The sequence below is a fragment of the Cajanus cajan genome, chromosome 4, assembly GCF_000230855.2.
Source record: "Cajanus cajan strain Asha chromosome 4, NIPB_CcT2T_4, whole genome shotgun sequence".
NCBI lineage: Eukaryota > Viridiplantae > Streptophyta > Magnoliopsida > Fabales > Fabaceae > Cajanus > Cajanus cajan.
The window spans coordinates 9,865,278-9,922,868 of record NC_138520.1 but is presented as its reverse complement, the minus strand read 5'-3'; the positions used below and the strand labels follow the sequence as shown (position 1 = coordinate 9,922,868).

Sequence of the window (57,591 nt, the reverse complement as noted above, 5' to 3'; positions counted from 1 at the left end):
ATGGATGGGAGATCTCTTGGTGAGATCAAGGATATAATCTTTGGAGAAAATATGGAATTTCGGAATCCCATTGTGAGGATTTCCAATTTGGAACTTTTCCAAGGATTATATAGTAAACCACTTCAGATGTTAGGTGGATTCTGAAGTACTCCTCTAAGTATCTATTTGCTACCGGTATGGGTCTGGGTCGAGTCATACCGATGGATGAGGTGACCCCACCAGGGTTATGTGACGACGTAACCCAACTGTATACTTTCCATGAGAGGTTAGGCGTGAGACATGGGTTGCTGACATGTTTCACCGTATCAACACTTGGTTTGGATAGGTGTTGAGGCCAACATTTGGTTTGGATGTGTTGGTTACATCATGGATTATACGGTGGTGTGACTTTGCTTTGGATGTGGATTATGTATACATATGGTATGGATTGTATACTAGGGTTATGGATTTCTTTAATTAATATGTATGCTATTGGTTTATATCTATCTTGGAAATACATGTTGGTTTGAACAAATAATTGTTAAATGATATTTATACTATGGTTGGTTTTATACGTGCTAACCCTTATGTTTCCATGTGGTGGAACTGTGATGATCTCACTATGTGGGGGAGCAGATCAGGTGTGAAGCCATAGGATAGCAAGGAGTCTTCTGGGTAGCTGCTTTGAGAAGTGGCTAGGCTTAGAGCTTGACCAGCACCTAGGGTGTTTCTGTTAATGGTTAATGTTAATATATTTTGGATGACTGTATGATTTTACTGAGAATGACTAATATACTTATGTTTGCTATTATGAAAACAATTTTTACACTCTAGCGTAGCTGGCTTTTGCTCTATTTTTTTTATTATAAATGCTCTTTTATTTTGGTTGGTTATTGATGTGATGACCTAAGGTGGGTCGTTACAATTTTGGTATCAAAGCTGGTCAAGTCTCTTTAGGATTTGTGGGAAATGGTCTTGTTGCATTTCCGTTGTGTGGAAATGAAAGGAACTTCATGAGTTTCTTGATCTTGATTAGGAATTTCTTATGAGTTTTAGTGTAAACTCATAAAATTCCTTGATTTTTTTTAGGATGGTTGGTAGGGGAAATCATTCTAATTCTTCTTCAAGCATGGATGAGCGGCAAATTGCTCAAGCTATGGAGTTAATTGCTGCTGCTATTGGACAACAGAATACTTTGTTGGCTCAGATGGAGGCCAATCGGGCTGCAGCTGAGACAGCTAGGACTAACGTACCTGATGAGTATAGGGGCTTGTCAGAGTTTAGAAAAGGGAATCCTCCTCAATTCACAGGTGTTGATGGACCAGAAGTTGCTGACCAATGGATTGAAGAAATAGAGAAAATTTTCATGGTGATGCAATGCCCCGAGGAGAGGAAGCTTGTTTATGCTACTTATATGTTGGTGGGTGAGGCTAGCTGCTGGTGGAAAGGTGCTCAGGTTATGATGAAGGCCAGAGGGGAGGCGGTGAATTGGGAGAATTTTAAAAAGGTATTTCTGGAGAAATATTTTCCAGATAGCGCCAGATATGCTAAGGAAGCCGAGTTTTTGAGACTGCAACAAGGGAACATGTCAGTACAGGAGTACGTGGTCAAGTTTGAACACTTGGCTAGATACTATTCTCAAGCTATCACTGAAGCATGGAGATGCAGGAAGTTCAGTGAAGGTCTAAGATTTGAGCTGAAGAAAACCATTGTTCCTATGGGAATTATGGAATTCCCAATGCTGGTTGAAAAGGCAAAAACGGTTGAAAGATTTGAGGGAGGGAATAAAATGGTGAAAGGACCAGAAGGATCATCTGGAAGGGGGAAACAATCTCAAAAGAGACCATCCCAATTTTAGATTGGGAATGCTAATAAGAAACCCATGGGGACTACTACTACAGGAGCTGTTAGATGCTATACGTGTGGAGGCCCACATATGATGAGGGACTGTCCTACAAAGAATTATGCGTGTTTTAAATGTGGCAAGGTGGGTCACATGGCTAAAGATTGCAATATCAGAAATGCTCCAGCTAGAGAGAACCAAAAGGTGGATCGACCTACTGCAGCAGGACGTGTTTTTGCCTTAACAAGTGTTGAAGCTGAAACATCATCTGAGCTAGTAAAGGGGAAGGGCAAAATTGATGGTAATGATATTTCTATTCTATTTGATTCTGGTGCATCACATTCTTTTATTTCTTACGAATGTGTGAGGAGATCAAAATTAGTTGTGAATTCCTTGAGTGTGGATCTAGTTGTTTCTACCCCAGCTTCAGGGTCTGTTTTGACTTCTGAGGTTTGTTTAGGATGTACAATAGAAGTAGAAGGGCGTTGTTATAAGGTGAACTTGTTTTGTTTACCTTTATCGGATTTGGATGTGATTTTAGGGATGGACTGGCTTTCTATCAATAAGATTTTGATAGATTGTTCAGAGAAGAGATTAATCTTTCCTGCTGTTAAACAGGAAAGGTTTATTTCTAATAGACAGGTGGATGGGTTGTTGAAGGATGGAGCTCTAGGGTTTATGATCCTATCTTTTATTAGTGTAGAGAATGAAAAATTGTTGAATAGTATTGAGGTTGTTAGAGAGTTTCCAGAAGTTTTTCCAGATGATATTCCTGGATTACCACCAAAGCGAGAGTTGGAGTTTAGTATTGATCTTATACCAGGGGCGGGACCAGTATCCATTTCTCCTTATAGAATGGCACCAGCAGAGTTGTCAGAATTGAAAAAGCAGATTGAAGAACTTTTGGAGAAGCAGATGATCAGACCTAGTGTCTCTCCGTGGGGAGCACCCGTGTTATTAGTAAAGAAGAAGGATGGTAGTATGAGGTTATGTGTAGATTATAGGCAGTTAAATAAACTGACAATCAAGAATAAGTACCCATTGCCAAGGATCGATGATTTGATGGATCAGTTAAAAAGAGCTTCTGTTTTCTCCAAGATTGATTTGAGGTCTGGGTATCACCAGATACGGGTAAAGGAGGAGGACATACCAAAGACTGCTTTCAGGACTCGGTATGGTCATTATGAGTATATTGTCATGCCTTTTGGAGTGACGAATGCTCCAGCTGTTTTCATGGATTATATGAATAGGATTTTCAGACCTTTTTTGGATAAGTTTGTTGTAGTATTCATTGATGATATTCTAGTTTACTCTAGATCTGTAGAATAACATAGAGAACATTTGAGGATAGTTTTGCAAGTATTGAAGGAGAAACAATTATTTGCAAAATTATCAAAATGTGAGTTTTGGCTATCTGAAGTTAAGTTCTTGGGCCATGTAATATCTGGACAAGGAATTGCAGTTGATCCTACTAAGGTGGAAGCAGTTTTGAGGTGGGAGCGTCCGAAATCAGTTACTGAAGTTAGAGGTTTTGTGGGATTGGCTGGCTATTATAGAAGATTCATAGAAGGATTTTCTAAAATAGTTATGCCTTTAACACAGCTAACCAGGAAGGATCATCCCTTTGTATGGACGGAGGAGTGTGAAAGGAGTTTTCAAGAGTTAAAGGAAAAGCTGACGTCGTCTCCAGTGTTGATTTTGCCAGATCCTAATAAATCTTTTGAGGTTTATTGTGATGCATCTCATCAAGGTTTAGGATGTGTTCTTATGCAAGATAGGCAGGTTGTGGCCTATGCATATAGGCAGTTAAAGACTCATGAACGGAATTATCCTACGCATGATCTAGAGTTGGCGGCGGTAGTTTTTGCTTTGAAGATTTGGAGGCATTATCTCTATGGGGCAAAGTTTGATGTGTTCAGTGATCATAAGAGTCTGAAATATTTGTTTGATCAGAAAGAGTTAAATATGAGGCAAAGGAGGTGGATTGAATTTTTGAAAGATTATGATTTTCAGTTAATGTACCATCCAGGTAAAGCAAATGTGGTGGCAGATGCTTTGAGTAGAAAATCTCTCCATATGTCTTACATGATGGTTAAAGAGATGGAGTTGGTAGAGAAATTCAGGGATATGAATCTTAACGTGGTGGTTGCCCCAAATTTCATTAGTTGTGGTATGACTACCATTACTAGTGATTTCTTAGAGATGGTGAAACAAAAACAAGTTCAGGATGCGAGTTTGAACAAGGTTAAGGAGTTGATGAGTTCTGGGAAAGCTGAAGGATTTGAACAAGGTACAGATGGAATTTTGAGGTACAAGAGTAGAATTTGTATTCCACAGGATGAGGAGTTGAAGAAATTGATATTTGAGGAAGCTCATAAAAGCAAATTGAGTATACATCCAGGTATGACAAAAATGTATCAAGATTTGAAGAAAATGTTTTGGTGGAATGGAATGAAAAGGGAGATAGCTGAGTATGTTGCATCTTGCATTGTGTGTCAAAAAGCTAAAGTGGAACATCAAAAACCAGGAGGTTTGTTACAAATGATGGAGATCCCTGAATGGAAATGGGATACAATTATGCCTTTTTTTTCAAGACATGAATACAATTATGTCTAAGAAGTCAAGTTCTGGTCTTCCTCAACAAATAATTAATTTGAAGCTCGCAAGCTTGCCATTTAATTATTGTACTCGCACTTTTCCTTTTCAGGCTATTTTAATTTTTTTTTCAATTCATCATAAGTAAAATAAACAATGTTATTTCAATTGTTTTTTTTTTTAAATACATTATCCAATCGAGTGATCTATTTTTTTTTAAATAGTAATCAAGGTCAAAATAGACCAAATTAATTTGGAAATTTTAAAATTAAATTTTGAGTCTGAATTAGCATAACATGTTCTTGTCAAGAATAAACTAACTAACTGGTATATATCATTGATGCCACTATATGTACGTAGCATGGGTTGATATCGGGTGAAGTGGAAGGCACAAAATATGTCATAAAATTTTCTAAAATGTTTAATTAGGTTGAATTTCTCCTTCAAACAAATTCCCATGCTTCTCGTATACGTATTAATTATGTTGTTGGAAAGTATGAGAATTCAAGAGTTCACTCTAAAGTGGCTAAACGACTCATTTGGTGCACTTTTACAAACAAATTACCAAAATGGGGTTGTTTTGAAACATATTACACTTTTGAGACTGTTTTCTTGGGTGTCGCTATGGCTCATAGCGACATCCATGACACGTGGCCTTTTTTTTTTTGTCTTGGTTGGGCTGGGATGAGTCAGATGAGTGTCGTTATGGGCTGAACCACCACAGTTGATGGACTAAGAAAAATAATGTAGCCCATAGCGACACTCTGTAAAGAAAAAAAAATGAAAAATTATTGCAACTATGGGCCATAGCGCCCCAAGTTTTTTTTATTATTTTTTTCATTTTTAAAATATTTTCACATTATATTACTAAATTTTTAAAAATTATATTTTTTCTTATTTCAATTATTTTTTTCGCTTTTATCCGAATTTTTTTTTATAAATTTTAAAAAAAATTTATATTTATAAAATAATACTTATATTTTTAAAATTGGCGCTATGGGCCATAGCGCCTCAGTGGAGCTATGGGCCATAGCGCCCCAGTTTTTTTTTTTTTTTTTTTTTATAAATATTTTCACATTATATTACTAAATTTTTACAAATTATATTTTTTCTTATTTCAATTCTTTTTTTCGCTTTTATACGAAATTTTTTTATAAATTTTTAAACAAATTTTATATTTATAAAATAATACATATATTTTTAAAACTGGCGCTATGGGCCATAGCGCCCCAGTGGAGCTATGGGCCATAGCGCCCCAGTTTTTTTTTTTTTTCGTTTTTAAAATATTTTCACATTATATTACTAAATTTTTAAAAATTATATTTTTTCTTATTTCAATTCTTTTTTTCGCTTTTATCCGAATTTTTTTAATAAATTTTTAAACAAATTTTATATTTATAAAATAATACTTATATTTTTAAAACTGGCGCTATGGGTCATAGCGCCCCAGTAGAGCTATGGGCCATAGCGCCCCAGTTTTTTTTTTTTTCGTTTTTAAAATATTTTCACATTATATTACTAAATTTTTACAAATTATATTTTTTCTTATTTCAATTTTTTTTTCGCTTTTATACGAAATTTTTTTTATAAATTTTTAAACAAATTTTTTATTTATAAAATAATACATATATTTTTAAAACTGGCGCTATGGGCCATAGCGCCCCAGTGGAGCTATGGGCCATAGCGCCCCAGTTTTTTTTTTCGTTTTTAAAATATTTTCACATTATATTACTAAATTTTTACAAATTATATTTTTTCTTATTTCAATTCTTTTTTTCGCTTTTATCCGAAATTTTCTTATAAATTTTTAAACAAATTTTATATTTATAAAATAATACATATATTTTTAAAACTGGCGCTATGGGCCATAGCGCCCCAGTGGAGCTATGGGCCATAGTGCCCCAGTTTTTTTTTATAAATATTTTCACATTATATTACTAAATTTTTAAAAATTATATTTTTTCTTATTTCAAATATTTTTTTTGCTTTTATTCGAAATTTTTTTATAAATTATTTAACAAATTTTATATTAAAAAAAAATTAAAAATATTTTAAAAAAAGGCTCCATGGCCCATAGCGACTTCAATTTTTTTAAAATTTTATTAAATAATTTATGTAGATGTCGCTATAGGGGATGGAGACTCTTGTAGTATATATCCCCCCTCCGTTTTGGTAAATCACATCGATATCTGAAGTGCAATTGTTGTTTTTGTTACTGTATTTGTTATTTATCCACTAAGTCAGTCTGGTTGGTTCTTTGTTCCAGTTAATTTGAGTTTTAGATTCTTATTTATGATTGAAATTTTTTGTAGTTTAAATAAGTTCTATGTATTTGTACTAATATTTTAATTTTTCTGCAGATATTATGGATCAAATTATAGCTTATATTTACATTGGAAGGATGTATGAAAGTCCAGAAGGTGTAACATTTGATGGACCAAAAAAAGGGATGTATATTAAACGAGGTTTAACTTTGGATATATTAAAGAGAAGGATTCACAACAAATTTCATCTTAAGTCAAATGAAGTTATATTATCTGTAACTTACAGATTTGTTGTTTCACAGCATGATGAGAACAGATATTCTTCATTGGAATTGAGTGACGATGATGATGTACAATGCATGATAGAAGCTTTTATGAGTCAGAATGTGATGCCAATAATGGAATTACATGCTGAAATAGGTAACTCAGAATCTTCAACAATTTCATTAGAAAATTTGTCAATTCAACGATCACCAGTGATGACAAGAGACGAAGACGAAGATGACGAAGATGATGAAGACTATCATGTTTCATTGTCATATGAAAGCATTGATGAATCAAATGAAGATGAAATAGATAATTGTGAAGCATCTGATAGTGACGTGGAGTCAGATGCTATTGTTCAAAGTCCAATGGTTGAACCAATTTCAATGTATCCATCTACTGAAGGTAACTTTTGAAAATTAAATTTGTCAATAATTTATGTTACTGTATTAATAAATTTAGTTTAAATTTTATTTGTCAATAATTTGTGTTATTCGTTTAAAAAATTTAGTTTAAATTTACATTATTTAATTTTATATATTTACTATGATTAAATTAGGTGAAAGTCAATTTTGGGGTAATTTACCTCACTACACTAATATCAATTGGAGTCATCTAGATGAAGAAGAAATCCCAGGGATGGATGTGGCTAATAATTGGTCTATTGGCCAAGATTTATATGTTGGATTGGAGTTTGAGAATAAAGATGCAGTAAAAAATGCAGTAAAGCAAAATGCAATGAGAATGCATCAGAGTTTTTATGTGGTTGAATCGAAAAAGACAAAGTGGGTTGTTAGATGTCCAAATGCACATGATGGATGTGGATGGTACATGAGAGCTATTGAGTCAAAGAAACCTGACAAGTGGAAAGTGACTCAATGGGGTGGACGTCATACATGTTTGAACATGTCTTTGTCACAAGATCATAATAAGTTAGATTCTGAGCTAATTGCATCATTTATACAAGGTAAGTTCTGCAACTGCAACTTATAATATTATATTAATAATAATTTATATCACTGATTTTGAATATTTAATATGTAGGAATGGTTAACCAAGATCCAGCAATCAAGATTAGCCTTATCCAAAAGAGAATAACATCTCAAACTGGGTTTAAGATATCTTATAGGAAGGCTTGGATGGCTAAACAAAAAGCAATTGTTAAAATATTTGGTGATTGGGAAGAATCTTATGCTTTTTTACCCCGGTGGCTTAAATACATGAAGGAAATTGCGCCTGGATCCTTTTATGATCTGTGTCATGATGAGTTTTTCGTTGGTAATCGTTGTGATCGTGGTTACCGTCAACTTAACAGGTTATTTTGGACATTCAAGCCGTGTTGTGATGCATTTGATTATTGTAAACCCCTGATACAAGTTGATGGCACTCATTTGTATGGCAAGTATCGAGGCACATTGCTCATTGCCACAACACAGGATGGTAATAACAATGTTCTTCCTCTAGCATTTGCTGTGGTGGAAGGAGAAACATTACTTGCGTGGTCGTGGTTTTTGGCTCATTTGCGGCTACATGTTACAAATAAACAAGGAATATGCTTAATTTCTGATCGACATCGTAACATTAAATCGACCATTGACAACGAGGCACTTGGTTGGAGACCGCCAAATGCATATCACAAGTACTGCATTAGGCACATTGCAAGTAATTTTAATACTCGATTCAAGGATGCCAAACTAAAACAACAATTTGTGAAGTTAGGTAAGGAAAATTATTTTCAAATTATTCGTAATTTCATTATTCTAATTGTGCATCATTCATAATTTGTATGCAGGGTATACACCATGTAAACACATTTTTTATTGTAATCTGGAAAAGTTTTGTCAATCTAGCCCTGATGTTCAAAGGTGGATAGGAGGAGTATCAAAAGAAAAGTGGAGCATGGCATACGATGCAGATGGTCGGAGATACGGTCACATGACAACAAATTTGTCTGAATGTGTTAATAAAGTTTGAAAGGACTGTAGAAATCTGCCTATCACTGCATTAGTGCGATCGACTTATACCAGGTGCGCTGAGTATTTCAGTACTCGTGGTAGTCGTGCTTTATCTGAAGTTTCATCAGGGAAAGTTTTCGTTTCTAAATTGGTTGAGGCTTTGCAAAAAAATCAAGAAGAGGCTTGTTCCCACCAAGTTTGTAGATATGACATTCAAGCTTCAAAATTTGAGGTTGAAGAGGCATTTGATCCAGTAAGACAAACAGGGGGAAAGAAATGGGTAGTTAATCTAAACGAACGATACTGTCAATGCGAAAAGTTTACAGCATTTCACTATCCTTGTTCTCATGTTATAGCTGCATGTGGTGTCGTTAGCATTGATTACTACCAGTTTATAGATCCAATTTATACAACTGATTATGTTTTAAGAGCCTATTCTAGTCTTTGGGAACCAATCGGAAATGAAGACTTAATCCCTCCAAGTGATGAAGACTGGATACTTGTCCCAGATCCAACATTTGTGCGTGGGAAAGGCCGACCAAAATCAACCAGAATTAGAAACGAAATGGACTGGGTTGAAACCTCACAACGACGACAAAAATGTGGTATATGTAAACAAGAAGGTCACAACAAGCACAATTGTCCGAGAATATGTAACCGTGATGATTAGTGTATAATTTTTTTCCATGATTGCAATTTTATGAAAGTTAATGAAATAGTTCATAAATATACAATGTCTAATCCTCATCCTCCTCATCCTCCTCATCTTCCTCATCATGATGACCTACACCTCTAACAGTACTAGGAGTGAGAATGCATCGTCGTCGTCTCTCTCTTGCTGCCCTTAGAGGATTTCGACGAACATGTTGCTGTTGTGGCTCCGATGGTGGATGACTAGCCTCCGCTGAAAACTGTGGTCGCAAATCAACCCCTGTTACATCAAATTTAAAAGACATATTTACATTATTAATAATTAAAAAAAGAATAAAATAATGGACAAATTAATTAAATATTATATTACCTGATGTATAAGCATGACTGATATAAGCATCATCATATGGAATATGATAAGGGGCTTGCTGACTCTGCTGTGTGTCATCCTGTGTCGCACTTGGTTGTGGCGTTGCAAAAGGAGAATGTCCAAATATGGCCATCATTTCTGATGAGATGAAGGGCTCGGGTGATGCTGGGGGCGTATCCTCTAAACCAAGTGACTGACAAATATCTGTCGTGGTCATCAGAACCGATGTCTCGAAACTTGGTGAGCATGGTGGATGGTACCAATATGTAGTCTGGGATAGGGAAGGATATGTGAGATCCTGTGAAGGAACATAATACATCCCTTCCGGTCTGTCTGGCACTGCAGGGTATGTATGCTCCATAGCCTCAACTGACGTTCTTCGTCGTGATAATCCTGCAGCCTCCCTAGAGTATGGAGGAACATTGAATGTCTCCATTTCATATGACTCAGAAGGAGGGGGTGCTTCCTCAACTGGCTCAACGACATGTGCTAGATAGTCATCAGAAATCGATAATAATCGATTAATTTGCTCTGTGACTGCCTCCACCGAAAACTCTTCTCTACCAACAGGGGAAGTCAAGTATGCCAAACACTCAGCTACATCTCCCTACATATACAACAAATGTCATAAATAATTAAGAACTTTATATTTAGACAAAATAGTGTATTAAAATATAATTACTAAAGTGCACATACCATAATTGACTCTTTAACTTCATCTGGATCAATGTGCAGCTTCCCTTTCCTCCGGTACCTTCTCATGTATTCTGAATTCGGACCTAATAGTCCGACCTGTGGAGGAGTAGGTGTGAAGTGATATGCATATCGATGACCTCAATGCTCTAATGCTGGACTTAATATTGTAGCCCAGTCATCTTCAACCTTACTGCGTAAGGTCAATGCATGCACATTTGTAGGAGTCATTGGAGGATTTGGAATTGGTTGTTGGCAACCAAATTGCCTCATCACCCTATCCGGCTGATGCCATTCACAAATACAGAGACAAAGTAAGGGGATTAGAGAACCCCAAATCTGCATCCCCTGTGTGCAGTCACCGGGCATCTGTTCAACAGGGGGATATGGTTGCCAAATAATCTGTAAAATATAATTTTTAATTAGTAAATATTAAAATACAAATAATTTACATAAATTTTTTTTAAAACTACAAAACGTTAATTACTTACAGATTTCCTAGTAGTACGATCAAAGTATTTGCGATAAAATTTTATATCATCGCTCATACTTATTTTGGTCGCTGTGTTTGACCACCTGAAAAAACAAATTGTAAACAATTAAATAATGTTTAATTAACTGATTAATTGTCAAAATGTAAAGTTTGAAATTTTGTCGTACCTTAAACCAATTGGACTGCCCGGAGGAATAGGTGGCAATGGTGAAGACATCATGGTTGGGAATCGTTTCCATGCCCATAACTGTAATAAAAGGGTAAATCCACCGCAGGTTGGGGTTTTGTAATCGGTTGAGGTGCATAAATTCCAATACAAATATCCAAGCACAGCTGCACCCCATGCATAAGTCCTACTAATATCAAGGTCGCGCAAAAACACCAACCACCGTAAGGACACATACGACGAAGATCTATCGGGAACAAGCACTCCTCCTAGATAACGTAATATTCAGGCTCTAGCATAACGAGCCAACACATGTACATCATCTATGTCATCAGCATTGTCCCCAAAGTTTGCTGACAACCAAGATAGCTTCACGCGATGTCCTCTAATTTCAGATTGCGGTGGAACAACCCCTAACAACTCCTCAGCTGCATAATTTCAAACAAAAAATTTAACTATTATTAATATAAAAAAAATATACTATAAATTTACAAATAAGTTAAAGTGAAGTTATAATTACCCAATCCGAATATATTTGGAATGCCTCGAGATAATACCGGTTCACCGTCAACCGGAAGACCAACAAGCATGCCAACGTCTTGAAGAGTAATTGTGCACTCTCCGAATGGCATGTGAAATGTGTGTGTCTCTGGTCTCCATCGCTCTACCAAAGCCGTTAGCAAACCAGGACTAACTTTAATATAATTAAGATGCGCTATCCATTCGAAACCAGCTTGATCTAGTAACAGAATTATTTGCTGTGGAACTCCCGCAATTCCAGTGCGCGTGGGAGCAGCACGTCGTGCTATTAGTCTCCTGTCTTCTTCTCTGTTCCAAACATGTTGTGACACATGTATATTTTGCAATGATAATAAATCATCGTCGACGGGTTCACATGTGACACACATACCCCTAGAAGATGATGATGATGCCATCTATAACAAAATCTAATTAAATTAATTATTTTTGAACACATAATTTATTTTTTAAATTTAATTAACATGATATAATCTATACGAAAATAACACACTAACAACCTTAAAAAATATATCTATGTACATCAATAAATTACACATAATGAAAATATATAATTTTAAAATAAATCACAATAATTAATAAATAAAATAAACCAACAATAATTACCTTAGATGAGAAAAAAAATACCTGAGATGAGGAAATACAGCAACAAATCCAAATAAACCAACAATAATCTAAAAAAAATAAAAAAAAATAACAGTTATAACAAATGTAAAATAAATATTATATTTAATTAAATTTTACTAGCAGATTTAATAAATTTAATTTCCAAAAAATTAATTTATTTTTTTTACAATATTTTATTTTATAAACATTATTTTTTCACTACAAACAGATAAATAAAATAATTTAAAATTATTTTATTTTTCAAAATTAAATAATATAACACATAATTTAAATAACTAATTATAATCAGAATCCAAATAAATAACACAGAATCCAAATAAATAATTTATATATGAATTAAATTTATTAATTCAAATTAACTAATTATAATCAGAAAAAATTACACAGAATCAAAATAAATAATTTTAAATAACAGTTATAACAGTTATAAATAACTTAAAATAAATATTATATTTAATTAATTTTTGCTGGCAGATTTAATAAAATTAATTTCATAATTCAAATAAACCAATTATAATCAGAAAAAATTAATTATATTATCAATTATAAAATAAATATGATTAATAAATAAAATTAAATGGCAGATTTAATAAAATTATTTTACGAATAATTGTATTTTTATTTTTTTAAATGATTTATTTTATAAACAATATTTTTTCACTACAAATTAATTTGCAATTAACTCGGATTATTTATAATATTAATTTACATATATTTTTTTTACTTTTTTTATTTTATAAAAATAACTAATATAACAGATAAATAAATTAATTTAAAAATAAATAAAATTTCAAAATTAAATAAGATAACAGATAAATAAAATAATGTAACAGATAATTAATATTGCATAAATAACACAGAATCCAAATAAATAATTTTAATATAAAATAATTTTTTTAATTCAAATAAGCCAATTATAATCAGAAAAATTAAATAAATTATCAGTTAAAACCAACTTAAAACAAATATGATTAAACAGAAACAAAATACAGAATTAAAAAATAAATAACAATTATTAACTAAATAAAATATGCAATCTTAAATACCCTCTAGCGACTTTTAAATATTATAAAAAATATATATAACCTGAAAATAAAATTTACCTCAAATGAAGAAACTCACGAGCAGCAATCCAAATAAATAAATACCTAATTAAAACGTAAAAATTATTATTAACCTAAACGTAAAATAAATAACAAATATTTAATAAAATAAAATTATAAAAACTAAAAAATAAAGAAGAGAAGAGAAACTTACCGGAAGAGGAAGCCAAAGTGAAAGTGAAAGTGGGGGAGGGGACCATCTCGGTCATTTTATAACTGTAAAAATGTAATTTTTAACCCAAAATGCCACGTGTCAGCTTGTCATTGGTCACGCCTGTGGTTAAACTGACACGTGGCAACCAGCAGATGGTGATTCAAAGCGGCGCTATGGCCCAGAGCGCCTCAGAGGAGCTATGGCCCATAGCGTCCCAGTTTTTTTTATTTTTTTTTCGTTTGTAAATTATTTTCAGATTATATTACTTAATTTTAAAATTTATATTTTTAAAAATTTCAATTCTTTTTTTCGCTTTTATCCGAAATTTTTTTATAATTTATTTATCAAATTTTATATTTAAAAAATATTAGATATAATTTGAAACAGGCGCTATGGGCCATAGCGCCTCAGTGGAGCTATGGGCCATAGCGCCTCAGTGGAGCTATGGGCCATAGCGCCCCACATTTTTATTTTAAATTATTATTTTATACTTTAATTATTATTTTTGAAGAAAATTTATTTTTTATTTTTTTTATATTACGTTATTTTTATTCGTTTTTTCTTCACATAATTTTTTCTATTTTTAAATTTATAATAATATATTTTTTATATTATTTATATAAATGTGATGTTATAGGCTATAGCGACTTCAGTTTTAGCCGAATTGAGTCGCTATAGGCTATAACGATTCCTTAAAGGTCTCCACCAGCTACAACGACTCTACTAATATGGCGTTCATGGCTTATAATCAGACCCAAAATTGCCACGTGTCATGGGTGTCGCTATGGGCCATAGCGACACCCAAGAAAACAGCCCCAAAGGTATAACATGTTTCAAAACAACCCCATTTTGGTAAATAGTTTGTAAAACTACACCAAATTAGTCGTTTGAGTTGATTTACGAGTCATTACCAAAAAAAAAAAAAAATTTCTAAGCGTAGTAATTACTGCAGTAAAAAAGTAGTAAATAATTAAGGTCTCCATCAACCAAAACACGTTAAAGAAATCCATTGGCTGGGTAGAAACATGCAGGCTCCAGAGACTTCTAAATAGCTGGATTTTTTAACTTATTTTTCTAATAAATATTATTGCTTCTTCAATTTTTTTTTTATGAAGACCAATTTTTTTTTTTGAAAAAAAGTTATTTTGTTCATTTGTTCTTACTCTCTTAGTTTTAAAAAATAATTCATAACTGATATGGGAAAAAAAGAAAAAGAAAATTGACCTAATATCTCTTAAAAAAATAATTAATCACCTTTACCTAATTAATTTCTTCTCCCAACTATATTATTTTCTATTTTCACTTGAAAGATTTGAATTCGAAATCTCACCTAAAAAAGTGTTAGTTCAACTTTATTCAAAATGTAATAATTAAAATATTATAATCTCATTATATCTTTAAACATTCATTAGTTTTTTATTGGACTAAATTATTTTCCGCTCTTATTAAAGATATCTAAATTACACTCCATATCTTTGTTATTTTAAAATATACATTCATTTCTCTGGGGCATAAATTATATTTCTGGTCCTTTTTAATATAAACAAATCTTTTAACAAAGATGAATAATTATAAAAGTGTCTTTTAATAACAAGAAATATTAACAACAAATTCTATTACAATTTTTGTAATACGAGAGAGGTGCGTTAAATATGAGATAGGATCCACATTTTATTTTATTATTTTAATAAATTTTGATTAAGGAAAAATAATGTCTTAAAAAATGTGTTCTTATTAATTTTTAATAATATCTATTTTCTTTTTACAATTATGAGAAGGCTGAAAAAAACACTCTCTTTCATTAATTAAAAATTATGTTACGATTACTAGTATTGCCCTTACAAATATGGGTGTCATTACCAACTAATTTTAACCATTAACTAATTATCGATTTTAGTATTTTAAAGACATAATGAAGTTTTAAACACCTTCAAAATTAAATGTTAATCATGTCAAGAATTATTGCAATAAATTTTCAAAATTATTTATATAAAAACGGAGTCAAGAAAAATATTTATTTTAATATAGAAAAGTGGGTGTAGTATAAGCATCTTTCAAGTGAGAAAAATATAATCTATCCTTTTTATTAATCATTATTAACTCTGTTTTAATTTTTATGAAGCAAGCATAGAAAATGAATTTTTTAGCCAAGCTATCTTTTTCAAGTACCAAAAAGAGGTAGCATACATATCTTTTTACGAAATATTCTCAACCCTAAAGTGGTTTGTTAACAAATAACAATCACATGATTTAACCATCACACACTAGTTAGCAAGCATTTGTTTAGGACATCGATCCAATGTAAAATGATGCGTGTGGTTCCTTCCTTTTCCTTCAAGATCTTGCATCGTTTGCTGACGTGGATTTGTCAACTTTTCAGATGAAACTCTTCCTTGGAAGGTTCATTGATCCTACCATTGACACATTAATGGAGGATAGGAGTTGGTAAGAGAGAGAGATAGGAACCAAAAGGGAAAAAAAACAGCAGAGACATAAATTGTGGGGGACCATGTCATAAAGTTGGAGTGAGAGAAAGCAAAGCCTTGCCCCTATCTGAAAGTAACACCTTACGTTACTGAACTCTGAGCCAAAACTAACTTCAGCTAATTTTCCACTCATAATTATAAGAAAAGTACAAAACTAGCTTCTTCAACCAAATCTACTAGATAGTAGACACCACATGCTGAGGTTAAAGGTTAAAGAATCATATCATAGTTAAGAATAAAGGGTTCCCTTATATGCACGAATCTTTCTTTTGCTTTGGGCCCTCCCAGACTAAGAAAATAGAAGGAGAAAAGAAAAAAAACAATTTTCCTTCCAGGGACCTAAACAAATAGAGGAAAATAAAATTGTCAATTCATTTATGACTGTGAATGATGAAATGCCACCTTGTGAGATAGCACAGTGTGAGTTTTGGACTTTTTCATTTGTTTTCATGTTTCAATTCTTATCACTGCCTTGTCTTGGTTAGAGCAGAGAAAAGCTGACCCTTGGGAAATGGTTCGTAGGCTTCAGTATGATTTGGAGACTCACTTCTGAATGTATGGTTGGAAAAACTTTGGATTTTGTTCAATTGGGTAGCCTGTGCTATTTCTGAAGGCATAAAAGCTTTTGTTTTCTTCCCATTTTTTTTTATTTTAAATTTGTTTTCTTCCCTCTTCCTCACTTTTCTTTTTTCAAAAATTTTGGTTTTGGTTAGCACTCATTGATTTGTACGTTCTATAGCTGGTGAAGCTTTTCTGTATAGAGATGTGGCTAAACTTTTCTCAAGTGGTTGGTACTTTGTTGATTTTGCATGAAACAATATTTTTTGTGAGAATTTGGCAATGGATTAACTTCAAATTTTGAGTTCATGCATCCAATAGATAGCAATATTTGGTTTTTTTTTAATTCAGTAGATTCTTTCATTCTTTTAATTTTTTAATGTCTGTTTAAATTAACATGACTTCTTGTAATTGCAGGGCTTATGCATGTCCCCCCCAAACTTCAATTTTGAGGGAATTTCAATCTTTTTGAGAATATAACCAAAACTCGCTTATTCACTGCATGACTTGGTGCTAATGGCAAGTAGACAGCATCCCTCAGTGTTTCTGGTGTTGGTTACAATTTTAGTTTCGATCCATTACTCAGAGCAATTGCAATCCTCTCACACTCAGACTCTTCTCAGAATTCAACAGCTATTGAACTTTCCTGCTTCTTTAAGCAAGTGGAACAACAACACAGACTTTTGCAACACAGATTCAAACTCTTCCCTCACTGTAGTGTGCTATGAAGACACCATAACACAGCTGCACATAATAGGTGAAAGAAGGGATTCACCTCTCCCTAGAAATTTCTCAATAAATTCATTTGTCACAACACTAGTAAGGCTTCCCAGTTTGAAAGTCCTCACATTGGTTTCCCTTGGTATGTGGGGTCCTTTGCCTGGTAAGATAGCTCGTTTGTCATCCCTGGAAATAGTGAACATGAGTTCCAATTTTCTCTATGGTTCCCTTCCTCAGGAACTTTCATCACTGTCAAATCTTCAAACACTCATTTTTGATAACAACATGTTGGCTGATAGGCTTCCTGATTGGCTTGATTCACTTCCAGCCTTAACTGTGCTTAGTTTGAAGAATAATTTGTTCAATGGATCTCTACCGAATTCGCTTGGTAGTGTGGACAATTTGAGAATTCTTTCACTTTCTCACAATCACTTTTTTGGGTTGGTACCTGATTTGAGCCGTTTGACAAATCTCCAAGTGCTTGAATTGGATGACAATGCTTTTGGACCTCAGTTTCCTCAGCTTGGTAACAAGTTGGTTACACTAGTGCTAAGAAACAATAGTTTCAGGTCAGGTATTCCTGCTGAATTCAGTTCATACTATCAGCTTGAACAGTTGGATATCTCCGCAAATGCATTTGTGGGGCCATTTCAGCCAGGATTGTTGTCACTTCCTTCTATTGCCTATCTGAATATTTCTGGGAACAAATTAACTGGGATGCTTTTTGAGAATCTGTCTTGCAATTCTGAGCTTGATGTAGTCGATTTATCCTCAAATCTTTTGACTGGGAGCTTACCTAGATGTCTAGTGTCAAATTCCAGTGATAGGACTGTCCTGTATGCTAGAAATTGTCTAGACACTGCGAATCAAAATCAGCAGCCACAGCCCTTTTGCCACACTGAAGCCTTAGCTGTGGGAATATTACCTGAGAGAAAGAAGCACAAACAAGTATCTAAGGTAGTTCTTTCCCTTGGCATAGTAGGTGGGACTCTTGGAGGAGTAGCACTTGTTTTGCTAATTTTCTTTATTGTTAGAAGAGGAAATGCCAGAAGCAAAATGAAGAATCCTCCTACAAGATTAATATCAGAGAATGCTGCTTCTGGTTACACCTCTAAGTTACTTTCTGATGCAAGTAACTCTCTCTTCCCTCTCTCAGTCACACACTACCTTGTTCCATTTTATACTTTTCTTCATTCACATGCAGATATTTAGAAAATTGTCAGATATTTGCAAGAGTCTAATGTGTAGCCATCGAAAAATTAAACACTGAAGTTAAATGATCACTAGAGCAAGAAAAATGTTGGATTACCTGTACACATGCTTAAACTCTTATTTAGAGAAAACTTGGTAATTTTGTTTAAATTCTTTGGGTTAGAAGGATCTTGCCTTCTTGGAAATTGGAATAATAAGTTTGCATTCTATCCTAGCTTGCTGCAGTAGTCCTCGGTACCTTGATTGATAAAAGATTAAAAGTTAGTTTTATACATTAAATCTACGTTTAACATAAGTTGAAAAATAAGGATGATAACTGATAAGGAGAAACTAATTTTAACCAACTATTATCTACTAATTTCTTTTTTGCTGAATTATATTCAATAATTGTATATAGGAAACTCATACAGATATAGATATACCTAAACGGAAACAGTTTCCCGCCAGTATATATACAAGGATATCATACTTGTTTGAATTTGATAAAAGAAACAAGTTTATTTGTAGCTGAACAAGTTATAACAATATTTCTTTATCAATGAAGTCCACAAATGATTGGAAACTATTTCTGGAGTGGATGATATGAAAGAATAATTAATCATTTATACATTTCTCTGCCTAATTCCATATTAAAGATAGATTGACAATCATGTCTTCTTCCTGCACTTAAAAGGGTATATATCTCAAACAAAGAAGTTGGGAGCAGCTGGCCTGCCAACTTATCGAAGTTTCTCATTGGAAGAGATTGAGGCAGCTACAAACTACTTTGACACAGCTTCTTTAATGGGTGAAGATTCTTATGGGAAGGTATCCTACAATGTCTCAAATTATTTTGCATATAAAATCAAAGGTTTTATTTCCTTCGGACTGAATTCATACAAAATCAAATGTTTTATTGCCTTTCATGGCCAGTTGTACATGATAAAATTAATTTGATCATGCAGTCATGATTCAATTAATTCACTATTGAAGTTGTTACAATAAATTCCAACTTTTATCTCGTTAGTTATAACATTTATGAGATGAGTGTTTCATTCTAAAATAGAGTGTATCTATATGTCTTAGATGTACAGAGGCCAGCTGAAGAATGGTTCAGTTGTTGCTATTCGATGTGTAGAAATGAAAAAGAGATACAGCACTCAAAACTTTGTGCACCACGTAGAGCTGATATCAAAACTCAGGCATCGTCATTTAGTCAGTGCTCTTGGACACTGCTTTGAATGTTCTTTAGATGATTCAAGTGTCAGCAAAGTATTTCTTGTCTTCGAATACGTACCAAACGGCACACTCAGGAGCTGGATCTCTGGTAATTCCTAAAACAGAAGCTTCTTTATCAGGTTGGAGGTAGTAAAACGGTATTATTCTAACAAGAAACAGAAAGGATGAGGAAGTTCACTAGAGGGCGTTCCATTTGTAGTAGTTACAAATTCATTTATCTCCTTCTTAAGTTATCTCTTTAGGCAACTTGCATGAAGTTCTAAATTTGCATTTAAGGATGAGAAAATATCATAATAATTTTTCTTAAATTAGTCATTTAAGTATATGTTGTAATCGAATATTGAGACTGTAATGCTATTTTTTGTTATCCTTCATCCTGATTTGTTATTTTCTGGTTCTTCCCATCACAATTATGGCATTAATGCCTCATATTTTTTGGCAGATGAGAATCCTAAAAATTCCTTAAGTTGGACTCAACGCATAGGAGCTGCAATTGGAGTGGCAAAGGGAATCCAATTTTTGCATACAGGGATTGTCCCTGGTCTATATGCCAACGATCTCAAGATAGAAGATGTTTTATTGGATCAGAATCTTGTTGCGAAAATCAGCAGTTATCACCTGCCTTTGTTATCTAACATGGGAAAGGTATGAAGAAAATAATTATGAAATTTTATGTTTTTTAGGAGGAAAAAAATCATTAGTTAGTTAGTTTTTTTTATTTTCCTTCAAGAAAAATAGGCGTCAGTTGGTACTGATTTGCCTTTGTTAATACTTCCAGGTTAGGCATGGAAATTCTTCCAGTGGATTGAAAAATTCTAGCAAGAATAAAGGGTGAGTAATATAAATTTGATCAGGTTGTGTAACATGCATGAAAAATAGAACTCATCGTATTGTAATTTTGCATACCATATAATAAGAATGAAAATGTCTCTTGTATAAGAATACTTGGGGTATGTATGTATGCAAGCTTGGTTTTAATGAATTCTGCTGTTTTGTAGTGTAAAGCATGAAGATAAGTCTGATATATACGACTTTGGAGTGATACTACTCGAACTCATTCTAGGAAGGAAGATAAAGACATCGACTGATGCAGACGCTTTTAGGGATCTGGTAATAATAGGGACTCTGATTCATTTCCAATGTGGGATTAACAAATCTATAGATGCATATTGCATAAAGTTTTTATTTTAGATGGACATATTATCTCACGTAAAGAGATTAATTAAATGTCAAAAAACTTTCCAACACACCATGCAGGAAAATATGAGACAGGATTAGAGGAAATATGAATGGATAAGATTTTTGGAATAAGCAATGTTCATATCCAATAAAGTTCATGGGGTATTAAAGTAAATGACTAAATGTTCAAGAAATTTTTAGATGGTCTGAAACTATTAGATCTCGACTAATTTCTTCATAATACATAATTGAGTGTTATTATTTATATTTTTATAAATCAAAAAACTTAAACATGTGTCGGATAGAAATTGATTGAAACTATAGACATGTGGTGGTCTTAGACTATCTAATAATTTATCTTAAATAATCCGATTGCAAGATAATATTAGTGTTCATTATCCATATTCAATGACCCTAATTGTGTTAATTGCACCATGACATGAGGCAGTTGCAAGCAAGCTTAGGAGCTGATGAAGAGGGTAGGAGGAGTGTTGTTGATCCAGCAGTTCGCAAGGCATGCTTGGATCAATCATTGAAGACAATGATGGAGATTTGTGTAAGGTGTCTGGTTATAGAGCCAGAAGATAGGCCTTCTATAGAGGATGTTTTGTGGAACTTGCAGTTTGCATCTCAAGTACAAGATGCATGGAGAGGGGATTCTCAAAGTAGTGAAGGGTCACCAGGCTCAGAATCTCGAGGACTTCCCTTCCATTAGTGTCAATCCACAGGTTTTCAACTTTTTTTTTTCTTTGTACATTTCACTATAAGCTTAATAGGTGGTTAATGGTTGAAAGATAGTATAAGTTTTTTATGTTGTAACTCCTTTGCCCAAAATTCTGCTGAGCTTCTAATGAAAAACTATGTTGTCCGAGCTAGCACCATGCATGTATTATGGAAGTTAAGGGTCCTTTTCGGGTGTTGCGAGTTTTTGGTTTTGGTTTTCAAATGTCATTTTTAAAACAGTATGTGATTGGCTAAAATGGTGTTGAATTGGTTTTTAATTCAATTTAAAAATATTTACATTTATTTTAAAATTAACAAAAATTGATTTGTAAATTTGGTTTAGTTTTTTAAAAAATAAACTTAATTGTTTTTTACAATAACTCTTCTTATTGCTATCATCACCACTATTATTGTCATTATCAACACTATTACTGTAACTATTAATATAGGTGTCACAATCATCATTGTATCACTATCACTATTATATATAAGAGACTCTCATTAATCAAGGTCCACAAAATATTAGGATCCCACCACCATTTTCAATATTGATGTTGTCATCACTGAGACACCTTCCTATTTCAAAATATTTTAATATAGTAAAATAAGTATTTATAGATAATGTCTCATTCACACATTATAAAAGGTTTACATCTTACATTTTTCCTCAATCAAACTCAAGTATATAATAATAAAACCAATTTTGAAACAAAAGGAACTAGTCACTAAACAATCTTTACAAGTTCTCAAAGAAAACCGTAGAAAGTATAAATAATAAATAAAGCTCCATATTTACAAAGGTTCTCCATGAACATAAACATAAAATTAACCCTCTAAATCCCGATCTCACACTAATTAGAGATATCCCATCAAAATAAAATACCTGAGCTATATTTGAAAGTGGTGTTTAGCCTAAACCAAAAACACAATATGCAAAGGAGTGACAATGCGCCTCACACATAATAGGGGCACCAAACACATATAAGAAAAATAGCTAGTAATTAAAGCAGACAAATACATCGTGCACATCAAATGCAGACTCAATCACAACTCATTGACACAATCATAACACAAGATTCTGAACCATGAGGATTCATGTTCTTGATTCTATATGCGTGTGGTTACCAATCATACTTCACACAAGGTAACATATGTAACACCCTCACAATTGTAATCCAATAAGTACGTAAGTGAGTGATTCTTTTATAATTTTTTATTGGAATTTAATTGTTGTAAATAAGAATAACATGTGTTTCAAATAATTAAATATCATAAGTAAATTATAATCATTATTTAATAATATTTTGTAATTATAATAGTTAATATTTCAACTCTTTAATATTAGTATTTGATTTTTTTTTTAAATTAAGAAAATATTGTGTTTATAATTACTCATTCCCTCACGTAAATTATATTATCTTGAATTAAATGTAAAATCAAACTAATTTTAGTTTTGTATTTTATTAAAATAGAAATTACTTGTTTAAGTTGTTAATTCTTATAACTACTATTTTGGATAATTAAATTCTATAGCTCTTAATTAAGAGTAATTAGAAGGTAGGAATTTAAATAAAACAAAACTTATTTAAAAGTGGTGTTTTGTGTAATAGATTAAATGCTTTTAAATTATGTTTTAATTTAAAGTTATAATAGTACGAGACAATATACAAATGATTATATAGCTGATGAATTAATTAACACCTAAACAATCACCTAAGCACCCACTAAGCATGGATTGCATGCCATCTTTGCCACCTACTTACCCACTCCTTAAAACCCCACGACCAACCCAAATAAACACCCACCAACTTCTGTTCATTTGATTCTGTCTCACACACGAAACCCATGAGACTGAGATAAGTTTAGGGGTAAACATTTTGTCCATTAATTCACCATGTTTTTGACACCTTCATTCACTCTCCCACTCCAAAATGTCATCACATTTGTTTTTGTTTCTAATGTATTCTCTTTTCACTTGGAAAACCCCACGAGACTTGGAGAGAGTTTGGGACAAGTTTCTCCCATTTTCCAAGTTTTGGATGAAGCATGAGGAGGAACAATAAGGAGTACTCTTTGATTGTATGCAAGCTTGGAAGCCCATCTAGTCACCACACACGACAAAGGAAATTGCACCCAAAACCCATCATTCTTCATTTTTCTATCATTCACTCTCCCTACACAAGCCACATGAGACCTTGAGAGGAAATGACTCTTGTACATTGATTTCCATCTTTACATCCATCACGAACAGGAATTCTCTATCTGATATAAAAATTATACAATTACAAAAATTAACAATAACCTGAGACGTGTGATAGCACTGTCCTTAAGGACTTATCCGCGTGATGCGCAAGTCCCCAGGATATAACAGGTTCTTCCCAATTAATATTTGAGGAAACAGAACTAACAAGTTTTCTTAAGTAAGAATAACCCATGAGACTCGTGATATAATCAAGAAAAGATGTGTGTGGAGATATATCCTCAAAATCTTCTATATGTTATATTTATAAAGAAGAGAAACTGTTTCTCAAAGTCACCTTTGACCAAGTCATAAAATAAAATATATTATCTCTTGAAGACCAAGTCAAGATATAAGATAAGACCTAGTCCAAAAGACCAAGTCAACAAGACTAATTCTAATTAAAATATTTATTTAATAAATCATAATTAATTTAAAATATTTTTCTAATTAAATAAACATATATTAACCTTTTTGAAATATCACTCAAAAATACAACAAATGACAAGAAGTTCTTCTCTCCTTTTTTTTTTTTAAGATTGTTGACCGTGAAGCTTAAGAGAAGGGAGCTTGGTCCATGTAATTGGCTTCACCTCCATCTTCCTCTCTTTGGATAGAGATCAAAATATCAACACTAGGTAAAGGGGATCTTCCTTGTGGACTCAAAATCATGACTGTTCTTGGAGGGTTCATCCATGGAAAGTCTCTTGTAGTATCTCCATTGAACTTGTTTGTGCCATGTATGTTATTTTTGTGGTGCTTGAAGTTTTGTTGTTATCTTCTTATCATGCATGCACTCTTATTTTATTTTTGGCTAGTTGGAATATGTTAGAAATGTTCTAGGACTAGGAGAAGCCTTGCAAAAATTTAGTTTTGACTTTTGGGATAAGGGAATTTTTGAACTTGTACACAAGTAGAAGAAGTGGTAGTGTTAGAATGTGAGTCTCCACTGGACAACCTCCACTTATTGAGTCATATATCAAGATTTAATTGTTGTATACTCTATTTTAAATGAAAGAGGACACATAATGGAATAACTATCATGTTTTACACTTTGTGAGATAAGGTCGTTTTTAGGGTTATCAAGGATGAGAAAAGGGACTGCTCTGTTTTAGTAACTTGGCATGACAATGAATATTTTTCTAAATTCTAGACCTTTGTGAAAACCTTTTTGAAAAAATAAAAATTTCTTAAACCTAGAGAAAAGTAGCTTTATGGGAATGTATGATACTAAATTTTACAAGGTCATTTGCTATTTTTAATAATTAGGTCATTTAGAACTAGGGTTTTTGAATTATTAGTGTTGTTGTTGAAGTTGGCCTAAGAAGCTAAAATTGTTGGGAATTGTAGAAACTAAATTTTTTTCAAAAACTTTACCCTTTTTGTAAAGATAAATGTGTTGGCTTTAAGGTGTAACAAGTCTTGTGCAATTTTAGTTTAGGAAGAGAGAGGAAATTGCAAATATTTGAACTATGTTAAATCTCAATTCAATTTACCATTACTATTTCTAGAATTTTTAGAGATATTTCATCTTCACCTTCGTCATCTTTGTATTTATTTATTTATTTCCTTCAAAGGTTTAGTTTGACATGTAAGATTTGGTTTAGTGATGACTACTCTGAGTCTAACATCTTTTTCTTCTATGTATTTGATCTGAGTAGACCTATGCTTTAGAATTTTGGATATGTATATATAAACCATCTTACTTTTTACTATATTTTTTGTTTATACTTAGGGCTTGTATATATCACTCAACTTAGGAAAAATAATTATATTATGACACTCTTTATTTTATAAATATGTATAGGTGTTGTAATAAAAATATTTCATTTATCTTCTCTTAATCTTTTTTTAAGCAAAAGCTTGAAAACAAGATGTCACTACATTTTCTTTTTCAAAAAATTTTAAATGAAAATATTTCACGTGGTGTTAACATTATAACTAACTTATGGTCTTCTTTTAAAATTCAAGCTTATGTTTTTTTAACTTTGCACGTTTCATTCAAGAAAATGAAACAATCATGTTTAAAAAAATAACAAATCAACTTTAAATATTGATCACATGTAAGTCCAAATTTAGGGTGTCATAACATAGACAATAAAAATGGTCACCACATAATGGGCACTTAACACACGATCTAAGCTCGTTAGAACAAAATCTATCAAAAGCAGTTAAGGTATCACAATTACGCGTGGTTGCCTCCCATTCTACCGTAGCACCTCTATGACAAAAGTAGAAGACCATGGTGACCTTTTCACATAGTCTTGCATCTACCTCCAAACAAAATATGCATGAATGCATGGACTTCAAACACATCACAGATTACACAGGGAATACATAACACACCTTTTACATATATCACATTGTTAGGTCAAGCCTAAACTTCCACCCTACTAGACCTTTATATCTAGACTTCACAAATGACCAAGTACAACTTGAATTTCACACTGCTAAGCCATTGGTTAGGCTTTCTTGTATCACGTATAAGGTTCTCATGGCATGCATAGAACCCACAACACAAGTAACTCTTTGTACAATATCTCACCCACATAACTTTTTCACATATTTGGTTCAATTGCGCATGTCGCTCATCACACAACATATCACACATACTCAACTTGATCACAAACAAAGCTCATAGGCACAAACATCTCAATCTCATAGTTTTAACCCTTAACACTTCTTATTTATATTTCTCAATTATTTCTTTAAACTCTCACATAACAAAATATAAGACTTGGTTTGGTCTTGGTTCTTAACACTCACCATTATAACTCACGATAGCTTTTTTCCTATCTTAAGCTTCTATGACCTTGTGTAGTATAAAAATGATACTTAAAGTTATACCCAAGATATCAAGTTAGGCTTAATTTTATTTGAAATCTAAGATAATTATCTACAAATTCTAAGTTGACCTTGAAATTTGATTTTACCATTTTTTATATTCCAAATTTTCAATATCGTAATAGTTAAGTCTAAATTTGACAACTTGAATTTTTTCACTAATTTAATCATAACTTAAGTTTTAGATCTTCTTTTTAGGTGGTTTTAATGTCATTAGAAAGCTAACAATTAAGGCTACAACTCTTTGTGACCTCAAAATTTAATTCGAACTTCTAAAGGGTGCACGACTATGCACAAAATCAACATGAGTGTATTTCATTCAAAATCAACCATACATGGGCATGCTTCCTTAAGCATGATTGTGGTACCTTTAGCACTGGCCAACATAAGCGTGCTAATCCTTTCTTTTTGTTTTAGCATGATAAACACTTAGTCACATATAAAGCATGTCGATAACGCATCATACACTAATAAATTACTCTAGTTTCAACAATACACATCAATTATAATAAGCCCCTAGTTTAACATGGAAGAACCCTAATCCACACATAAGAACAAAAAAAATGAATCAAACAACCATTAGATCAATATTCAATCATGCACAAACAATTCGTATTACCAACACTTGTTTCAGGGAGTTCACAATCCCTATAGTCATACATCAAAGATCCTATAGAGGTTTGGAGATCGTCTCACTACCCACAATCTTTATAGGCACCCCCTATTTATGAGATAATCTCACCCCTCCTCTTACCTGAAAATTTTTTTCTACTAAAAAGTTCCTAGTAAATCTCTCCTTCCCTTCCACCTTATCCTCTCTTCCTCTCTTTTCCATTTTTCTTCTCTCTATTCTCTAGGTGTTTTTTTACAACTAACTCTAAACTCTTCTCATTCTCTTTCTTTTTATGATGTAGGATTGTCTATCTGACTCTCATCTCTATTCTTATTAATTTTTATAATTAGAGTAATAATGTATCTTCATAAAATTAATATAAGAAAGATAATTCTAAATATAATATATTTATTTATTTAACGATAAATTGAATAGGATGATATATATATGTGATAAGATAATATATAGTAAAAACAATTTATCTAATACTTTAAATATAATAACAAATCTTATTGATAATCTCAAATAAGGTAAAATATTATAAAATAAGTTAAGATAATTTATCTACCATTTAAATCTAAATAAATACGTAAGATTACTTGATATATAAATAAGATAATAAGCTAATCAAATATATAGGAAAGTTAAGATAAGGTAATAGGATAACTGGATAAGATATGTTGTTAAACATAAATAATTCATGAAATAAACTATTTAATTATTTTGGTTATAATAATAATAATATAATTTCAAATATTAGTAATAATAAAAATAGTGATATACAAACTAATGTTCTAAAAAAATTTACATATTATTTTTTATTGTATGAAATTTGAGATGTAAAAAAGAATATGTAAAGTAAACTACATTACAAGGTACGTTCAATATCCATATATTTTACATTTTTGTTTCGAGATATCTGGACTATTGATCTTAGGTGTTGTTCCCCTTATTTGGTGAATTGAGAGATACATTACATCGATCATACCTTGGTTTACCTTCGTCCTCCTCCCATCTCAAAACATGTGTGGTGCACGACTTTCATTGAATTTCGTTTTTTAAACATTTATTGGTGAGTGTTCTTGAATCTCAGAAATTGCATTCTATAATAACATATATTAATTCATAAATGTAGTTATTGAAACTATGTGTAATTCGTTAAAATATAGTGTCGAGATAGGATTTAAAAATAAAGTAGAAAATGTTAAACAATTTTTGTAATAAATGCCAAACGATTAGTTTGGTATCACAAATATAATAGAGAAATAGGATAGAGAGATAGAGGAAATAAAAAAAAGAGATATCTAACATGTAATTGATTCTTATTCGATAGTTATGGGAGTGTTATCTTTTATTTTTTTTTTATTTTTTAAACATTAAAAAAGAGAAAATAAAGAAGAGATGGTCTAGGGAGTATGTTTTGAGGAGCAAAATTGGATTAAAGAGATTGTTTTTAAAATTTAAAAAAAAAAAAAGTATAAGTTTCGGCCTTTTTCAATCTTTGCAAAAACAAGAAGAAATGAAAAGTATTAACTTTTAACCAAAATGTAACATAGTACTAGTGATGAAGATTGATTGTTTTTATTATTTCAATGGTGACCATTAATAATTGCTTTATATGAGAGAATATTATTTTCGCAAAATCAATTGAATGTTTACAATCAATTGTTTTTTTAAAAATTGATTTTACAATTTTTTTTCCTTTTTTATGTTTTATTTATTTTCTATTTTTGAAATTAATTATTTTTATTAATTTTTTATTTCATTTCTTACTTACCTTTATTTATTTATTTTCTATTTTTCTTTACTTTTTTATTCACTTTTTTTATTATTATAAAACACTAACACTTTGTTTAGTATGTAAAGAAAAGAAGATAAAGATACCATCTTCCTTCGTTTAAGAAAGAAAGAATATTCAACAGTACCTTCAAAGAAAAACCTTTCGATCTAATTTGAGAAGAAAAGATAAAAGAAAAATGCATTTATTTTCAAAACACACAATCACCCGTATATGGATTCTTTTTAGTTAAAAAAATAAAATATAAAAATATAAAAAAAATATATTAAAAAAAAAAAAGTTTATATTCGTAAGATTAGTGAATAATGTGTGCATACGGGCAGAGTTTGACCAAGAGATAAACTGAAGGCTCTTCGAATCTCTATCAAGGATTATTCAGACAAGTATTTCGAGAACGTACCAAAAGTATGAGTTAAAGATAAATCAGATGATTATTAACTTGCCATTAAGATCCAAACATAATTAAGATTAATATAAATAATAATATATTAAGATAAAATAATATTTTTATATCATATTTATTACAATATTAATTATGCAAATAAACTCTTTTCCACCCTCATTTAGGTAAGTAGGAAGACATTTATCCAAATTGAATAAGTAATATTAAAAATATATATCTCATTCAAGTAAAACCAAAGAAAATAAGATATTAATGAAGACTTAGATGAAGGATAGGAAATTTTAGGAATAAGAATAAATTTACTTTTATACTTCGATACAGTTACAATGTGCATATGGTATTATGCATTTGCTTAAAAAATATCTTTATATTTATTCTTACAATAGTATACATAGATTTTGATTAATGTTAAATCAATTCAAATAATAAAATAATTATTTATTTTAATAAAATGAGGCATAATAAGTTGTTTAAATAATTTTAATAAAATACTATTAGATTATAATTATTTATAAAATGGCTTCTTAGTTTATTTAAAATTATTAAAATAATGTAATATTAATTTAGGCTAAATTATATTTTTAGTCTCTATTTATTTTTAGGATTCAACGTAGTCTCATTATCTTTAAAAGATTCAATTTAGTTCTTTAGTTTTAAAAAAAAATATTTGATACTATTTTTCTATTCAAAATGATACTAACGACATTAATAAAATTGGGTGAAAAAACAACATTGGACATTTTTTTAAAAAAAAAATTATATGACTAAATTAAACATTTTAAAAATAATGGGATCAAATTAGACATTTTAAATGATTCAATTTGATCGTTTAATTTTTAAATGATGTTCAATGTTACCCTTTCATAAAATTTCATTAACGTCGTTAATATCAATTTAGACGAAAGAATAACATTAAGTTTTTTTAAAAATTAGAGGATCAAATTGATTTTTAAAAATAAATAGAAGGACAAAAATATAATTTAACCATTAATTTAAAATATTTTTCTTAATATTTTGCATTTTTATTCTTTTTATTACACTTTTTTTCCATTTAAGAATACTTATGCAATTTTTTAAATACACCTTTTTCTTTCTTTTTTATTCTTTTTATTACACTTTTTTTCCATTTAAGAATACTTATGCAATTTTTTAAATACACCTTTTTCTTTCTTCAGAGTCCCTTTAACAATCAAATATGGTATTAGAGATACCATTAAAGTCAAAGGGAGCAAAGAGCAGACAAAGAAAGAGTAGAGAGAGGTGTAGAGGGAAAAATAAGCTAAATTTTTTTAAAATCTATGTTTGACCTAACTTCTTTTAGAGAGACGAGCAACAAAAAATTGGGCTAAAGGGTACTTTTAAGAAGGAATTAATATGAAATGATAACGTGAATTTTTCTATTTTAAAAGAAATTGTGTCCTAAATTGAATTTACATTGATAAATACAAGATTTACTCTCAAATATTTTATGTTGACAACTGTTTTCGTAGTAATAGATTTTGTGAATGATTTTGATGTAATTAACACTCTGTTTTCGTAGCTCTACTTTGTGATATGTTTCATCAGCCTTACTCGTATGTTATATCTTAATTCATTTTTCTGAGAGAAATTACTTGACTTATAATTTTTATAAAAAAAAATTAGTTAAAACTTATAATTTAACTAAATTTATAACTAGAGGTGAATACTAACTATAAACGTTTAAAGGTAAGTACTTCATAGTTCACATAAATACAAGTATCAACAATATAAAATGACTTGCATGATAATGTTAAAATAACTGATCTCTTGGGTTAATTTTGTTACGTGTAACTTGACGGGTTAACTTATAGTTATTTGAAATCAATTGAGTTAGCATTTTATTGGGATAATTTGTTAGCTGTAATAGCATCCCTGTATATATACATAGGGTATAACAGAAATAATGTAAGAATCAATAAAGATCATTTTTCTCAGATTCAGTTTGCAATCCTTTTTTTTTTCTCTACTCTAACATAATATAAAGAGCTTAGAATCAATAAAGATCATTTTCTCACATTCGGTTTGCAATCCTTTTTTTTTTTTCTCTACTCTAACATAATATAAAGAGCTTGAACGATCCAAGCATGGCTGATCAACCTCCTCCACCCCCTTCCACAGCTCCACTTACGGTTTATCATACAATCTTTGAGAAATTCGATGATAAGAACTTCCTCTTATGGTACCAACAGGTAGAACCAGTGATCAAGATGCATAGACTTCAACATTTTCTTGTTTATCCGAATATTCTGCTGCAACATATTCTACTTTTGAACACCAGCTATGACAATATTCAAAATATGCTTCCTAAACGTACATATGTCTCCAAATGCAAAAATGTATTGGCTCCGCATTGCTTTTGCAATTACAATAAAAAATACCATAGTAATAACACAAATTATGTGTTTTATGACAACTCTAGTTAGGAATGACTAGTGGCAATGTCAACACTTTGTTGACAAACATACTGTGCAAAGGAATATTGTAACACCCTATTACACTAGACACAACCATTTACTAAATATTAATTTATTTGTTGTTATAAAAATGAGAGTAAATTTTTCGTGTTTATTAGAATATATTATCACCATAAAATATAAAGACCTATAATCTTCTGAAATATAAATGAGTTCTTATTACAATTAAATACAATGAAAATATGTATCAACTATTCCCACCCATACATCACAAAAACTAACTAGAGTAGTACAAAAATTCTATCATACCCCAAACACAAGTATAAGTGAAAATTCTATCTTACATTTACACTCTTACTTCTATTATGCCACCCATACATCATAAAAACTAACTAGAGCAGTACAAAAATTCTATCATACCCCTGACACAAGTATAAGTGAAAATTCTATCTTACATTTACACTCTTACTTCTATTATGCTGCTGCTTCTTTATAAATATAAGCAAATTGGTTAAAGACATATCTCTCTCTCTCTCTCTCTCTGCTTTTAACCAGTTCTTCTAATAGCTACTACAGCTAGGTAGTCAAACTCCAAAATCACCTTTTTTTGATTATTTGTAAGAAATAAAATTCCTATATTAAAAAGAAAGAAATTAGGCAGGCAAAATTCCATATCTAAGTTTATCTCTATAACTTTTTTTAAAACTAAGTGTTTTCTTTCTTTCATGTTAACTGTCAAGATATTTTGATATTCTGGGCATAGATGTAGTCATAGATTATGAGGAAATTGGTGCTCCACTGAAATCAATATCATGTTTAGGCAAAAAGGCTTTTATTGTTGGAGTCGCAGATCACAGCAGATATGGCTGGACAATTGCAAATTTCCTTTTGATGCAGCAGGTGGTGAAATTCTTGTTGACACTTGGGTATCTGCAGGTTCTTTATTTGTTTTTCTCCTTTTGAAAAAAAAAAAAAAATTTGGTACCTCTCTGTCAATGTGTGAATCCATAAGGTTATCTATCTGCATACATTCGTGGTTTCTCTCATTATTTTCAGTCCTTGTTTATTGATCAGGTTGCTATCATATCATGAACATTCTCATTAGACTCTGACTATTTTTTAATCTAGCCTTTCACAGAAAATATTTGATGAATCACAAACAAACATATTGATGTAGACTTCCATTACCTCATTGAGAACACTTGCAACCAACTCCTCTGCAATATCATTGGCAAACACAAGGACAACACACTGGGCAACATAACCTTAGTTTGGGTCCACCACCTAACACTGCACAAAAATAAAATACAAATGATTGGAATGAGTGACACAGAAGATAGACCAGAAAACTAGCATACACAAAAAGAAAAGAGAATTATTTTCATTACAATTTTTGCTAACCCCATCTTTCTTTCTTTTCTTTTACAATTTTTTAAATTATTTCAATTTACAATTATTAATTTGCTAACATAATGGTGTTGCTTCCTTCAGTACAATATAATCTTAAGACATTCTTGAAAACCTAACTGAGGGATCTCTTAGAATCTTATCAAAACATCCATGGGAACATAAATTATCAAACAATAAATTTCGGTTTATTTTAGGTATCTCGTCAAGCTCATGAAGTCTTACCACTACCTTATATGTGTAAACAAATAATATAAAATCTACCATTACCAAATCAAAAATGGATAAAACAGTAGTCTTAGCTTATCCATGAGTTAGGTATTGCACAACATAATAAACTAACATCAAATTTTATTCTATTCTACCATCCCTACCACCAAAATAAGCTTAAATAACTAAAAATAAAATAAAATTACATCGTAATGAAAACTGCGAAATCGAAGCGTTCAAAGCAAAATTGAGAAACAAAATAGCTACCTATGAATAAGTCCAGAAACAGGAATCTCAGTTACTCATGAATCCAAGTTACCATCATACACACAGGATCTTTTCGGAAGAACCTAAAAATCAGAACACACAGACGGAAATCATCAATGAATTTGTAAAGGAAAAATTAAAATCGGTGAAAGTTTCGAAGGTTCAAAGAAAATTTTCAAAAGGTCAGAGAAATTGTACAGGAGGCAGCTTTGGGTTTCGCGAGGAGAAAAGAAACATTGCAAATTACGGTTCTTGTGAGTTTCGTTTCCATTCTCGTGTTCTCCACCCAAAACCCTTCAAGGCTCCTGAGATAAAATCTGGAGAAAGAGAAAGTCAACCAAGCTTTAGAAAAGTACCCTTTTATATGCGGAAGGTTAAAATACTTTGTCTCAATAATTTCGATTTTTTTAGTTTTTATATTTATTTTTGTTAATTTTTTAATTTTTATGATTTAATTTTTTTAAAATTTATTTTAGTTTTTATTATTAAATTTTTATTGTAACATTATGTGTTTTTATTAACATATTAAAAGTCTTTAATTTTACGAGGAAAAAGGCAATGAAACGTATAAATTAAAGATTGTAAAAAAATAGAAATGAGTTTAACTATTCTTGTTTTCATTCTTATACCTTGTATTTATCTTCGTTTCCATATTCAACAAGTATAGAATTTGTATCAATATTATGATATTCATCAAGTTTCAAGTATACTTATACTTATTTTGTAGAAGGATATCACATACTTCAAGTATTTTTCACCAAACTTAACACAACAAATATTTTATAGTTATTTTAATATATTGCATTTAAGAGACCCTTATAAATATTATTTTAGTTTCATTAAATTTTCATATATAATAAAAACGCTTAGGTAGTGTTTGTTTCCAGGGATTTACTGTTCACGAGCAAGGAAAAGCGAAGAAAATTGTTGTTTATTTCCAGTGATTTGCAACGACGGAAAGGCGAAGAAAACGGGGGAGAAGCGTGGTTCGCGTCCTCGCACAATAGCGAAGAAAGGAGAAGAAAGCCAAGTAGAATTTGTAAAAACCTGGAAATGCCCCTATCCCATGCATGCATAATCGATTATACGAAGGAAACATAATTGATTATGGTTGGCCACATAATCGATTATGGCCTTGCATAATCGATTATGGCCTTGCATAATCGATTATGGCTGAGCATAATCGATTATGCAAGGCCATAATCGATTATGTGGCCAAGCATAATCGATTATGCTGGGGTATTTTCGCTTCCAGTGGAACCCAGAACGGCTCGTTCCAAAAATGAATTTTATGAGTAAAATGCGAACTCAGAACGGGCCATTCCACTTTGGGAACGGGCCGTTCCACTTTGGGAACGGGCCGTTCCATAGATGGACGTTGTGGGTTAATTTGTAACCCCAGAACGGCCCATTCTGGTCTGAGAACGGCCCTTTCTGGGTATCAAATTTTATTTTACAAAATATAATTATCAGAATATATTTTGTTATTATTATTTATTATTATAAATATTATTATTTTCATTTTTATTAATATTATTATTATTTATTATAATTAGTATCATTATTATTTATTATGATTCTTATCATTTTTCTAATATTTATTATTATTCTTATCATTATTTATTATTTTTTAATAAATTATAGCTATTAATATAATTTTATTGTAATTATTATTATTTACAATAAATAATATTATACTCATTTTTAATCCAACAGTAAAAGTGTAAATTATATATTCATCTATTAAATTTTAAATTTTTATCTATCATTAAATTTAAAGCAAATATTTAAATTAAATTATTTTTAAATTAATATTTTATAATTTTTTTAGTTAAAATTTATATATTTATCTTTTAATTATAATAATTAAAAATCTTTTTTTAACCAAAGGGCAAAATAGTAATCTTACACAATTATCAATTAAAAAATTTATTTTTATCTATCACATCAATCAATTCACTCACAAACTTTCACAAACTTTCTCTACACTTTCTACCATAGTTTTAAAAACCGGACCGGTCATCGAACCGGTTAAGGTACTGGGTCAGTGGGTCAAAGGTTGAACCGGTGGGTTACTAGTTGAACCGCATGACTCGAATTTTATTTATTTTTATTAAAAAATATTTATATTAAATATATTTTATACTTATAAATTTTAATAAATTTATATCTTATTTTAAATTTCAATTTTTCTATCTTATTTAAAATTATTTTTATTTTTATTTTATAAAAAAATACATAAAAAAATTACATGTTAAACGGTATATTAATACAAATTAAAAATATAAATAATATGTACATATATAATATGCTTGCAATTAATATCATAAAATAATATATGTAATATTTACATAGATATTACATTATTAAATATATAATTTAAAATTAATAATATACTATAAAAATTATTTAAGTTGTATATATTGCAAACAAATATATTAAAACAAGTAGTCATTTTTATATTTAATAAGATTCCTTGCTTTTTCATTAAGAGATTCAATTTTCATTATTATTTTTGTGATTTATGGTCCCTTAAAAAAAATTTTAAAAAAATAAGAAAAAAAAGTGGTTGAACCGGTTTGACCCACCGGTTCACTGGTTGAACCAGAAAATTGACCGGTTCAATCCGGTTTGAAACGGGTCGACTGCATAACCGATCCAACTTCAGATTCGGACTGGCTGGACCACCGGTTCCCGGTCCAACCGGTCCGACCGGCCGGGTCGGTCCGGGTTTTAAAACACTGCTTTCCACTCACTTTCCCTTAATCCAAACAACCTCACTTTCCACTCTTTTTCCCTTCAAATCCCTCCTTTTCCACTCCCCATTTTCCATCCTCAAATCCAAACAAAGCCTTAAAGAATATGAGATACATTATAACGTCAATTCACTTTTCAAAAAAGAATAAATAAATAAAGATAACTTCACATATTCGTATACACAAGGAATGGGCACCTCCTCTATGTATAAATAAACTTATGGCACTGTATTATTTAAAGGTAACTATGGTTGATCAGCAAAAAATAAGCGTGATGTTGACGACACTTTTAGTGTTACTAAATGTTAGGTCAAACATGCTCTATTAGAAGCATCTTCACCTGCGTGTGGGGTGTGTAAGTACCAACAAAAGAAGTGCACTATGATTGCATGTTTGCCCCTTACTTTGGTTATGACCAAAGTTTGGCACAATTTACCAAGCTACACAAAGTTTTTGGTACAAGTAATTTGTTGAAGATGTTGTTGGCTATTGAAGTGAATCATCGTCAAGAAGCGATGTGTAGCATATTATTTGAGGCTCAGGGAAGACTAATTGATCCTATTAATAGATATGTCTATGTCATGATTGGTTTACAACAATAAGTTTGTCTGATCAAAATAATATTTTTGCTCTAACTAGTGTGGTATTTTATATGTAAAAAATACTTTTCTTATTAACAAAATATAAATGAAGTTCTTTTAATGTTTTTATTAATTATTAATTATAATAATAATAATTATTATTATTATTTATCTCCAATCCACAAATTTCTTGTAGTATTCTTTCCACCCATAATCTTAAAGAGCCTTTTTTTTCCTTTTTGTCTCAATGTGAGTTATAAAAGAAATTTTTTTAATTTGAGTTGGAGAAGAGTGCCAAAAGACATATCGGGAACTACAATTTTTTCTTTCCTTTTTTATTTATTTTACCAAATATTAAATAAAATGAACATAATTAATGTACCCGTTTTTTCCCTTTTCTTTTAATTATTTATGAAAATATAGTGATACTAACAATTTATAAAGAAACAAGTACTTCTTTCATAAATTGAGTTGTTTTGCTGTTATGATTATACGTAGAGTTTGAGTAACTTTCAATCCAAATTTTCATGGATAATTTTTTATGTGTATTCACATAGTGATGAAGATTTTTCACAAACCTACCACTTGGCAAGTGAATCAAGTTTCGAAGTAGTATTTAAAGATCATCCTCAGGGATTTGCGTGTTTAGTAATTCTCGCTCTAATGATTTAAAAGAGAGTGATGTTAAAATTGCAGATAAGTGAAAACAGATTAGAACAACACAATAAAATAAACGTAGTAAAGACAATGATTAAGAATAAGGATTGGTTCAGAGCACTTGCTAACTCGTAGATCTTCTTAAAATAAATGCGATTCTAATTCCATTATTTCCACGTTCATTAAGTAATCCAACAAGATTCCTCAAGGTTGAATCCTAAAGTCATTAAGCTCAAAACATGATTCCTCTATGTTTTGAGTTTTAACACTTTGCATTAAGAACAATGACTTGAACAATGTGACTAACCAAATCAAGTCTATTCCTAGAACAAGAAGTGATTAGGTGCAAGATTCAGTTCGGGTTTTCGAAAACGTTTTCCAACTGGATTCAAAAACCAAAAATCATACAACGGGTGATCAAGCCGATATAAGCGTTAAGAGAAGAATCAATGCACAAATAATGAGATCAAAATGCATATATTTAAGAAGAAGAGGAGTTAGTAGTTACATCCAACCAATCCTTAATGAGTTTAGCCACACATGGCCATTACAAGATCAAAGAGTGAAAGGAAGAAATTACAAAGTAACGGATGAAGAAATGGAGTTGATCTTCGTTCCCAAAGGATCCAGCTTCCAAATCTCTGTTCTTCCTTCCCCACCAGTTTTTCCCCTGTTTTTCTCTCTTAAATTCGTGCTCTCTATGTTGCCCAGGTTCTACTCCTTTTTCCCTTTTATATCAGCTCTAAAACTGGGCAAAAAGTGAAATTTTTAACTCCACCGCTGCAGCTGTAGAACCACAGCTATGGCTGTGGAGAATCCTTCAAGGTGAAGTAACTTCTGGTGTTGCAGCTGTAGCTCTGCAGCCATGGCTGTGGAGACTCCTTCATGAGTAAGCAACTTCCTGAGCTGTAGCTGTGAAACCACAACTATGGCTGTGAGTCTCTGTGGCTTCCCTTGATTTCCCAAGCCTCAACGCTCAAGCCTTGGACCCTGCAGCTGTAGCTTCAAGTCTCTGAAACCAAAAATGAGCATTCCAGATTTCCACAGCTATAGCCGCAGAACTACAACTATAGCTACAAGTCTCTGGACCTCTATATCCTTCCCAGACTTCCACAGCTCGAGCTCCAGATCCACAGCTATGGCTGTGGATCTCTGCCTAGCCAAAAAATCCTGCAAAAAATGAGACAATTCCTTAAGATTACTACTACTCCTCTATTCTTATAGTATGACTTAATTCTATAAATAAAAGGGGTGAAATGTCATATAAATATCTACAATTATACAAAAAGATTTCCAAAAGTTGAGTGCGAAACATACAAAAAAGACACTCAACAACTACCCCAACTTAATCTCTTGTTGGTCCCCAACAAGATACCAATCAAAACCAAAAAGATACTTCCCATCATGAGATTTCTTCTGGATCAACAATAAGGCAAACATTCAATCAATTCACTATCACAAACCATTTTTGACTCACTGAGGTGCCCACATATCAATCATGCTTAACTAAAAAGATTGCAAGCTAAATCATAACACAAACATTACAAACCAACAATTGAACAAACTCTCATAAGAATGACTCTCCAGGGTGAGTGTTTCTCTCAATTCCACTCATCATTTCTATGAACATAAGCATTGATATCATCTCTTCATTACTGCTCTTTGAGAGAAATTTAAGGATCACAAGGACTTTTTGAGGGTTCTACTGAGGTTTGGTTAACAAGGGAACGTGGTTTTTCAGATTAACAAGGTTTAAACTCAAAAGAGTAAAATGAAAATGAACCAAACACTCCATCTTGCTCACTCCAAATATTCAACTCCAACCAGATCTCTCAGCCCAAATTCTCCCTCGAATTACACACCCTCTTTCCTTAAGATTCTTTGCCTAGATTTCAAGAGGTCCCTCTCTCTTTTAAGACTCTTTGTACAGGTGCTTGCTTATTTTGCTCTTGATTTGATTTGATTATTTTTTTTGATTATTTTTTTTTTTTTTGTTTTTGTTTTTGTTTTTGTTTTGTTTTGTTTTGTTTTGTTTTTTTTTTTTTTGAGATCAAAATACATGATAATAGTAGAATGAGACTGACAAGCACACTTAATTTTTAGCAGAGAAAAATGATAGAGAGGTGACTCTTCCCTTCAACTTGCATTAACTTAATTTCACCACTTTCTCTCAACTTGACAATTCTTACCACTACCCCAACTTAATCCCCAATTCATTTTCATTTACTCTCAAGAATTTGGTCAGAGTGATGAGTTGGTATTTGGGAAAGGTTTAAGGTGATTTGAAGGTTAAAGCTCAAACAGGTTTTAAAGGATGAATTCAGTTATGGCTGGTTGTTTGGCTCTAGGCTTACAAAGATTTCAGTTATTTACAAGGGAATGCCTTGATCCTGTCCAAAACTTTCTGACAAGAACAATCATTCAAGACTCAAACAATGCAAACACATATGCTATGATGATGGCTCTCAAAGTATTAGTGTATATGATAGATGCACTGTTTAGTCTCACTCACTCACCAGCTTGGCTAAATGTTCAATTACTGATTTTTCATGTCATGCTAATCAAATAACTCACAATTTCATGATCAAGCAAATTGGATGAGTACAACCTCAAAGCAAGCCGCAAAACAAACCATTCTAAGGTGAATCAAAAGATATGTTTTCACTCTTGTTGATCTAAAAGCCATCTCTCATTTACTACCTTTCAAAAATGATTTTCAATTTTCCCTTTTTTTTTTTCTTTTTTTTTTGTTTTTGTTTTTTTTTTTTTTTTTGATGATGATTGTTAATTCACAAAAAGTATATAAACCACCAGATAGTCCAAACAATTAACAAAATAGAAACTAAAACAACTGAAATTTAAAATGACTGGAATTTGAAATGGCATAAAATTAAAGTGGAACTTCTCTTCCTCAAAACAAGGGTGACAGCGACCCTCTATTCTCTCCTTTTCATCATTGCTTGCTCATGCTCCTGCTCTCCACCATGAAGTTGTTTACCTTGATCTCCACCCCCTCCAGAAAATATAGGACTGTCCCCAGGCCACTTCAGATGGTGGTGGTGGGGTTGGTGCAGCTAGGATTTTATGAGTGGCTTTAGAGCTTCCGCTTGAACCGCCACCTCTTGAACAAACTATCTGAAAATTTTACAACCAAGTCTTGCAACCAAGTTAGTCTACAAGTTGATCATAAAAACAAAACACAATTCTTCATGGGGCATAAGGAATGATCAATAAACATTCTAACATGGGAAGCACTAAAGTTATTTCAAAGCCACCAATAAACAAGCAAATATTTCCTACTAGCTCCAATGATCAATGATTTCACACTTTGGATAAAGAACACATATTCACTTAGGCATTTGATCAAGCAATTGATGGACATGATAAGGAGAAACAACATCCATGTGAATTCTTGCCATGCAAGGCTCAAAATTCTTCACAAAATGGAACATTTCAGTGACCACCTTTTTCAAAGCTTTCATTATGTTCAAATCAAATACTTTTCTCATTCAGGCATTTCTTCGAACACACAAAAGGCAGAAAATGTGAATGTTTATGCATGTTCACGTTGAAAACTCAAACCCCCAAATTCATGCAATTCCACATTTGTGCACAATGGATGATGAAGAACAAAGGTTTTATGTAGATTATGAAGAAAGGAGATGAAATGTGAGGAGATGAGGAGGTTTCGTGAGGGGAGGAAGAGAGAAATGAAGAGGTGGAGGTGAGAGAAAGGAGAAAATGAAGAGGTGGAGTGAGGGGCTCAGTTTTAAAACTGACCCAAAACTATCTAAAGCTTCTCATTTAAATTAGAAAAATGGCTCCAGAGAATTGGCGCCTAGGCGCTGGAACTGGCGCTACAGCTCTGGGATTAAATATGCAATTTGTGCCAAGACAGCAAGTTGGCGCCAAGGCCGTGAGTGGGGCGCTGCAGCTGTGGAATTTTTTTGACATGAGATTCCCTGGCAGAAATTTGGCGCTAAGGCCATGGATTTAGCGCTTGAGCGCTGGAAAATTGAATCCAAGGAAGGTTCCAGGGAGTTAGCGCTATGGCGCTGGGATTTGGTGCTTCAGCTATGGGAACATGAAAGTTCTAGGAACCTTGGCAGAGAAGTGGCGCTTTAGCTGTGGATTGTGGCGCTGCAGCTGTGAGATTTTTTCTCACATAAAGAACTGGTCCAAAAAATTGACGCCATGGCCGTGAGCCTGGCACTTCAGCTCTGGAAACTAATACACATAAATGGCCAGGCAGGAACTTGGCGCTAAGGCCGTGGAGTTGGCGCTGAAGCGCCAATACTTGGAATTATCTCTAAGTTGAAAATTAATGCCTCAGATTCCCAATGATTTTCCATGAGTTGAGGGAATAGAAAAATTCCTTGAAGCACACGAGCAAGCTATTAAAATCGTGTTCACATAACATACATTCAATTTGAACTCTTTCTTGAACTTCCTAATTAAACCACTACCTCACAATTCTCAAAACTGCTCTAGCCAATGTGAGTCACCAAGATATTTCAACAGAATGTGCAGCCAACATGATCAAGGAACTCAAAATTTTACAAAATATTATAATCATTGAAACACATCAAAACAAGCTTTTGCTTCCTAAGAGATATGACTTAAAGCACCCACTTGAAACATGAACTTGAAACTTTAAACCTTCCTATTATTACACACTATTGAAACTACACACACACAAATGTTTTAGAACAAAATATATGCATTGCAGCAACATATCAACCATAAAGTAAACATGAGCAGCAATTGTAAGACATGAACATTAAATCAAACACACCAAATGACAAACATGTCTTACTCCATACTATGCATCACCTAGTTGCAACCAAAGCCACTACTCATAATAAACACCAAACAACAACACCCCTTGCAATCAAATATGAAATTCAAAACTCAAAATACAAATTCTACTACCAAAAAAAAGCATCAAAATAATCACAAACCCAAAACTCAGAATGCTACACAACCACTCTAAAACATCAAATTAACTTCATATATCCTAACATGCAAAACACAAACATATCCTCAATAAGATCAGCAATCTTAACATATCCCAAAACATGCCAATCATCAAGCACATCCATTCTGAAATCAAACAACCCTATGCACAAAAACTCTTAACTACTCACTATTCAAACTAAAACTTAGAATCTAAAACAGAAATTAAAACAAGAACATGCTAATTTAATGTCTTTAGCTTGATAGTCCCTATTTGATCATGGCTCCTTCCAATGAGTGATGGTAGTGAGTCTTTCAACTTCACCACCCAGATAATGCTTGAGCCTTTGACCATTGACTGACCAAGTCCTTCCAGAGGCAGGATCTTCAAGTTCAATGGCTCCATAGGATCTGACAGATTTAATTGAAAAAGGACCTAACAACTTGGATTTGAGCTTCCCAGGGAAAAGCTTCAACCTGGAATTGAACAGTAATACTTGTTGGCCAGGTTGGAAGTTCCTGTTCAGAATCTTCTTGTCATGGTATATCTTGGCTTTGTGCTTGTAAGACTTAGAGGACTCATAAGCTTTCAATCTCCTTTCTTCCCATTCATGCAATTGAAGCTTTCTTTTCTCCCATGCTGCCTTCAAATCATAATTTAAGGCCTTCAAAGCCCAAAATGCTTTATGTTCCAATTCCACTGGCAGATGAAAAGCTTTACCAATGACCTTTTCCAATTCTTCGTTAGAGATAGGCAAAGCCTTCTCTAGTGGCGATGAGCTCTTGAAATCATTTTGAGTTTCCATGTGCACATCATCTAATACATCAATTCTAAAGCAATCTTTGTTGCCTTTTGGAAACTTCATTGTTTCAAATACATTGAAACTCACTTCCTCATCTTGGACCCTCACCTTCAGCTTTCCTTCATCCATGTCAATGATAACTCGAGCTGTTTTCATAAAGGGTCTGCCCAATATCAAAGGAACTTCTACATCCTCTTCTATATCCATGACTACGAAATCAACTGGAAACATGAACTTATCAACCTTCACTATCATATCTTCCACTATACCATATGGAAGCTTGATGGATCTGTCTGCCAACTGCAAGGTCATTCTTGTAGGTCTCACTTCCACTTCTCCTATCTTCTTCAGCATGGATAAAGGCATCAAGTTAATACTGGCTCCAAGGTCTAAGAGTTCCTTACCCACTGATAGATTACCAATTGATACAGGGAGAGTGAAACTGCCTGGATCTCTGGATTTTTGAGGCAAAGATTTTTGTATGATGGCACTACACCCAGCCTCAAGCTCCACAGTTTCTTCTTCAAAAATTATTTTGTTCTTAGTCAAGAGATCCTTCATGAACCGAGCATAAGTAGGCATTTGTTCCATGGCTTCAGTGAAGGGAATATTTATCTGGAGCTTCTTGATGATGTCCATAAACCTTGCAAATTGTCTGTCCTTCTCTTTCTTTGATGGGGCATGAGGGTAAGGTAAGTCTTTAATAGGAACAGTGGAAATGAATTCCTTGCCCTTCTTTTTATTTTTCTCCTTCTTTACTCCATTCTTCTCTTTTATTTTCTCACTATCTACACCCTCATTTTTATTGCTTTCTCCCTCATTCTTCTCAATCTCCTCCTCAACCGCCTTCAGTTTACTATTCTCTTCCTTATTATCAGCACCCTCATTGTCACCACTCACCCCAATATCACTACCAACTACCTTCCCACTTCTTGTTGTTATGGCTTGGCAATACTCCTTGGGGTTGGTCTTGGTGTTGGCTGAAAATGGGCCTTTAGACATGTCAGCTAATTGTTTAGCTAGCTGACCCACCTGCACCTCCAAGTTCTTGATGGAAGCTTCAGTGTTCTTCTGGTTGTTCATAGATACCTGCATGAACTGGTTCAGAGTCTCCTCCAATTTGCTGGTTCTTTCATGCATAGAAGGATAAGCAAGCTGATGTTGTTGTTGTTGTTGTGGTGGTGGCCTATTGGATGGTCCAGCTTCATTCCTCCATCCATAACCTTGGTTGTTGTTGTTGTTTCTCCAACCTTGATTTCCTTGCATATAATTATTAGTATTATAATTACAGGAATTAAAATTACCTCCTTTATGTTGGTTCCCCACATAGTTGACCTCTTCTTCATTTGGAATTTCTGCACAATGACCATTGGGATGATCTCCTCCACAAAAATCACATTTTAGAGAAGGATTTGGTTGATTTGAAGAAGAAGAAATAGCATGAGCTGTTGTGGAATCTTGGCCATCTGCTTAGTCAATGCTTCAATCTGTTGGCACAGCAATTTATTCTGAGCAAGGATTACATCATTAGTGCTAAGATCAAGAACTCCTCTTTTATGAGATTGGTGTCTCCCGTGCTCTGCTTGGTGATCAAAAGATGCCAGAGATTCTATGATTTGAGTGGCTTCCTCTGGACTCACAGTCATCATAGTGCCACCAGCTGCTGCATCCAATAACATCTTCACCTCAGGCTTGATTCCATTCACAAAGAAATTGAGTTGAGCTATATCTTCAAACCCGTGGTTAGGACATTTCCTAAGCAATGACTTAAATCTTTCCCAGGTTTCACAAAATGGTTCATCTGCACCTTGCCTGAAAGTAGTAATTTCTGACTTGGCCTTAATATACTTGGATGATGGATAGAATCTGTTCACAAACTTGTTTTCCACATCACCCCAGCTTGTCAAACTTTGATTTGGGTGAGATTGTAACCAAACTTTAGCTTTTCCTGTTAAAAAGAAGGGAAACAACCTCAAATATACAGCTTCCTCATCACCTTCAGGTATTCCCATTGTTCCACATAACTCATAGAAATTTGAAAGGTGTGAGTATGGGTCTTCATGATCAAGGCCAGCAAATTGTTGTGAGCTAACCAAGGTAAGGAAGGCAGGCTTCATCTCAATTGCTCTAGAAGTATTTGGAGCTGTAATGCTAGAGAAATTCCTAGGACCATGTTGTTGTGCATAATCACCTAGGGTCCTTCTTGGCTGCCTACCTGGTCCACCTGTTCCCTCTTCAGTCATTTCTGTTTCGAAGTGTGGTTGATTTGATGAAGTAGAAGAACTCAGAAGATCTTGTTGTTGTTTTTGGATTCTCTCTAACTGTCTCAGCCTTCTTGTTCTACTGTTGTTCCTCCTTGCCGTTCTTTCAATTTCGGGATCAAAATGCAATTTTTCGGCTGGAGTTTTTCCTCGCATACACTTTTAAGAAGTCTGCACAGCAAGGTAAGTCCACAAAACACAACAAGACAAATATCTATATATTATAAATATTCACAAAATGAATTATCTACACAATTACAAAATCACAAGATTAAGAATTACTAAATAACACCAAATCCCCGGCAACGGCGCCAGAAACTTGATGAAGATTTTTCACAAACCTACCACTTGGCAAGTGAACCAAGTTTCGAAGTAGTATTTAAAGATCGTCCTCAGGGATTTGCGTGTTTAGTAATTCTCGCTCTAATGATTTAAAAGATAGTGATATGTTAAAATTGCAGATGAGTGAAAACAGATTAGAACAACACAATAAAATAAACGTAGTAAAGACAATGATTAAGAACAAGGATTGGTTCAGAGCACTTGCTAACTCGTAGATCTTCTTAAAATAAATGCGATTCTAATTCCATTATTTCCACGTTCATTAAGTAATCCAACAAGATTCCTCAAGGTTGAATCCTAAAGTCATTAAGCTCAAAACATGATTCCTCTATGTTTTGAGTTTAACACTTTACATTAAGAACAATGACTTGAACAATGTGACTAACCAAATCAAGTCTATTCCTAGAACAAGAAGTGATTAGGTGCAAGATTCAGTTCGGGTTTTCGAAAACGTTTTCTAATTGGATTCAAAAACCAAACATCATACAACGGGTGATCAAGCCGATATAAGCGTTAAGAGAAGAATCAATGCACAAATAATGAGATCAAAATGCATATATTTAAGAAGAAGAGGAGTTAGTAGTTACATCCAACCAATCCTTAATGAGTTTAGCCACACATGGCCATTACAAGATCAAAGAGTGAAAGGAAGAAATTACAAAGTAAAGGATGAAGAAATGGAGTTGATCTTCGTTCCCAAAGGATCCAGCTTCCAAATCTCTGTTCTTCCTTCGTTCTTCCTTCCCCACCAGCTTTTCCCCTGTTTTTCTCTCTTAAATTCGTGCTCTCTATGTTGCCCAGGTTCTCCTCCTTTTTCCCTTTTATATTAGCTCTAAAACTGGGCAAAAAGTGAAAATTTTAACTCCACCGCTGCAGCTGTAGAACCACAGCTATGGTTGTGGAGAATCCTTCAAGGTGAAGTAACTTCTGGCGCTGCAGCTGCAGCTCTGCAGCCATGGCTGTGGAGACTCCTTCATAAGTAAGCAACTTCCTGAGCTGTAGCTGTGAAACCACAGCTATGACTGTGAGTCTCTGTGGCTTCCCTTGATTTCCCAAGCCTCAACGCTCAAGCCTTGGACCCTGCAGCTGTAGCTTCAAGTCTCTGAAACCAAAAATGAGCATTCCAGATTTCCACAGCTATAGCCGCAGAACTACAACTATAGCTACAAGTCTCTGGACCTCTATATCCTTCCCAGACTTCCACAGCTCAAGCTCCAGATCCACAGCTATGGCTGTGGATCTCTGCCTAGCCAAAAAATCCTGCAAAAAATGAGACAATTAAGATTACTACTACTCCTCTATTCTTATAGTATGACTTAATTCTATAAATAAAAGGGGTGAAATGTCATATAAGTATCTACAATTATACAAAAAGATTTCCAAAAGTTGAGTGCGAAACATACAAAAAAGACACTCAACACATAGTCAATAATTTGAGATTGACAATTGAATATCGAATGGTTCAAATTTATCTTGCTTAATTGGATTTAGATTTTGTGATTAACATTTGAGCCATATAATCATAACTCAATGGTGTGCAAATTTCATAAATACATGAAAAACTCAACAACATCAAATTTGTTTATGAGTAACTCTACCTACAAGTGTTGCCGTGTTTGATTTTGATTTTTAGGGTTTAGTGTTTGCAAAAATATAACTTATTTTTCAAAAGCTTCATCAGTAAAAATTTTAATGAAAACTTTTGAATATAAAATAAGTGCGTATAAACCTTAATCTTCAAAAGACTTATGCAACATATTGTTAGAAATAGTAATTAGAAATTAAAAAAAAAATATGTTTTTTACGATAATTACTATTTATGCATCATTCTTTAATTTATGAAAGGTTATGCATGTATATCAATTTTTTGGAATAAGATGTACTTAAAAATTAAGGAAAAATATTTTTCTAACAAATTTGTGTTTGAGGTAAGTGATTTGTGTCTATAATTCTTGGATATGTCTATTAGGCATAATAAACTAATTAAGCAACTCTCATTTTTTTTTTTGTTCTTAGATAGAAGTAAAACCCACTCAAAAAAATTCATGTTAAGAATTTAATTATGTGAATGATGAATAAATCATTTTAACTTAATTAGGTGGCATCTTTGTAAGGGGAGCTATATATGGTGAAAAATCAGTTAATAAATACTAAGGAGGGATATAGGGTTGGAGTGATAAGGAGGGTGTGGGTTCGAATCCCCCCACTAACAATTAACAATTAACATTTGCCTATCAAAAAAAAAATTCTAAAATTTTATATGAAAAACTTATCAATAATATATATGAACAAGAACAACAATAACCTCAACCAAACATCAATGTAGTTGTGCAACCATCATACTCCAACAACTCACTTGCTTCCGCCAACTTCATGAATATGAATGACTTTGACTCTGGTTTTGATCAACTTGTAATGCAAACAGCTACCTTAGCAAACAACTCAAAGCCTCTTCAATTCTCTAAGCTACCCCAAAATGAGGAGGAAAACATGATTCTCCAAGTTTTCAACAATGACATGGCTCATTTCTTTTCTTGAGTTTCAATTTTCTTGCTTTGATGAATAAATTAATAATACTATAGCTTCATAGTCAAGTTCACACACACCCACACACACATACCCTACCCACACATACCCTACACATATGTGTATTTTCACGAAAGTAATTGCATTTGATAGAAATCATGAAAATGTTTAAATTGTAATTTTATAATGTTTATAGAAATTATGTCTTTGTAATATCTTTATGAGAGATAAATATTTAAAGTTTGAAAAACGTGGAATTTTAGGTGTGATTAAAAGCAATTTAATAGTTAAACCCTACAAACTTGTTTCTCTCAATCCAAAATTATCATCTCATTAAATGTGAAACTTGATTATATTTTTGTGTATCAAAAGATAAAAACAAGTTCGCTACTAATCTATTTCCTTTTATTTTATTATAGTTTACAGTCTTTTTTTTATTATTTAGTCTATTCATATTCAAATAAAAGACAATAATTATAATAATTTTAAAGTTAAAATTCACATTTTTCAAATATTGAAGAATAAGGAAATAGCGATATATCACACATTAATTAATATTTTTAAAATGGAAAGCTGATTTAAGATTTGATGTTTCAATCATGGTTAAAACAGTAGTTTTTAATCAATATTAAAAAAAACTAACAAAATATATAGTAAGTAATATAAAGATACAAAAATATCACCAGGTAATTATTTAAGTTCAAATTATTGACAAATGTAAGATTTGATGAATGTGGGATCTCTGGTGGTTTATGATATATATATTTTAATAATTGTTTAAAGATATAAAGATATATTGTATAATACATATTAAAAAGATATGAAAATATATGCTTTGAAAAAAAAGCTTATGTTACATATTTCATGAGAATCTAAATTGACCATACTATAATTAATACTTCAGATATAATTACACGTTCATTAATTATCACCATTTTCCAACGTAAGGAGCTTTAATTTAGCCTTCATTAATGCTTGTGAAAAATAGTCGATACTCCCTCGGTTTTTTTTTCATAGTTGTTTTGTAAGAGTTTGTTTTTTTATTTTCATTGTTATTTTACTAAAATCAATGAGTTATTAATTTTTTTCTTCCATTTTTATCCTTGGTAATTAATACATGTTTCCTGAACAATGTGTGCATTTATTTTTAATGTCTACCTATTTTCTCTCCAACTACCCATATAAAGTTAATGTACATTTATAAGAGCAATATGTTCCCAACAAAATATTATAAAAAAACAAAAAAAGAGACAACTATTTACAAGACTCTTTAACTTTAGAAATGGTAGAAGACTCCATGGATGGGATTGAAGAATCTGAAAATGCAAAAATAGTAGAAGTAATTGTGTGAATTCAATATTTAAATCTGGAATTTTATTTGAATCCATGTTAGTGGAGATGTAATTTTCTTGAGCTTAAAATGAGATATATATAGTGAAGTTAATACAAATCTTTTGGAGGGAAATAATAATCTTTTGGAGGTAAGCAAATTTTAGATCAAATTTGATAGAAGTAAATTTTAGATCAAATTTGATAGAAGCAAGTTTTAGATAAATTTTGATAGAAGCAATATAACCATTAATTCATGGACAGGTATAATTAAATACAGTAGGTTACAGTTCACGTGTAATTAATGCATTAATAATTAATGGAGTAGATGATAGTTCAACAGTCTAAAAAATGCAAAAAAAAAATAAAGGGTAAAATAGGAAAGTAAGTAATAAATATTTTTGAAAACTAAAATATCAATTATTTCCTTAAGTCCCGTGCAAAACCTTAAACGACTATGAAAAAAAACGGAGGGAGTAGCATTTTGCAAAAGCATCTGAATTAGAAAAAAAAATGATAAAGTTATGAAAGTATTTTTAAATATAAGTATTTTAAAACATGAATCATAATCTACATAAGTCAAACTTGTTATTTCAAACACCCAATAAGTGGTTTCTAGATTATTGTAGTAGTAAAGGGTTTTTAAAGAAAGTAGAGATGTGTGAACTGTGAAGCCATTGCATCATGTACTTTAGTTTTACGAAATATGTTGTGATGCATCAGAAAGTTTCTATGGTTGTTTTTTCTTGTTATTGGAACTAGGATCACGAGCAAAAAATATTGAAGAAAAAAAAAAGGAGTGACTAACAGTGACAGATCCATAAAATTTATTAGGTAGAGATAATAAAATATTTTATATCATTTTTACTAAAAAATATATAATAATTTTTTGAAAAATATATTTTTATGGTAAAAAAAACTTAAAATACCTTATTTTTAGAAATTACAATTGTGATAATTTTTCCTTTTTTTTTCTTTTTGTTTGAGGTTATATTTAAGTGTCATTTTATAAATTTTTTGTAATTTATTTAATATTAGAGAAATAAAATGGTAAAAATTAATAGAATAAAAATAATAAAATTATTAATTTTTGTTTCTTTTAGTGCCTTATAAATTTTTATACTCATTTAAAACAAAAAAATTTATGAGTGCAAATGTGCAATCTCTATTTTTTTATAAGAGTAAATTTCTTTATTTAAATATGTTCAAGTTAAAAAAAGATGTGTGACAATTACTCTCATTCCTGTTAATGAGTAGGAATGGCAACGAGGCGGGTCTGGTACGGGTTTCATGATACCCGTCCCCGTCCCCGCGAGTTAAACTTATCCCCGTCCCCGTACCCGTACCCGTTAGATATATAATTTTCATCTTCATCCACGTTCCCGTCGGGTATTGGGTATACCTTTACTTGTACCCGTCAAATTTTTTTTATTTTTTATTTTTTGTAAAAAAAAATGATATTTTTAAATTATTTTTTTATTATATTATAATTATAATTAGATTATTTCTCTATCTTATATTATAATAAATAATCACACATGAAAAATATTAATTTTTTTTAATATAATTAAATTAAAAGTAGGTATTAAATTAAAAATGGGAACAAGGACGAGTACGGGTACGGGACGGGTAAGTACATACCCATACCCATATCCGTACCGGATTTAATATATCGGGTTTTACCCGTACCCGTATCCGGTCAAACCAGGTATTCCCCGTCAAAGTCGGGACGGGTTCGGGTATTACCTGCGGGTACGGGTATATTTCTCATCCTTATTAATGAGGATCCTCTCCTACCAACACATAATATACATATACATGATCAAAAGGTTAAAAAATAAAATAAAAATTAAAAAAATACATTAGTAAACTAAATTATAAAATCTTTAATGAGTAAAGAAGTAATAAATATTTTAGTCAAAAAATATAGGAGGGATCTACTTATTCCAAGAGTATATCTTAATAAACTTACTCCACTCAATAATTCATATTCTACATTAAGTATTCAACCATTCAATTAAAAGTCTTTAATGTATATATCAAAATTATAAAATTTTTAAAAAATTAAAAATTATTTGATACACCGTTTCATTAATTTAAATGACAGATAATCATAAAAAATAGTTTATATGTTATTTTGAATCTATCTAACAAAGTATTATATAGTTTTCAATTTTTTAAAAATTTATAAACTTTATCTATATATTAAGAGTTTTTAATTTAATAGTTGAATTTTTTAAAATTTGATGTAGAACATTAGTTATTGAGTAGAATAAGTCTATCAAGACTTACTCTTAAAGTAAGTGAATTTTTTCCTTATAAAAAATTAAGATAGTTTTGTCACAAAATGAAAATAATTAAACAATAAAATAAAATATAAATGAAATATTAATATATTTTATTATATTAAATATAATAGGATAATTAATAATATATATTTATAAAAATAATTAATATTTTATATAAAAAATAGAATGAAAAAAAATTAGTGGGGCCAACTATCCCCACAATTATAAACGTGGATCCGTCCCTGGTGACTAACAAGGTTTATTAGGAAAAAATATTGAGAAAAAAAATCTTTAAAAATAGTTTTTGAAACCAAATTTGGTTCAAAATTCAATTAAACATATAAAATGATGTTATATATAACAATTTGAACACATTGAAATGAGAGGAATGCAAAGATTTGTAGATGTATAAGATTAATATTGAAGATGACTTAAAAAAATTAATTAGTACTATTTATATCAACAAGATATATCTATTTTTCAGTAGCTCATCAATTAAGAACTTTACGGTAAAATGTGTTTGACTTTGAGCAATTTAGGGATAAATGACCTTTTGAAAAGTTTCTTAGAAAGTCTGAAAAAAGATAAGCTCATTGAAAAATCTTGTGTTGGTTTGTGGGAACAATCTTTGATCCCCTAAAGTTTAACATCTCAAAAAGGGCTACTAATGTTTATCATGTTAGTAGTATTCATGTGCCTTGTAAATATTTTACATGGATGAGATAAATTCTCACTCCCCAATATTTGTAAGGTCGTTATTTTGTTTGAGTTGATTACCATTTGTAGGAGTAAAACAGATATATTAGGTCGAGGATAAGGTAGTGGAAGTTTAATGCTTTAATAGCTGTTTTGGGCCCATGCTTTAATAATATGACATTGGACATTGTGTGTTTTTATGTTTTAACTAGTTATAGAGAAATTATTTTACCTTATGGTGTTTTATGCTTTTATGTTAGAAATTTGGTATAAAGGGAAATTTGTGCCTTGTTTTTAGATTATGCCGAAAATTATTTATTTTTTATTTAAAGAGTTTTTATTTGGAAACTTTTGAACCCTTTTACAATGAATTTATATCTACATGTTTTAAGACATTTCTTTTATTTTATCTATTTGCTGATTATTTAAAAGAGTTCTTTATTTATAATGTTTTGGGATAGAAGGTGTCACATACTTCATATATTTTTCATAAAACTTTATACAACAAATATTTTATAGTTATTTTAATATATTGCATTTAAGAGGCTATTATAAATATTGTTTTAATTTGAATAAATCTTCATATATATAATAAAAACGGTTAAAGAACCTACTTACATTATAACGTCAATTAACTTTTAAAAAAGAATAAATAAAGAAAGAAAACCATATTCTTTTACATAATGAATGGGCACTTCTATGTATAAATAAACTTTTCACGCTATATTATTGAAAGGTAACCATGGTTGATCAGCAAAAAATGAGTGGTGGTGATGGCACTTCTAGTGTTACTAAATGTAAGGCCAAACATGCCATGTTAGAAGTATCTTCACCTCCATGTGGAGCGTGTAAATACCAAAGGAAAAAGTGCACTAATGATTGCATGTTTGCACCTTACTTTGGTTCTGACCATGGTTTGGCACAATTTACCATAGTGCACAAAATTTTTGGTGCAAGCAATGTATTGAAGATGTTGTTGGATGTTGAAGTGAATCGTCGTCAAGAAGCGATGCGTAGCATATTATTTGAGGCTCAGGCAAGACTAATTGATCCTGTTAATGGATGTCTCTCCACCATGATTGGTTTACAACAACAGGTTTGTTTGGTTAAAATAATATACATATTCTTGCTAGTGTGATTATAAAAAAATTATTATTATTATTTACAGAATACAAATGGAGTTCTTTTAATATTATTATTGATTTTTGATAATAATAATAATTATTATTATTTATTATTGTTGCTATTATTATTATTATTATCATCATTATTATATACTGAATTTTCTTTCATCGCACTTTTACTCCATTTTTTCCAGCTCTCTCTTTATTTCTCATCACATCATTTATCACAACTAACAATTTTTCTCTTTTATTTATTTTCTCATTTAGCAAGTGAATTTTGCGAGGACTATATAACAAATTTGCAAGAAACAACAACATTTGCTAGGAACTAGTGAGGGAATTATCCTGTCACTAATTAGTTACTTAGTATTAATGAGAATTTGTTTTGTAATTTCATCTCAAATATGTTGCAAAGTTGAGTAGCGAGGGAACTATTCCTTATTAGCAATTTTTTTGTAGTGTTCTTTCCACCCATAATCTCAAAAAGTCTTTTTTCCTTTTTCTCTCGATATAAGTTATGAAAGGAAAATTTTAATTTGGGTTAGAGAGGAGTGCTAAAAAAATACAGGGAACTACAATTTTTTTCCTTTTATTTATTTATGTAACCAAATATTAAATAAATTGAAAATAATTAATGCACCCATTTTCCCCTTTTCTTTTAGTTATTTATAAAAATATAGTGATACTAACAATTTATAAAGAAACAAGTACTTCTTTTATAAAGGGAGTTGTTTCACCATTGCAATTGCATGTAAAAAGTTATGCAAAGTAACTTTTAATCCGGATTTTCATGGATAACTTTTTATATGCGTTCACATAGTCAACAATTTGAAATCCAAAAATGAGTATCGATTGATTCATATTTTATCTTGGTTGAGTGGATTTAGATTTCTTTATTAACATTTGAGTCATATAATCATCACTTAATGATGTGCAAATTTCATAAATGCATGAAAAATTCAACAACACCAAATCCATTTATGAGTAACTCTAACTACAAGTATTGTTGTATTTGATTTTGATTTTCAGGTTGTAGTAATATAACTTATTTTTCAAAAGCTTCATCAACAATTTAAAATGATAATTTTTTAATTTAAAATAAGCCAGTTTATGGCTTAATCTTGTAAAGACTTATGCAACATATTGTTAAATATAATACTTAGAAATTTTTTAAAAAATGTGTTTTTTACGATAATTATTATTTTGTCTTTAAGAATCATTTCCTTAATTTGTGAAAGGTCATGCATGTAATATTTAGTTATTTAGTATAAGATGTACTTATGAATAAGGAAAAACATTTTTTTTAACAAATTTGTGTTTGAAGGAAAGTGATTTGTGTCTATAATTTTTATGTATAAGTCTATTAGATATAATAAACTAATTAAGCAACACTTTTTTTTTTTGTTCTTGGATATATATAGAAGTAAAACTCACTCAAAAAAAAATTCATGCTAAGAATTTAATTATGTGAATGATGAACAACTCATTTTAACTTATTTAGGTGGCATCATTGCAAGGGGAGCTAGCTATGGTGAAAAATCAGCTAATAAATACCAAGATTTTATATGAAGAACTTTTCAACAGTACATATCAACAACAACAACAATTGCAACCAAACATCAATGTAGCTGGGCAACCATACTCCAACAACTCACCTGCTTCCACCAATTTCATGAACATGAATGGCTTCAACTCTAATTTTGATCACCTTGGAATGCAGACAACACCCTTAACAGACAACTTAAAGCCTCTTCAATTCTCTGAGTTGCCCCAAAATGAGGAAGAAAACATGATTCTCCAAGTTTCCAACAATGACATGACTCATCTCCTTCCTTGAGTTTCAATTTTATTGCTTTGATGAATAAATTAATAATATCGTAGCTTCATAGTCAAGTTCACACACACACCCACACCCACACATGTGTGTATTTCATGAAAGTAATTGCATTTGATATAAATCAAGAGAATGCTTAAATTGTAATTTCATCATGTTTATAGGAATTATGTCTTTATAATATCTTTATGAAGGATAAATATTTAAAGCTTGAAGACATGGAATTTTATGTGTCATTTAAAACAATTTAGTGATTAATCCCTATAAACTTATTTCTCTTAATCCAAAATTGTCATTTCATTAATCATGAAACTTGATTATATTTTTATTTATCAAAAGATTAAAACAAGTCCGCTATTGATCCATTTATTTTATTTTACTAGAATTTTAAAAAATGACTTTCTTATTATTTAGTTTATTCATATTCAAATTAAAGGCAATAATTATAGTAATTTAAAGTTAAAATTCATGTTTTTCAATATAAAAAATAAGGAAATAGTAATACATCATACATTAATATTTTTAAAATGAAACCAATTAATTTGATGAAATTAATGTTGATTTAAGGTTTGATGATTCAATCACAATTGAACCAGTATTTTTAAGCAATATTTTTAAAAATAAAATATATTAAGTAATATAAAGATATAAAAATATCATTAAGTAATTGTTATATTTAAGTTCAAATTATTGACAAAAGTAAGATTTGATGAGCGTGGGATCTTTAGTGATTCATGATATATATTTTAATTATTGTTTAAAAATAAAATAATAAATTATATAATACAGGTTAAAATTAGAATATATGCTTTGAAAAGAAAAATTATATTACATATTTCACGAGAATCCAAACTTAACCATACAATAATTAATGCTTCAAATGTAATTACAAATTTATTAATTATTCATCAGTTTCCAATGTAAGAAGCTTTAATCTAGCATTCATTAATGCTTGTGAAAAATAGTCAATAGCATTTTGTTTAAGCATTTAAATGATAAAGAAAATTTGCTAAGGTTATGAAAGTATCTTTAAATTAAAATATAAGTATTTTAAAAAATGAATCATAATCAACATAAGTCCAACTCGTCATTTCAAACACCCAACAAGTGGTTTCTAAATTGTTGAGTAGTGAAGGGTATTATAAAGAAAGTAGAAGAGTGTGAAGTCATTCCATTATGTACTTTAGTTTTATGCAATATATTGTGATGCATTAGAAAGTTTTTATGGTTGTTTTTTCTTCTTGTTGAAACTATAATCATGAGAGGAAAAAAAAGACTAAAAAAAGTGACTAACAAGGTTTATTAGGAAAAAAAAACATTGAAAAAAAATCTTTAAAAATAGTTTTTGAAACCAAATTTGGTTCAAAACTCAATTACACATAAAATGGTGTTAGATGTAATAGTTTAGATATACTTAAATGGGAGGGATCCA

At 31.4% G+C, this 57,591-nt stretch overlaps 4 protein-coding genes and 1 long non-coding RNA gene across 9 annotated transcripts; 3 read left to right on the top strand and 2 right to left on the bottom strand.

Moving 5' to 3' along the window:
- The first annotated feature begins 6,541 nt into the window (after positions 1–6,541).
- Positions 6,542–11,713, top strand: LOC145957018 (uncharacterized). Its single transcript, XM_083073257.1, has 2 exons — positions 6,542–8,664; positions 8,738–11,713. Exons 1-2 carry the CDS (start codon positions 7,992–7,994, stop codon positions 8,917–8,919), a joined length of 855 nt encoding a protein of 284 aa, XP_082929383.1. The 5' UTR covers positions 6,542–7,991; the 3' UTR covers positions 8,920–11,713.
- On the bottom strand, positions 10,756–12,208 carry LOC145957147 (serine/threonine-protein phosphatase 7 long form homolog). Its single transcript, XM_083073362.1, has 5 exons — positions 11,794–12,208; positions 11,584–11,701; positions 11,275–11,520; positions 11,106–11,190; positions 10,756–11,016 (listed from the first exon to the last, which is right to left on the bottom strand). Exons 1-5 carry the CDS (start codon positions 12,206–12,208, stop codon positions 10,756–10,758), a joined length of 1,125 nt encoding a protein of 374 aa, XP_082929488.1.
- Positions 12,209–16,232: 4,024 nt separating this feature from the next.
- Positions 16,233–21,945, top strand: LOC109791132 (putative inactive leucine-rich repeat receptor-like protein kinase At3g03770). Of its 3 annotated transcripts, none has more exons than XM_020350393.3 (8): positions 16,233–16,600; positions 17,156–18,590; positions 19,344–19,477; positions 19,736–19,976; positions 20,331–20,533; positions 20,667–20,719; positions 20,887–20,998; positions 21,516–21,945. In XM_020350393.3, the coding sequence occupies exons 2-8, from the start codon at positions 17,255–17,257 to the stop codon at positions 21,780–21,782; spliced, it is 2,346 nt and encodes a 781-aa protein (XP_020205982.2). In that variant the 5' UTR covers positions 16,233–16,600; positions 17,156–17,254; the 3' UTR covers positions 21,783–21,945. The 3 variants fall into 3 exon arrangements, with proteins under 3 accessions (XP_020205982.2, XP_020205980.2, XP_020205981.2); XM_020350391.3 differs by having other exon boundaries at positions 16,595–16,735; XM_020350392.3 differs by lacking the exon at positions 16,233–16,600 and adding an exon at positions 16,774–16,967.
- A 9,655-nt stretch (positions 21,946–31,600) lies between these two features.
- LOC109791133 (uncharacterized) lies at positions 31,601–34,345 on the bottom strand. 3 transcript variants are annotated; one of them, XR_003803259.2, is made up of 4 exons: positions 34,205–34,345; positions 34,007–34,089; positions 33,311–33,412; positions 31,601–33,200 (listed from the first exon to the last, which is right to left on the bottom strand). It is a non-coding gene; the product is annotated as an uncharacterized LOC109791133 (long non-coding RNA). The 3 variants fall into 3 exon arrangements; XR_002239001.3 differs by having other exon boundaries at positions 31,601–31,957; XR_014432928.1 differs by having other exon boundaries at positions 31,601–33,412.
- A 17,746-nt stretch (positions 34,346–52,091) lies between these two features.
- Positions 52,092–57,037, top strand: LOC109801745 (LOB domain-containing protein 12). Its single transcript, XM_020362863.3, has 2 exons — positions 52,092–54,297; positions 55,827–57,037. Exons 1-2 carry the CDS (start codon positions 53,944–53,946, stop codon positions 56,160–56,162), a joined length of 690 nt encoding a protein of 229 aa, XP_020218452.2. The 5' UTR covers positions 52,092–53,943; the 3' UTR covers positions 56,163–57,037.
- Positions 57,038–57,591: the final 554 nt, after the last annotated feature.

What these genes read in the sequence shown, in the direction of transcription:
- LOC145957018 (XM_083073257.1), top strand. Translation starts at nt 7,992, where the DNA reads ATGGTTAACCAAGATCCAGCAATCAAGATTAGCCTTATCCAAAAGAGA. An exon ending in ACAACAATTTGTGAAGTTAG is followed by an intron (nt 8,665 to 8,737) that starts GTAAGGAAAATT and finishes ATTTGTATGCAG; the next exon opens with GGTATACACCATGTAAACAC.
- LOC145957147 (XM_083073362.1), bottom strand. Translation starts at nt 12,208, where the DNA reads ATGGCATCATCATCATCTTCTAGGGGTATGTGTGTCACATGTGAACCC. An exon ending in TCCAAATATATTCGGATTGG is followed by an intron (nt 11,702 to 11,793) that starts GTAATTATAACT and finishes GAAATTATGCAG; the next exon opens with CTGAGGAGTTGTTAGGGGTT. An exon ending in ATCGTACTACTAGGAAATCT is followed by an intron (nt 11,017 to 11,105) that starts GTAAGTAATTAA and finishes TATATTTTACAG; the next exon opens with ATTATTTGGCAACCATATCC.
- LOC109791132 (XM_020350393.3), top strand. Translation starts at nt 17,255, where the DNA reads ATGGCAAGTAGACAGCATCCCTCAGTGTTTCTGGTGTTGGTTACAATT. An exon ending in GTGAAGATTCTTATGGGAAG is followed by an intron (nt 19,478 to 19,735) that starts GTATCCTACAAT and finishes TATATGTCTTAG; the next exon opens with ATGTACAGAGGCCAGCTGAA. An exon ending in CAGACGCTTTTAGGGATCTG is followed by an intron (nt 20,999 to 21,515) that starts GTAATAATAGGG and finishes GACATGAGGCAG; the next exon opens with TTGCAAGCAAGCTTAGGAGC.
- LOC109801745 (XM_020362863.3), top strand. Translation starts at nt 53,944, where the DNA reads ATGGTTGATCAGCAAAAAATGAGTGGTGGTGATGGCACTTCTAGTGTT. An exon ending in TGATTGGTTTACAACAACAG is followed by an intron (nt 54,298 to 55,826) that starts GTTTGTTTGGTT and finishes TAACTTATTTAG; the next exon opens with GTGGCATCATTGCAAGGGGA.